General features: G+C 40.0%; 1 protein-coding gene across 3 annotated transcripts; it reads right to left on the reverse strand.

Moving 5' to 3' along the window:
- Positions 1–31,758: 31,758 nt before the first annotated feature.
- On the reverse strand, positions 31,759–60,096 carry LOC126162959 (uncharacterized). 3 transcript variants are annotated; one of them, XM_049919797.1, is made up of 3 exons: positions 59,895–60,096; positions 56,011–56,192; positions 31,759–32,511 (listed from the first exon to the last, which is right to left on the reverse strand). In XM_049919797.1, exons 2-3 carry the CDS (start codon positions 56,174–56,176, stop codon positions 32,099–32,101), a joined length of 579 nt encoding a protein of 192 aa, XP_049775754.1. In that variant the 5' UTR covers positions 56,177–56,192; positions 59,895–60,096; the 3' UTR covers positions 31,759–32,098. The 3 variants fall into 3 exon arrangements, with proteins under 3 accessions (XP_049775754.1, XP_049775753.1, XP_049775755.1); XM_049919796.1 differs by having other exon boundaries at positions 59,811–60,096; XM_049919798.1 differs by having other exon boundaries at positions 59,697–60,096.
- Between the last annotated feature and the right edge of the window lie 11,640 nt (positions 60,097–71,736).

The raw sequence follows: 71,736 nt of genomic DNA on the forward strand, positions 1-71,736 counted from the left end.
ACATTGCAAAACTTCACAGTGTCCATAACTCTCATGAGCATACTTGATAAGACAACTTTATAGTGTTCTGGCAAACATAGCTTCCACTTATCACTAACTGGACTGCCACTTTTGAAGAAAAGTGAGCTGTACTGAGCTGAGGTAAGTACTGGCCAGCCCCTCTATCTCTTTGTTAGTATTTGTTTCACTTTTGAAGAAAACTCCTTTGTAAACTTTGTAATATTGTTCTGCTTTTTTGCTCAAATCTGTCAGTCTACTTCATAACTCTCTAAACATAAATTCATAATTATTAACCACACCTAGATAAAACCAAACTTCTTTCATCCATGTATGTATGTAATTATGCACCTAGCTTTTGTGCTGTATGTTACTAAGCCTAGTTAACTAAAGCACAGGTATTCAATAGTTTTAGTAATCAACCAAGGCATTGCACAAGCTTTTCTTCTATCTGTATGTATATAAGCAGAATAATGTTTTTGTTACAAAGATGGAATATAGAATAGAATAGAATAGAATATTTTTATTAGTCGTTCAGTATTTTTCATACAATTGGCTTCGTCAAAGTTTACAGAGGGTTTTAGTTTCAGTACGATATTCAAATAGTTACAGAAAGGGGAGAAAAGGAACTAAAGACCTTTTCTTCAGCATTACGTAAAACAATGTTTTATACAGTAATTAAATACACACATAAGAAAAGAATCACAGTAAATAACTAGCTTATATAATATCAAAACATTTTCTTCATAACTTAGGTAAAACATATATTTTGATGATAAGTTTCTAAGAATTCTTCAGTTGTATAGAATTCGTTGTTTTTTAGCCAGGTTTACAATGTATTCTTATATTTATTTAGTGGTACTGTACGAGCATGGTAACTTATTGAAAAATTTTATGCTTAAATACTTATAGTTATTATGGACTACAGCAAGTCTTGTGGAAGGCAAGTCCAGCAGGTGACTGTTTCTTGTACTGTGTGCATGCACATCACATCTCATGTTCAATTTTTTCAGATTTTCTCTGGCATATATTAGACAGTTATATATGTACATGCTTGGCACTGTCATTGTGCCAAGAGATTTAAAATAATTTCTGCAGGACTCTCTGGGTGCTAACCCCTCGATGCACCTAATTGCTTTCTTCTGCCATCTGAAAATACATTCAGCCCCTGGAGTTACCCCAAAGCAATATTCCATATTGCAGTTGGGAATGAAAAAAAGCATAGTATGAGTGGAGTAGCAATTGCTTGCTCACACTGTTTCTTAATTTATACAATAAGAAAAGTACTCGTGCTAGTTTACTACATAGATAATTGGTGTGTCCTTCCCATGAGAGCTTTTGGTCTATGATTAGTCCAAGTAATTTCACTGTTTTGTTTTCATTTTTAGTTACTTTGAGATTAAATATTATTTCTTCTGTTTTTGTTTGATTTATGCACAGCTGGTTAGCCTGACACCAGTAATTAGCCATTTGCATCATTTCTCTATTTTTGTCCAGTGCACTCTCCTGTACTTATTAATGTCATATCGTCAGCATATAGTATGTTCTTACATGGTATGTAATTCGAGAAGTCATTAACATAGACAATGAACAGAAAAGGTCCAAGAACAGAGCCTTGGGGTATTCCTCTTTCTATAGGGAGTATTTCTGACCTCTGCTTATTTGCATATACATGTTGTAACCTATTGCTTAGATAAGATCTGAATAGTCAGAGTGTGTCATCTTCAATGCCATAGTATTTTAACTTTTTGATGAGTATGTCATGTGACACCAAGTCAAAAGCTTTACTTAGGTCAGTAAGTGTTCCAGACATTGATACCCTTTTTTCATACCCTTCATAAACATTGCTTACCAAAGCTTCTACTGCTTTTATAGTTGATAAGTGTGACATGAAGCCAAACTGTTGTTCATTTAAAATTTTGTTGGTTTCAAAATAACTGTATATCTGCTTATGCATACAATTTTCTACTAACTTGGATATGATTGGTACTATTGAAATGGGTCTGTAGTTTTTTGGGAGGTTTCTTTCACCTTCTTTATACACAGGTAGTGTAACTGTGAGCTTAAGACAGTCGGGGAATATTCCTTCATCAAGTACTCTGTTTGATAGTGAGAGAAGTGGTATTTCAATTTCTTTTGCTATACATTTAATGATGAGATTACTGAGTCCATAATAATCTTCTGTTTTGGAATTACTTAATTTGTTTATTGACTTATGAATATCATTTAATGTGATTCGGGTCCAAGTGAACTTCTCACTTCTTGTCTGTTTTGCACAAGTGAGCAATGCTTCTGCATCAGAGGCAGAATTGATGGGTGGGGTGGTGACACTACTTACAAAATATTCATTGAGAATATTGCAGTCAATAGGGATACTCCTTTCTTTATTGGTATTATTTATTTCCCTTTTAATGACAGTCCAGGCAGCTTTACATTTATTTTTAGAATTTAAAATATATTCATCATTTGCACAGCACTTAGCATTTTTTATTTCTAATCTGTAAAGGTTTCTCATTTTAGTGTAATTTTCCTTGTCCCTATCACTGTTATGAGATTTGTCTTTCATAATCATCAGTAGTATTCTGAGTTTGTTAAGTTGTGGGGTGTACCACTTGTTAGTATTTTGTTGCTTATGAGTAATATTACTCTGGTACCTTTTGGTTACCAAGGGGCATCTCATTTCTACTATATGCTTGATCTCTGTCAGGAAAATGGAAAAACATTCATTAATCGTTTTCTTGTTATCCATTACATGAATCCAATCCATTTCTTTTAACTGGTTTATCATTTTGTTTACATTGGATTCACCTAGAATTCTATATGTCACTTCTCTCTCTGTAGAACTGAAGGCTGACTTTTCTATTTGAAGCCAGAGCCCGGCATGTTCTGATATTCCTAATTCTATCACATCACATTGTATGGAGTCTCTTTGTACATTGCTAATTATGTTATCAAATCATGCATTCAGCCTAGTGGGTTTTTCATTGAGACAGTAATAGTTTAATGACTTTAGAGTGTTAATCATATGAATTACATTTTTTCTCTTTGCCCTTATATCTATGACCGAGCGAGGTGGCGCAGTGGTTAGACACTGGCCTCGCATTCGGGAGGATGACAGTTCAATCCCACGTCTGGCCATCCTGATTTAAGTTTTCTGTGATTTCCCTAAATCACTCCAGGCAAATCCCGGGATGGTTCCTCTGAAAGGGCATGGCCGACTTCCTTCCCCATCCTTTCCTAATTCGATGAGACCGATGACCACGCTGTCTGGTCTCCTTCCCAAAACAACCAAACCAAACCTTATATCTATATTAATATCACCTACAATTACAATTCTATGCTGCTTATATTTTGACAACAACAATATTAAAATATTAATTTTTTCTATAAATACTATCTCATCAGAGCCTGGGATTCGATAGATTGAGACAATTACAGTTTTCTGTTCGCGCATTACCACACCAGCTACTTCTATTGTAGCTTCAAGGCATATTCTACTAAGGTCTATAACTGAGTAATGCAATTCAAGGTCACTTTTGACATATATTGAGACCCCACCATGTGTAATACTTTTTCTGCAGTAGCTTGTAACTAACGAATATCCAATAGGAACACACAAGTCTATTTCAGTGTCTTTCATCCAGTGTTCATTGATGCATAGAACACTACAGTTGATTTTATCGAGCCAGTATTGAAATTCATTGATTTTACACCTAACAGACTGTTCATTTATATGAAGGAGGAAACTGTCACTGCTACATAATGGTATTCTATTTTCACAGAACCTTCTGTATTCATTTATTTTCGCTACATGATCTAGGGTTTCACAATTATCTGAATGAATTAGACTGCTGCAGTTTCCACTTAATGTGGTTTCTAACTTTCCTTCGTCTGTAATGTCGTTTTCTTTAAAAAAGGAGGTGTACAGTCATGCTCTGTGGGACTGTCTTTTAAGACAAGGCTGCTGCGTGCTCGTATTTCATTTACAACTTTGTTTATCTCCTGACACAAAAATGTTTTCCCATAGTAATTTAGATGCTCACCATGTACAGTGTGCAAATTTCTTTCAAGTCTGCTAATATCCACTACATTGCATTTAGCATAAATGGAACATAGTTGTTTGATTTTAATATTTGTTTTACCAATCTCTTTGTTAACACATGAATTATAGATCAAGTCATATCGTCACAACAATTGTGTTTTCCACCTTACTTACATCTAAAAAAAATTTCAGACCTGTTATACACTTTTTGGCTTCATTATGTTCTACATCATTTGCACCAGTCACACAAACAACAAAGTCACTGTCCCTTGTTGTATTCTTGTGTTCTGAGATGCCTTCAACAATATTTTCTGTCCTCGCACCAGGTTTTACGATGCCAGTTGCACGAAGATCCGTATTCACATCCTGTAGAATATTTGCTAGCTTTCTTCCATGGCTGTCCGCTAGAAAAAGCACATTGTGTTTCTTTGTTCGCTGTTTCTGGCTGTTGGCGATGTTTTTGCAGCTCCTTACAATGTTTTTATCTTCACGTTGGGTGGCTTGTTCACTTTCAATGTTTATGGAGTTGCTGCTGCTTTCTGATAACACACTGAACTTGTTTGTGCACACAAGATTAGGTTCATTCCATGTATTTCATTGTGAGCAAGGCACTTTTTTAGTCACTTTGTTTGGCATTACACAAGAAATAGTTTTTGAATTGTTTACACACTTTAGGCCACTGTTTTCAGTTCGAAGGGCATTTGAGTTAGGCCTATTTACGCAGTTTTGACCGTTACTTTCACTGGTATTTGAGTTCGGCCTATTTACGCAATTTTGACCATTACTTTCACTGGAATGTGTGTTTAAGTTGTTTATGCTGTTTTGGCGTTTACTGCTCGCAACCAATGTATTTAACTCACGGTTTTCGTTCTCAAGTTTAGTGATATCTCGTCTCAGTATATCAGCAACTAGCTGAAGACTTTTTAATCGTTCATTTAACTTTTCGATTTCTTCTTTACCGTTATTACAAACACTATTTTTTACAACGTGGCTGTAGCTTTTTGTCTCGTTAATATTACTCACTTCTGCACTCGATGCGCTTTCCCTTAAATATTGTACAGCTTCCCACTCCGTTGTAGTTCCTACCTCTTTCGTCAGCTGAACATGCAAGGCAGACTCGCATGCTTCACAACAAAACTTAATTTGCTCTTTCGAATTTCTCACGAGACATATTTCACTGTTGCTTAGACCAACACAATCACTGTGAAACTGTTTTCTAAACCATAATCCACATATCATGAATATTTCCATGGTTTTTATTAATTTATTGCACTTAAGACACGATTTACTCTTGTCACTAGTGGCCATCTTGAAATAAGATGTGTTGATACCAATGATAAGATTTTGTACATGATGTAAATATGTAATATTTTATACAGTTCTGTATTTTGGCAAGATGTGTTGATACCACTGATAAGATTTTGTACATGATGTAAATATGTAATATTTTATACTGTTCTGTACTTTGGCAAGTCCAATTCATGACTGTGATAATACAGGTGCTAAATAAATAAATAAATAAATTTCCCTTCTTTCTCTTAAGATTTTTCACAAGTTTCCAGTTTTCATCATTGGTTTGGTTTCTCCTTATCTCATTACAGATTTTTCTAATTTTCCTTTCTGACTTGACTCCTCTCATGCACATTATCCTAAAATCCGATTACCCTGTCCTGCTCTCATCATCACCCCCCCCCCCCCCCCCCCCCCCCCACTGGTAATCTAGACAGTGCATATGCAGTTACATTCTCCTTTCCTTTTATGTTCTTTATTGAATAATCAATATTACAAAAAGGATAGTTGCTACTCACCATACAGCGGAAATGCTGAGTTGCAGACAGGCACATCAAAAAGACTGTCACAAAATGAACTTTTGTCCAACAAGCCCTTTGTTGAAAATAGAAGCAGCAGTGCATGATGGGAGAGGAAACTGGGTGGGGGTAAGGGGGAGGCTGGGGCAGGAAGGGGAAGGGTTAGCAGGATAGGGGTGTGGAATGGTAATGTGCTACTAGTGGGAGAGTGCAGGGACGAGACAGAGAGATGGAAGAGCAGCAAGGTGAAGTCGGGAGGTTAGGCGGAGGGAGAGGTAGGGGTGGGTTATGTAGTGGAAAAGGAGAGAAGTATAAAGACTGGGTACACTGGTGGAACAGAGGGCTGTCTAATGCTAGAATGGGAACAGGGAAGAAGCTAGATGGGTAAGGACAATGTAACAAAGGTTGAGACCACCCTGTCACTGAGCATGCTGCCAAGCCCAATGTTCTACATTTCAATGATTGCTTCACAGTCTGTGCATCTGGATCCTTCCCACCAATATCAGCTTTTCTGAATTGTGCAGGTGGGAACTCTCCATGCAATATATCCTACATTCCCGTAATCCTACTGGCCTCAACCTTCGTTAGTCTTCCTCTTCCTCAATGAATTCTCTATTACACCAAAACTTTAATCCCCCCAGTATTGTAAACCTGGTTCTAGAAAAATCTGCTTCTAGTAAAATCTCACTTTCATGTACCTCTCTATCACAGTTCTAGCCGCCCTGGGTGTAGTAACCACTACTCTTCTCATAACTACCTTCCTCTAAAACACTGTCTTTAACTTCTACATATATAATACCATCTAAGTCCCTATATAGATCTATTTCACTCCTCATTTGCTCTTCAGTATCTTATACAACATCTATACTCTCCTCATAACTAGTAACAGTTTCATCTTCCTCGCTAACCTCATCATAATCTTCTAAGACATCATCTTCACTTTCCTTACCTTACTACTATAATCTGATATAACATCTTCCCCCACTAGCTAAATTATTATTATCAGGTTCATCAGTATCAACATTAGAAACAATAAAATGACTACTTGCATTTGCTATGTTTTCAAAATTAATCAAAATCATTTTCATTGCTCATCTCTCCCACTAACACTTCATTGCTTGGTATAATGTAAAAGTCTGCAAAACTTTTGGAATCTGATTCTATTTGCACACTTTGAGTAGACTTCCTTTGATCTTTTCAACACATGCCTAAAATCATACCTCCCCAAAGTTCCCAATCAAAATGTAATCTATTCATCCTAAGACTATTCCTGCTCATATTTCTACTCTGTTGCCAATATGGTTTAAATTTCCCCCTACTCTCAAAATTCCTGTTAAAATAGTTTGCCTGATTTCTCTTGTTTCTTCTTGCCCCAGATGGACACACTTTCATTGGGACATCCACTGGTTTACAAGATCATTACCTCTATTTTCAAATCTATTGTTGTTAAATGATCTGTTTTCCCATATAAAGTTCTGTGTCTACTGTCATCTGAGCTACTATAATTCCTGTTTTTAACATCACAATGTATTTTTCTTCTTTTCCCTCTTCCATGAAAGTTATCATTTCTAAAATTTCCTACCTCTCATTTTCCAAAATTACCAGTACTGTTATAGTTTCGATTCTACCCTGCCCTCCTGATTAATTTTAATCCACTTTGTTTGAGTTATATTTTTCTTTTTTTTTCTAGCGCTCCATCTCGCCTACTACATATTTTGGAAATTGTTCTATGGAATCATCTGGTCCATAGTTAATCTCCACTGAACTTTTCCTGGTCAATTTTACTGAGCGAGGTGGCACAGTGGTTAGCACACTGGACTCGCATTCGGGAGGACGACGGTTCAATCCCGTCTCCGGCCATCCTGATTTAGGTTTTCCGTAATTTCCCTAAATCATTTCAGGCAAATGCCGGGATGGTTCCTTTGAAAGGGCACGGCCGATTTCCTTCCCAATCCTTCCCTAACCCGAGCTTGTGCTCCGTCTCTAATGACCTCATTGTCGACGGGACGTTAAACACTAACCACCACCACCACCTGGTCATTTTCTCTTTAATGTGTCTATTTGTGTAAGCTCATCAAATGATCTGTCTAAAGGTATTAACTTTCTAAGTTGCTATTCACAGATACCTTTCATATTGCCATCTGCTTCTTTATAACGAGCTCCGTTGAAGAAATTGCCTTTAATTCTAACCAGTTCAATTCCAACAAATATTTATTTAAAAAGATTTCCTCAAAATCACTATGAGTCATGAAACTTCCTGGCAGATTAAAAGTGTGTGCCAGACCGCGACTAAAACTCAGTACCTTTGCCTTTCACAGGGAAGTATCCTACCATCCGAGCTACCCAAGCACAACTCATGCCCCGTCCTCACAGCTTTACTTCTGCCAGTACCTCATCTCCTACCTTCTAAACTTCTCAGAAGCTCTCCTGCAAACCTTGCAGAACTAGCACTTCTGGAAGAAAGGATATTGTGGAGACATGGCCTAGCCACAGCCTGGGGGATGCTTCCAGAATGAAATTTTCACTCTGCAGTGGAGTGTGCACTGATATGATGTGACGACATGAGATGGTTTGAGTGGCTTAGATGGTTGAGCACTTGCCCGTGAAAGGCAAAGGTCACAAGTTCGAGTCTTGGTCCAGCACACAGTTTTAACCTGCCAGGAAGTTTCATATCAGCACACACTCTGCTGCAGAGTGAAAATTTCCCTAATGAAATTGATATGGTAGTGTTGTAGAAAATTGACACAGGGTGAAGTTTATTGTTGCACAGGCCCACATTCTACTGTAATTACTGGTAAAACTTTTAGTCAGAAAACTTTATTCTAATTTGGCTAATTTTTTGCAAGCTTTTCCCATGTTAGTTTTTCATTCACCCACATTACTAGTTACAACTTTTTCTACTTCAACAACTTTACTGTTAATAGCTACTAATTGATTTTCAGTTTGGTTTTCTAAACTATTGATTTTGATTTCTAGATTTTTATTATTTTGACACATTTCTGATCTTAATATTTCACTTTCTTGCTTCTAAATACAAAGCATTACATCAAAACCTTTATTTAGTTGTGCAACAATTTGTGCAAAATTTGTCTGAACTTTGGGTACTTCATCTTCTACAACACCTATTTGTGTTTTGACCTAACAACTGATTTATAACTACTCAGTCTTCTTCCACGTTGTTAATTTTAACACTAGTGGTTTAAAGTTTATACCTTAATTTCTTTAGTTTGGTCTTTGTGGTCTCAATTTTAGTGCCCAAATTATTATTAGTTATTTCAATTTTACCCCCCGCCCCCAAACTGACATTTAGTCCTTTGCTGTGTTTCTCCAGTTTTTCTTTAATGAACTTAGTGAGTTGTTAAAATGAACTATAATTCTCTCTGAGTTGTTGTCACTGATCAAAACCTTGAAATGGACTGCAAACATTGTCAGCATTACTGTCTACTGTTTCCTCATTATGACTCAAATTTAGTTCATTGTTATTGTAAAATAATTTCTGCTTTGCTATGATTAACATCATGCTCCATACTGCTATTTGCTACTAAATAATTATTAATTACTTCATCATCACTTGATGTTTTTTAGCAATTGCCAGAAAACTACACAATCCCAAATGGAAACTTTTTCACATGACCTACAACAGAATCTTTCACAACAGGACAAAATAAAATAAAATTTCGAGTACTTAACTTTTTGATGTATTCAGTGGTGACATAGCACATAATTTATATACAGAAAATTGGCTTGTCACTTTCCTTTTTTTCATCTGTCCAGTTCACTTTTGGTCCATATTGTCAAAGTTGTACATGACTTCAGTTTTTTAAATAATTTAGAATTTTGTACTTTTTGATGCGCTGGTACCTGAAACTTAGAAGTGATTAATACAACTGCCCTGACAAATTTCGATGGGTCCCACCTCCTCCACAAAACTACAATGTAACCACATTGTTGGGCTACAAAGGTTAATACAAAATTTATATTCTTGATTGTTGAAGATTGGATGTATCTCTCCATTGCTAAACACTACCTGAAAATATGTCCGGGATTTGTTGCACAGCAGGAAATTTATTTGGACGTAAGTAATTGTAATCATTTTTTAAAAACAGGTTGAACTGTGATGCTAACATGTTTCCTAGGTCTTTTCATTAAGTTGAACAGTAATAGCAATTAGGTTTTCATGTACAAATTTTATAAATGTGAGTTTTAGTGGTTGTTTGGTTATTGAGCATATTCTTTAATATTAATCATATTTTATGACAGAATACATCATAACTATAACTCAAATTACCATTGTTTCATTAATTTAGACAATTAATAACATTACAACATATGATCATTGAGATTCAGTACATTGTGTATGCATCGCAAAGTGGTATCATATTTTATAATCCTAGTAAATGTTGTGTTCCATGTACAATCTGTTATCGCTATAAGCTTGATGAGCTACCGTACATTAAATAAATGATTTAATATGTATGTTTACATGTATGTATGTTTACATTTATGTATGTTTACATGTGTGTTAATTAAAATTCTGATTCTGGTTCACTGACCAAGGATTGAAGTTTTCATTATGAGTCAACCTATTCTATTACTTTACACAGTTTTGTGCTGATGGAATATAGTGCCTCTTTTACAATGTTCTGTTTACTAACTGGAATTCAACTTTGGACAGTTCCTCCTCCTTCAACGCTTCTACAAATATCATATAAAAATGACAATATCACCTAGATAGCAAAGAAATGTTGTCCATTGAAGGTGTCAAAGCAGGGTGACCATTATGCACTCAGAGGTGGCTGGAGCATTACATAGTCCAAAAAGCATAACTTTTGAGCTCATAGAGGATGTTAGGTGTCATCAAGGCAGTCTTTTCCCGATCGGCCTCATCAATCTCGATTTCTTGGCTGCCTGTCTGTATGTGCGTAGTCAAGAAATACTATGTAAGATGTAGTCAGTGTGCAGCTATGATTTTGTTTAGTTATTGGTTGTTTATGCAGAAATGCCATGTGCCATTGTCCTTCACAAGGACCGTAGGATAGGACCAATGACTCGGAAGAAAGAGTGATGTCGTCTTACAGCATCTCTCAACTTCCTACTAAATTGTGTGGTATTCATCCAGTGACATGTATACAAATGCTTGCTAATTGGCAAATGATACCCAGTGCTGATATGATGTTGTACTTGGTCTGTGTTTTCTCCACTCCAAATTTGAAAACATTTGATACCTGGTACAGAATGGCTAAATTCACCAACATTGTTCCTCAGTCAGACAAGAACCTATTGGCAGTTTTATAATAGCTTCTTCTCAGTATTGTCTGTGGTGATAGTGGAGCATGATTCATCATCAATGGCACTGGGCTGCCCATTCTAAATTGGTTCAGTTGTCCCTACACATATACCTTAAGGAAAAATTTGTGGTTGCTTGTGACAATGAGAGGTACAAAGTTTTCCTTGACTGCCTGCAATGCTTATGATCACCTCTGGTGCAAAATTTATTTATTTATTTATTTATTTTTTAGCCTGAGCATGCTTTTTCAGTTGAAAAAGGCCTCACAGTTAACTAAGCATCTAGGTTGATGGCTGGAACTCATCTTGTTGGTGATATCCACTATCATCATTATCAATGTCAAACAACTGCCAGGGTAATCTTTGTTATGTATGCTATTTGGAACAACTTCTTCAGTCAGGAACTATGATCTTCCACAGTCTATGACTGCTTTTGATGTCTTCAAGAAGTCCTATTCAAGAATAATATTATGACTACATTCTGTTAAAGTGACAAATTTGGAGAACAGTGTTCAGTCATTAAAAGTTATTTTTGCAATAAATGTTCCTGATGTCTGGACATATTTCCCATCTGTTTCTTTCATATCATGGAGCATAGTATTCTTTAGCAGACAACTATAAGTATCTATCATTACTGAAAATGAAGCCCTAGTTGACTAGTGCTCAGACAACTTGGCTGTGAATGAGATTTCCTTACAGCTTGGTAAATGCTATCGATGGAGGACTTTATGTGTGGGAGCTTCACCTTCATAGATGGTCACCTCACCTACTTTTCCTGAATTCAACAGCTAGGCAAGCAGCTGGAACCTCAATAGAGCAACAGGGAACAGCTACAGAATGTTGAGGAGTGACCTCATCCAGGGTACAGCGACGTGCTTTGTCCCACATGTTGACCGACATGAATTGGTCTGATGGGATGGCTGACATTTTTCATGTAATAGTCAAAAAGACACTCATCTTCTTTCCCTGCAGTACTGTACAACATGTCCAGGTGTTCATAGGGAAACATACCAGTATGTTGTGCTCTGACCTCCAAATGTCTGTTCATCTGGGAGATGTTATACTTGGTGTAGCTGCATTGGTTGGACGCTGGGTTGTCATTTGACAGCTGTGGCATACAACTAAGTTTGCCAAGTCCATTCTTCCTGGCACATTCAACTGGTGGCAAAGATTGGCACTAAAGATCAACACAAATCTTCTTCACCATTCTCCACTACCTACTGCGGTAAGGGGTCAACATACATGAGTGCTATCTCTTGTGTACTCGGTCCAACATTCCTGGTTGCCATAAAGTGCTATACATGGCAAATTGACTCAGGTATGTAAATTATTTGAATACAAGTCTTCTGAAACGTCCTACCACACTGCACTACCATGGCAGAGCTAAGTGTCAAACCAGTGCTGCTGCACTGAATTATGCTACATTTTCAGAACACAGATATAATGACACAGAATAAACCTTTAGATTATTAATTAGGAAGGACAGGTGAATAAGATACTCATTAATATCTACAAGGAGAAGAAGTGAGTAAGGGAGTTCAATGGTGAGGTCTTCAAGAGTTGCATCAGTTGATTACACTGCAGAAGATACACGAAAGCCCTGCGATCATTTAGAGTGCTTGAATTTCTGCACGTACTACCTGAAGGTCAGTGGGAAGAGGTATATATGATTAGTAGTATGAGTCTGGAATGAAATGAAGGGGGGTGGGGATATAACAAATTGGAGGTTACTTTAATAATCTAACAATTGATTGTAATAGTTTGTAAGTGGTGGGCACAAGACCTCCTGCAAAACTATCTGAAATGCTTTCTCTGAAAATCAGTTAGAACAGATAGTTTGAAAGTCCAGTCTTAAATCTAATGGCCACTAATACTCCCGATGTTTTTGAGAATGTTCACACTGAAACTATTATCACTGATGTTGGGACAAATGTAGCAACAGTTATTACCAAGGTATAAAGGACAGCAAAAAGAAGTAGAAAAATTTACATTTTCATTAAAATAGACTAAAAGCAGTAGTGCCTTATCTCAAGGAAGAACTTGAAAGCTTTAGCTCTACACATGAGTATACAGAGGAAATGAAGACCAAAATTAAAAAGCAGCCTACCAAGCATTAGATAGCTACGTACATAATGGAACACACCATGATGGGAAGGACTCTTACTGGTATACAATTTCCATAAAAAAGTTTCTGTCAGAAGGGCAATGAGTGAAGCCTCTAAATGAAAAGCTTCTCATGAAACCCAAAGAAACTTTAGTTGGATGTGAAAGTTGTGAATGGCACTAAAGTCAGTGTTCAGACACTCATGAGAGACACAGGAACTGAAACTGAGGCTAGCAAATCAGAAGTAGGACTTCTGAACTATTTCAAATGTTCCTTTATGGATAATGGACTACACTGGAATACTGGGCAGTTCAATTATCATATCACTGTAAAGTTGGGTGAAATATACGCAATCGTCAGCTGTGTGAGAACAGTTCAAAATGATAAAATGGCACTAGTGCCCAATAGAATCCACATCAGAGTCTACACAGAATGCAAGGCGACTAAGACAGGTCACCCAAAACGAGTAAATATATTGAGGTATGATTTTTGCTAAATCGTTGGGACCAAGTGGCAAATTTTCTGAGTTATGCAAGTAATTTTTAACATTTATAGCTGTCAAATTATGCACCAACTTACATTGTTTGCTCTATCATTTTTATGGAATTACATTTTTTCTGCAGCTTTGCACACAGGTCATCTTCTAGTTGTTAGTATTGCTGCCTCTAGCTCATGGGGTCTCAGGTTTGATTTCTGGTCAGGTCAGAGACTTTCTTCACTCAGAGACTGGGTGTTTGTGGTGTTCTAATCATTTCACCTTATCTTCTTCAACACGCAAGTCACTGAAGTGGCATCAAATAGAAAGACTTGCACCAGGAGGCCAAACAGCACACCACCGGGGCCGCACGACCAATAATGCCATATGATCATTTCATTTCATTCTGCAGTAATGGAAAGATTCTTCAAAGAGGACTTCATCAATATAACATGCAGAATTTGAGCAAGCGAAGTCATGTGTTTGCTTTCATTTGGTACAGTAAGGCTGACATTTGTATGGTTTCTTCTTTCGACTGTAGGAAACTGGTTTGTAGCAGTTATTTTGTTACTATGTGATGAAGTTCCATGTCATTTCACTGAAGTTCTCTTCAAAGGCTCTTTCCTATGTCACAGAAAAATGTAAACATTTCTGGAATGAGATTTTCACTCTGCAGCAGAGTGTGCGCTGATATGAAACTTCCTGGCAGATTAAAACTGTGTGCCGGACTGAGACTTGAACTCGGGACCTTTGCCTTTCGCGGGCAAGTGCTCTACCGGCTGAGCTACCCAAGCACGACTCACGCCCCATCCTCACAGCTTTACTTCTGCCAGTACCTCATCTCCTGCCTTCCAAACTTTACAGAAGCTCTCCTGGGGAAGGTAGGAAGGTAGGAGACCAGGTACTGGCAGAAGTAAAGCTGTGAGGACAGGGCGTGAGTCGTGCTTGGGTAGCTCAGTCGGTAGAGCACTTGCCCGAGAAAGGCAAAGGTCCCGAGTTTGAGTCTCGGTCCAGCACACAGTTTTAATCTGCCAGGAAGTTTCGTAAACATTTCTGTTTTTAAAAGAAAGTCAGTGTCATCGTTCAATGGTAATAAATGAGAAAGTTACTTTATTACTTGGCCAAGTCAGACAATGCAGCACATTGACCACTATAACTTACCAAGATATACCAAACCTGGATACACTGTATTTACTCTCCTGGACATGTGTGGGGTGAGTGCGGAGTTTGTTGTGGGACATTGTGGAATATTCCTGTTTCAACCTTTGTACTTTCATAGAGTTTCAAAAGGTGGCAGAATTATACATAACCTTCAAAATGGCATCTTTCGTGGAAGTGCATTTCAAGCAGGGACCTGTCACCGAGTTTCTTTTAGCAGAAAACCAGAGCACTGTAGACATTCATACACATTTGAAAAATTTGTACATTGATCTAGGAGTGAACAAAAATGCGTTGAGTCATTGGGCGAGGCATCTGTTGTCATCGCACCGAGGTCATGCAAATCTGACCGATCTCTGGCATGCCAGTTGACCCACAAAGCTGTGACTCCTGCAATGTTGGAATGTGTGGACACTCTCTTTTGAGTTGATCAACAGTTCACTGCTCAACTGGGCATCTCTGTTCATAGTGCTGACACACGTGTCCACCAGTTGAGGTACTCACATGTGTGTGCCTGCTGGATACCTTGCTGCCTAACAAAAGACTATAAGGAGCAATGAGTTTGGTCCAGCAAAGGATGCACTCCACAGGAAGCAGTATGTGGATGATTGGGAGGTTACTGATGCAGCAAGATATTAGCTCTGGCATCATCGAGGAGAGCAGTACCATGCGGCGATACGAGCCCTCCCTGTAACATGGCGTAAGGTCATTGCATTGAATGGAGATTATGCTGAAAAATAGGATTTTATAGCCAAAAGAGTAGGATATTATATGGTGTACTGGAATTCTGAATAAAACGAACCTGCTCTCACAAAAATGTGTTGCATTACCGAATGTCCCTTGTATTTGGTGTGATCTGTATTAGCTACCTTGCCCTGTATGCTGGAGATCACTAAAACAATAAATTTGTCTAGTGTTTGGAAGAAAGGACAGGTCACACCTATCTACAGGATGAGTAGCAGAAGTGATTTCCAAAAGTATTGTCCCATATCACGGACATTCTTCTGTTGTAGAATCTTAGAAAATATTCTGGGCTCAAACATAATGGAGTACCTCAAAGAGAATAACTTCCTCCATGAGGAAACTGGATATTTTTTTTATTATTTTCTCCGTCTCAATTGCATCAGCATACAATTTATGCTGCAGTGGTTAATGGTTTCAGGCCGACACACCCAGTCTCAACCCACACACTTATTATTAATCATAACTAGTCATACAATGCCAAAAGACGTGAATGGCTTCAGTAATAATAAGGTGTGTGGTTTGAGAATGGGTATGTCAGCCCAAAACTGGCAATCAGTGCAGTAAAATTTATACATCAATGCAACTGAAATGGATGAAATAAAAAAAATATGCAATTTCCTTAGTACTGAACAGTTGCAGACCTATCATCCTGTGGCATAATGCCTTGAATCAGCAAAATTCGTCCATGCTAACCAGCAGGCATTCTGAAAACACTGGTCATGTGAAACCCAAATCTCACTTTTCTCATTACATCCCGAAATCCATGGATGAAGACAATCAGGCAAATGCAATATTTCTCACTTCCAAATAGCATTTAATTCAGTATTACACCACTGCTTATTAATTAAAGTATGATCACATAGTGTATCAAAAAAAATGTGTGACTGTAATGAGGGTTTCTTGGTAGGAAGGATTCAGCGTATTATCTTGGGTGGAGAAGTAACATCATGTGTGTCCCAGGTAAGTGTGCTAAAACCCTTGCCCATGTTACCGTATTTACTCGAATCTAAGCCGCACCCGAAAAATGAGACTCGAAATCAAGGAAAAAAAATTTTCCCGAATCTACGCCGCACCTGAAATTTGAGACTCGAAATTCAAGGGGAGAGAAAAGTTTTAGGTCGCACCTCCAAATTGAAACAAAGTTCGTCTAATTGTAATATGAGACACAATTTAGGTCGAATGAATGACGATACAGTTGCAGTAGTTTGGTTCGAATTGTAAGCTTAGCAGTTACGGTTTACCAGGTAGCCATTGCTACGTGTCACGCGCTCCGTCCGTATTTATACGGATATCCTTCCTTTTTCACATGCTTCGTCTGGTTTGAATTGATTGCTTATTTTTCTTTGATCTGATAAGAGGCGTTTTCTTTGTTATAGGTGTTAACGTCACTCTAAGCTGAAAATGCATTACTGTACTGTGTCATGCATTGTTTGTCGCATTCTGATAGTGCGTGTTTACGGCCTGTCGCCGCTCGCGGCATGGCTTGATTTTGTGCGCGCTACCGCCGCTTACAAATAAAATATAGAGAGGAATTGTCTCATTAGCGAAACATTTGTTGTTACTTACACTACTGCTTTCTTTGATAATGATCAACAAGAACAAAATAATAGACTGCGTATGATAGATGATGTTCTGAATGAAATTTTAGCGAAAATTTTTCTCCGTTTGAAAATCTTTGCAGGAGCCTCTTTAGTTCATTACGTTCTGCACAGAAATTAGAGTCATCTTAGATTTAAAAATCTAGTCAGTTGCTGTGCTTCATTTCTGACTGTATCACTATTAGGCATAAGAATAATATGAATATAAACATGACATGATATGTATGTTCTACCGCGTTTGCTGTTGTCTCACTCTAGTTTCGTAGTTTATTAGGCAGACAGGATTTAAATGAGATAGTAGCAAACACGAAACAATACATGGCAAAATGTTTATATTCGTATTAATCTTATGGTGAAGAGAATACTGCATGTGATTCACAATTCATAAAAGTTCCTATTAGCAACCATCTCTTCTCACAGGTAGGAAAAAATTCAGAACGTAGAGTTGGCCATATTGACAAACATCCCAAACAGTCTTGCCACTCGGATTTTCGTAGTACATTGAAATGCTGCTACATTCGAAGATCAACAATACAGAATTTGCATTTACTTTGTTGGATAATGTACCAAAATGCAGTGGTCGAAACTCTGGGCGGAGGAAAAAGGCTCGTCTTCCACTTTTTTTTTTTTAATTTATTTACTGACGCAGAGATTTTGGTGCCAGTATTTATCTTTGTGCCTACAAAGCATGCCTGTGTAGCGCTACATATATTCGACGGCAGAAGTTAGTTGTGGCGGCACCCACCAACATTTTTCAGAACTCCCGCTTGCTTTACACTCGATTCTAAGCCGCACACAGTTTTTTGGATTACAAAAACAGGAAAAAAAGTGCGGCTTAGATTCGAGTAAATACGGTATATATTAGTGACCTGGCAGATAATATTAACAGCAATCTTAGATTTCCTTTGCAAATGCTGCAGCTCTCTACAATGAAGTATGATCTAAAATAGCTGCACAAATATTCAGTTAACTGTATCAAAAGGAAAATTCATTTGCGAAAACTATAAAATTAGAAATATTCAGTTTGGTCTCAATGATATTTCCAAGTGGTGCAAAGACTGGCAACTTACTTTAGATATTCAAAACTGTGAAATTGTGAACTTCACAAAATTAAAAAAAAAGTAACAATGTATCACAATAAAATCTATGAGTCACAACTGGAATCTGTCAACTTGTACATTACATACTAATCCTTTGTTGATGATGGTCCACAGTTCTTACATGATGCCGTTTCTACAATCACACAAATATCTCATCTCTGTGTAGTAATTCATTGGTAAATAAAACAGATTGCTCACATAGGCTCAATCATAGGCAAAACAGTAGACAGACTACATTTACATCATAGTCCACAAGCCACCTAATGGTGTGTGATGGAGGGTATCTCTGGTACTCCTCTACCCTGTTCCACACATGAATAGAACTTGAGAAGAATGATTGTTGGTAAGTCTCTGTATTGCCTCTAATTTACCAAATTTTCTCATCACAGTTATTATGCAAGAGGTGTATGGGATGAAGTAATATGTTGTCTGACTCTTCCTGCAAAGTGCTCTCCCAAAAAACCTCTCTGCAATGCACAACGCCTCTCTTGTAATGTCTGCCAGTGGGGTTTGTTGATCATTTTGCTAACACCATCGCACCGACTAAACAATCTCATGACAAACTGCGTTGCTCTTCATTCGAACTTCTCTCCCCCCCCCCCCCCCCCCCCCCATTTTACCCCCTGGTAAGGATTCCATATTGACAAACAACATACAAGAACTGGCTGAAAAAGCTCCTTATAAGCCACTTCCTTCAAGGATTCATTTGTAGCATAAAGGGAAAATGCAGTGTAGCTACGAAGGAAATTGCTTACAAAACAGTCTTGTGACTCATCCTCGAATATCACTTAAGTGTGTGGGTACAGTACCAAAGACATCTAACACAGAAAATCAAATGTATACAAAGAAGCATAGCATGAATGGTAACAAGTTTGTTTGATCCAATGGAGAATATCAGTCAAATGCTAACAAACCAGAACTGTCACAAACGTAAAGAGAGAAGTTAAATGTCCTGTGAAAGCCTACTTATTGAAACTTCCTGACAAAACTTTGTGCCAGGTTGAGACTCAAACCTGGGAACTTTGCCTTTCATGGACAAGTGCTCTACCAACTGAGTTATCCAAACCTGACTCACAACCTGTCCTCACGACTTAACTTCCACCAGTACCACATCTTCTATGTTCCAAACTTCACATAAGTTTTCCTGCATACCACACAAGATTCGCGCTCTTGGAAGAAAGGATATTGTGGAGGCATGGCATAGCCACAGCCTAGGGAATCATTTCCAGAATGAATTTTTCACTCTGCAGTGGAGTGTGCACTAATAAAAAATTCCTGGCAAATTAAAGTTGTGTGCTTCTAGCTCAACTGGTAGAGCACTTGCCCGCAAAAGGCAAAGGTCTCTTGTTCAAGTCACAGTCCAGCAGACAGTTTTAATGTTCCAGGAAGTTTCATATCAGTCCACACTCCACTGCAGAGTGAAAACTTCAATCTGGAAACAATTCCCCTCCCCCCAGCAGGAGCTTCACCAGCCCTCCACAAATTCTTTCTTCCAGGAGTACTAGTCCTGTTTGGTTTCAGGATCTTGGATAATGTCTGGTTAGTTGAGAAAGACCATGAAATGCACCCCTGTACCTATTACACCCATGCTGCACCACAAATTAGGTCTTTCACAAACAAGCAGGTCACGGTCGCTGTCCTGCATACTAATTAAAAATTCTTTAACATATAAAGTAAAAGATGATTCTAATTTTCTAAATGATGAGGGCATATTTGAAAGTTGTTGTATACAATTATTTAATTGGATAGATAGAAAATCTACTCACTAAGCGGTGGCAGAACACACACGTAAAAGACTGTTGTGATTGGCAAGCTTTTGGAGCCAGTGGCTCCTTCTTCAGTCAGAAGGGTTGAAGGGGAAGGAAGAAGGGTGAAGGAAAAGGACTGAAGAGGTCTGGAGAAGGATGAAGTGTGAAGAATATAAATAGAGAGACAAAACATGATGATAATTTCAAAGTAGGGAATCCTAGGTAAATAAGTGACAAAAGTATTACTGTTAAACTATGGAGGCTCTTTCAGAAACCAACATAAGAGCAAAAGAAAAAGATTATCATAGATGCTGATTTTAACACACACATAATAAACAAATCCAATGAATCAACAGAGGTCACTGATCTGATTCAAGCATTTGGTTTCAAGCTAAACTTCACAGAATTAATTCTGACAAATTATTCATTTGTAAAATAGAAAGAAACATTCCACATGGGAAAAATATATTAAAAGCAAAGATTCCATGACTTACCAAACGGGGAAGCGCTGGTAGATAGGCACAATAAAAAAACACACACACAAAATTTCAAGCTTTCGCAACCCACGGTTGCTTCGTCAGGAAAGAGGGAAGGAGAGGGAAAGATGAAAGGATGTGGGTTTTAAGGGAGAGGGTAAGGAGTCATTCCAATCCCGGGAGCGGAAAGACTCACCTTAGGGGGAAAAAAAGGACAGGTATACAGTTGCACACACACACATATCCATCCACACGTTGTGTCTGTATATGTTTGGATGGATATGTGTGTGTGTGCGAGTGTATACTTGTCCTTTTTTCCCCCTAAGGTAAGTCTTTCCGCTACCGGGATTGGAATGACTCCTTACCCTCTCCCTTAAAACCCACATCCTTTCGTCTTTCCCTCTCCTTCCCTCTTTCCTGACGAAGCAACCGTGGGTTGCGAAAGCTTGAAATTTTGTGTGTGTGTTTTTCTATTGTGCCTATCTACCAGCGCTTTCCCATTTGGTAAGTCATGGAATCTTTGTTTTTAATATAAATTATTCACTTGATGATACAAAAAAAATCTGCATTATTTAGGCATTTCTGATCATTCTGCCCTTTTCTTGGAGCTACCAGTCATTACAAAAATGTGCATCAAACAATGCATCAGTAAGGAAAATGTAAACTTGTTTTAATGAAGGCTTAAGGAAGTAAACTGATCGGTGGACCATTGTACTACAAGTTCTAAAAATCATGTCAGATTTATTGAGAGTATTTTTTTTTTTTTGGCATGTTTTTAATGAAATATTTCCCCCACCCCCCACTGTCTGTCATAAAAAATGTCAAGCAAACTGAAATGGATAACTGTTGGTATAAATGTGTCAAGTACCAGATAAAGACAGTTACATAATGAACCGAAAAGTAATACAAATTTAGATTCTATTAACTATGTAAAAAGGTATAAAACTGCATTTAGAAGGGTGATGAAGCCAGCAAAAGAAATAGCATACAAAAAATTCTTTCTGAACCATACAAATAAATCAAAGTCAGTATGTTCAGTTGTAAAATCTGAACTTGGTGTAATAGCCAGCAGTCCACAAATTTCCAGAATTAATTTGGGTGACAAATCCATTGTACATCTCTCAGAAATATCAGACTATTTCCATGAGTTTTTCATAAATGTATTAAAATCAGATGTTGATGTACGTGGTTACTTAGATAATGTCCAACCCTTTGGTTTCAAACAGGTCAACAGACAAGTACTAATTCAATTTGAATGAATCATTGCTAAATGTGTAGAAAAAGTAGTATGCTTCCTTAAAAATAAAAATTCAGTTGGATGAATTGAATCCACTAGGGTAAATAAGAGGGTTTCTAGTATAATATCAGCATCCCTATCTGAAAAAATCAGTCATTTGAAGAAAGATGCTTGCCATGTGCTCTAAAGTACACAGTGGTAAAGTCATTATTCAAGAAAGGTTCAAAGGAAGATGTAGGAAACTACCGAACAGTAAGTCTTCTCCCAAAAGTTTTTGAAAATAATGTCACAATCCATATCTGAAATTTCATGACAAAATTTAATATCATCACATTAATCAGTTCATTTTCCACAAAAGGAAGAGTATAAAGTGTGCCATTAACAAATCTGTTGACAAAATTCGGTTCTCTCTGGATAAATCCCAAAAGGTCATAAGAATTTTCTGTGACCTTACAAAGGCTTTTGACTATAACTCATTTTCTACTGTTACATGAATTAGAAAGACACGGAATAAATGGTAATTCTTTGAAATGGCCATATTTAACAGTCAGAAAGCAAAGGGTAGTTGTAACATCAGGTACAGGAAATTGTTTCTCAGAATGGAAAATTATTTCACAGGGCATCCCACACTGTTCTGTCTCAGGCTCAATCATGTCTTCATTTTATGTAAATGATTTAGGCTCAATATAACATCACACTCAGTTTTGCTTGCAGAATGATACATCTACAGTAATTGAAGGTGAGACCACAGAACAAATTCTCCAAAGAGTCATTGACACCCTAAATACCTCAGAAAACTGATTTGATGTAAATGGATTAAAACTAAACATGAAATAACCCACCTCACAAATTTTAAAACGGAACAGTCAAAACCAAGTTACTTCCAAATTATCCACAAAAATCAGGAATTTAGGGAAGCAGAATCTGTCAAATTCCTGGGGATATTTTTAGAAAAAAAAAATCCCGGTCTTCACATGCAAGTTACTTGTCAAACAAACTAAACAGTCTAGCATTTGCATTGACAATATTGTCCTATGCAAGTAATATTGACACTATGAAAGTTGTTTGGTACAACTATTTTGAAGCTGTTTTAAGATACAGAATAATTTTTTGGAGTAATGTAAATAGTGTAAATAGCGGAGATGCTGAGTTGCAGATATGCACTGTACAAAGACTGTCACAAAACACACACACACACACACACACACACACACACACACACACACACACACACTCTCTCTCTCTCTCTCTCTCTCTCTCTCTCTCTCTGTACAAAGACTGTCACCACACACACACACACACACACACACACACACACACACACAGTCTCTGGCAGCTGAAGCCACACTACCAGATGTGTGACATATGAATATAATAGAGGGAAACATTCCACGTGGGAAAAAATATAACTAAAAACAAAGATGATGTGACTTACCAAACGAAAGCGCTGGCACGTCGATAGACACACAATCAAACACAAACATACAAACACAAACATACACACAAAATTCTAGCTTTCGCAACCAACGGTTGCCTCGTCAGGAAGGAGGGAAGGAGAGGGAAAGACAAAAGGATTTGGGTTTTAAGGGAGAGGGTAAGGAGTCATTCCAATCCCGGGAGTGGAAAGACTTACCTTAGGGGGAAAAAAGGACAGGTATACACTCGCACACACACCCAGTTCAGGGATTCCGGACTGGAGCAGATTCGTTTGCCACGAAGACCTAGGCTGTAGGGAAGGGACCGTTTCATGTTAGGTCTTCGTGGCAAACGAATCTGCTCCAGTCCGGAATCCCTGAACCATTACACCAACAACCTGACAACAGCTTTCGCATCCCGCAACTACCCTCCCGACCTGGTACAAAAGCAAATAACCAGAGCCACTTTCTCATCCTCTCAAACCCAGAACCTCCCACAGAAGAACCACAAAAGTGCCCCACTTGTGACAGGATACTTTCCGGGACTGGATCAGACTCTGAATGTGGCTCTCCAGCAGGGATGCGACTTCCTCACATCCTGCCCTGAAATGAGATCCATCCTTCATGAAATCCTCCCCACTCCACCAAGAGTGTCTTTCTGCCATCCACTTAACCTTCGTAACCTCTTAGTTCATCCGTATGAAATCCCCAAACCACCTTCCCTACCCTCTGGCTCCTACCCTTGTAACCGCCCCCGGTGGAAAACCTGTCCCATGCACCCTCCCACCACCACCTACTCCAGTCCTGTAACCCGGAAGGTGTACATGGTCAAAGGCAGAGCCACGTGTGAAAGCACCCACATGATCTACCAACTGACCTGCCTACACTGTGACGCATTCTATGTGGGAATGACCAGCAACAAACTGTCCATTCGCATGAATGGACACAGGCAGACAGTGTTTGTTGGTAATGAGGATCACCCTGTGGCTAAGCATGCCTTGGTGCACGGCCAGCACATCTTGGCACAGTGTTACACCGTCTGGGTTATCTGGATATTTCCCACTAACACCAACCTATCCGAACTCCGGAGATAGGAACTTGCTCTTCAATATATCCTCTCTTCCCGTTATCCACCAGGCCTCAATCTCCGCTAATTTCAAGTTGCCGCCACTCATACCTCACCTGTCATTCAACAACATCTTTGCCTCTGCACTTCCGCCTCGACTGACATATCTGCCCAAACTCTTTGCCTCTGTATATGTCTGCTTGTGTCTGTATATGTGTGGATGGATATGTGTGTGTGTGTGCGAGTGTATACCCGTCCTTTTTTCCCCCTAAGGTAAGTCTTTCCACTCCCGGGATTGGAATGACTCCTTACCCTCTCCCTTAAAACCCAAATCCTTTCGTCTTTCCCTCTCCTTCCCTCTTTCCTGATGAAGCGACAGTTTGTTGCGAAAGCTTGAATTTTGTGTGTATGTTTGTGTGTCTATTGACCTGCCAGCGCTTTTGTTTGGTAAGTCTCATCATCTTTGTTTTTAGATATATTTTCCCACGTGAAATTTTTCCCTCTATTATATATATAATTTTGACAAAGGCCTTGTTGGCCGACTGTGACTCAGCATCTCCACTATATGGTGAGTACCCACTATCCTTCTCATAATATTGTTACATTCCATCCTAAACTTTCCTTTTTTAATGCTAAGGCTAGAGAGTCATCCTCACCTTTATTCAGGGATGTAAAAATGTTACCTATCCCATGCATTTATATTTACAAACTGTTTGTCTTTGTCCATAGTAATCCTGAATTATTTATAGAAAACTGTTTCCAACATACGTACAATACTAGAAACAAAGATAATTTCATTCTGCAGCTCACAGATTAAAATTCTGCTCCCAAACTCCTTATTACATGGCTATGAAAATTTGTAATAAATTAAAAATGAAAAATCTTCACAGTATAGAACTTGGTTAAGATTATGCTCCATTATGATTCAACATTTTCTGGTGTCCTTACTCTGCGTCTTGGGCCAAGATGCTTCTCATCTAGTATGTTTCCAGTTGATCTGAAGTTTTCCACCCATCTGAGGATTATATTATGGCTCAGAACAGCTCTATGTCTACTGACATTAAACCATGCACGAAACAACTGCTGTGTAGCAATAATAGACTCACCACTTTTCACGAAACTGCCATAGACAAACACTCAATGTTGCAAGTCCCACTGCTCCATAGTGACTGAGTAAATGAAATGGTATCTTGTGTGGATCAGAACTATCCCCACCATGGCCACCTCCCACCACCGCACCCTCAGAACTACGCAGTTCAAAATCGTCCGTCTCCCGTGTGTCACCCTGTACTTCCCTTGCCCTTATTTGAGTTGGTGTGATAATTAATGCCCTCTTCAAAAAGTAATTTGATTGCATATTTAGGGTGAGAACATGTTCAGTTGCACTACTGATGTGTCAATGGTGTTGTACAGAGTGAAGCAAAATTTGCACACTCGGGCTCTGCAGCCCGATTCTTCACATACCAGCGATAAAAAAATGTCTCTCACCAAATTTCGTCCGGCGAGTACATCGGCAGGAAAAGGACCTTAAAAAGTGGCCAATCTGGCAACACTGTAACCACATTTACGGTAACTATCTCTGTCAGTACATGTTAATCTGCTGTACAGTTGGCACAGTGGAGAGAGTTTTGGGTTAGCACGCAGGAGGTCGATGGTTCAATCCTGGGTTGATGTACATTTTTTTTATTTGGTAAATGTAGTCCATATGGTATGGTATCTGGCATCTTAATCATCAACAGCAGTTGCAGCAGGTTCTCTAGAAAACATTTGCACTTACATATTACAACCGTAGAAATGGAAAATTTGTCAGCTTTGAAAGAAGCCCTTTCCACGCCATGTGCATGAATTTGCATCTACTAGATGTGAAACCTGTTTCCTTTGTACCCTCCTCCAATGGTCTCATGGATTAGTACCAACTACATACATCAAAAACAGTTTTGCATCCCCCAGTTCCAAGAACTCCCGAAGATAGACGTTGACTGTGGTTAGTGTATCACAGAAACAGTCTCTTTGACTGTTCAGAGATCTCACTAAACCTGCCCAAAGATGGAAACAATCATGCATGAGCAGCACCCATTAGACGGAGAGGGTCTGACAGCTGATCAGTTCCAGTCATTCCACCAGAAAGGAGGTACACAGCTCGTGATGTCTGTAGTTCAACCATGCCTAGACAGTCAATACCGCTGTTCGATTGCGTCCGCATTGTTACTTTGTGCCAGGAAGGGCTCTCAACAAGGGAAGTCTCCAGGCATCTGGGAGTGAACCAAAGCGATGTTCTTCAGACATGGAGGAGACAGAGAGACAGGACCTGTCGATGACATGCCTCGCTCAGGCTGCCCAAGTGCTACTACTGCAGTGGATGACCACTACCTACGGATTATGGCTCGGAGGAACCCTGACAGCAATGTCACCATGTCGAATAATGCTGTTCGTGCAGCCACAGGACATCGTTTTAAGACTCAAACTGTGCGCAATAGGCAGCATGATGCACGACTTCATTACCAATGTCCAAGGCAAGGTCCATCTATGCAACCATGATATGATGCAGCATGGTGCAGATGGGCCCAACAACATGCCGAATGGACCGCTCAGGATTGGCATCACGTTCTCTTCAGTGATGAGTGTCACATATGCCTTCAACCAGACAATCGTCAGAGACGTGTTTGGAGGCAACCCAGTCAGGTTGAGCACCTTAGACACACTGTCCAAGTGAGTGCAGCAAGGTAGAGGTTTCCTGCTGTTTTGGGGTGGCATTACGTTGGTCTGATGTACGCCACTGGTGGTCATGGAAGGCACCGTAACAGCTGTACGATACGTGAATGCCATCCTCTGACCAATAGTGCAACCATATTGGCAGTGTTTTGACAAGGCATTCATCTTCATGAACTACAATTCGCACCCCCTTCATTGACATCTTGTGAATGACTTCCTTCAGGATAAGTACGTTGCTCAACTAGAGCGGCCAGCATGTTCTCCAGACATGAACCCTATCAAACATGCCTGGGATAGATTGAAAAGGGCTGTTTATGGATGATGTGACCCACCAACCACTCTGAGGGATCTACGTCAAATCGCTGTTGAGGAGTGGGGCAATGTGAACCAACAGTACCTTGATGAAACTGTGGATAGTATATGCCAGGACGAATACTGGCATACATCAATGCAAGAGGACGCGCTACTGGGTATTAGAGGTACCGATGTGTACAGCAATCAGGACCACCACCTCTGAAGGTCTCGCTGTATGGTGGTACAACATGCAATGTGTAGTTCTCATGACCAATAAAAAGGGCGGAAATGGTGTATATGTTGATCTTGATTCCAATTTTCTGTACAGGTTCTGGAACTCTCGGAACTGAGGTGAGGCAAAACTTTTTTTGATGTTTGTATTATTCTTGCCTCATTCAGGTCCATTACATTTCATTAGTGCTTACATTACCAGTAGGACTGGGAACGTGCTTTGTGAATAATGTCCAAACTCGGTTACTATTTGTATGTGTTATCACTAATTACGCCTTTCAACACTGAGTCTGTTAACTGCATGCTGTTTAGTATGTATCTCAATGTATGATTATTATTATTATTGTTTCTTCTCTCAGACATTACGTCTGGTCAAAAATGGAAAGTGACGCAGACCTTGATCAAGCGTGACTTCCTTTTAACTGTACGGTATATGTTACATTGCATTTAGGAACTTTCGGGTAGTTGAACATGTATTAATAATTACAGATTTCTGTAGTTGTATATATTCGTTTGGATGTAGCTGTATTGCGTTGATGTACTGGTGGATATTGTGTGGCATGACTCCTGTAGTTGATAGTATAATTGGTATATTGTCAACTTTATCCTGATGCCACATGTCCTTGACTTCCTCAGCCAGTAGGATGTATTTTTCAATTTTTTCTCCTGTTTTCTTCTGTATATTTGTTGTATTGGGTATGGATATTTCAATTAGTTGTGTTAATTTCTTCTTTTTATTAGTGAGTATGATGTCAGGTTTGTTATGTGGTGGTGTTTTATCTGTTATAATGGTTCTGTTCCAGTATAATTTGTATTCATCATTCTCCAGTACATTTTGTGGTGCATACTTGTATGTGGGAACGTGTTGTTTTATTAGTTTATATTGTATGGCAAGTTGTTGATGTATTATTTTTGCTACATTGTCATGTCTTCTGGGGTATTCTGTATTTGCTAGTATTGTACAACGCTTGTGATGTGATCTACTGTTTCTATTTGTTGTTTGCAAAGTCTGCATTTATCTGTTGTGGTATTGGGATCTTTAATAATATGCTTCCTGTAATATTTGGTGTTTATTGTTTGATCCTATATTGCAATCATGAATCCTTCCGTCTCACTGTATATATTGCCTTTTCTTAGCCATGTGTTGGATGCGTCTTGATCGATGTGTGGCTGTGTTAGATGATACGGGTGCTTGCCATGTAGTGTTTTCTTTTTCCAATTTACTTTCTTCGTATCTGTTGATGTTATGTGATCTAAAGGGTTGTAGAAGTGGTTATGAAATTGCAGTGGTGTAGCCGATGTATTTATATGAGTGACTGCTTTGTGTATTTTGCTAGTTTCTGCTCGTTCTATAAAGAATTTTCTTAAATTGTCTACCTGTCCATAATGTAGATTTTTTATGTCGATAAATCCCCTTCCTCCTTCCTTTCTGCTTAATGTGAATCTTTCTGTTGCTGAATGTATGTGATGTATTCTATATTTGTGGCATTGTGATAGTGTAAGTGTACTGAGTGCTTCTAGGCCTGTGTTACTCCATTTCACTACTCCAAATGAGTAGGTCAATATTGGTATAGCATAAGTATTTATAGCTTTTGTCTTGTTTCTTGCTGTCAATTCTGTTTTCAGTATTTTTGCTAGTCTTTGTCTATATTTTTCTTTTAGTTCTTCTTTAATATTTGTATTATCTAGTCCTATTTTTTGTCTGTATCCAAGATATTTATAGGCATCTGTTTTTTCCATAGCTTCTATGCAGTTGCTGTGGTTATCCAATATGTAATCTTCTTGTTTAGTGTGTTTTCCCTTGACTATGCTATTTTTCTTACATTTGTCTGTTTCAAAAGCCATATTTACATCAGTGCTGAATACTTCTGTTATCTTTAGTAATTGGTTGAGTTGTTGATTTGTTGCTGCCAGTAGTTTTAGATCATTCATGTATAGCAAATGTGTGATTTTGTGTTGGTATGTTCCAGTAATATTATATCCATAATTTGTATTATTTAGCATGTTGGATAGTGGGTTCAGAGCAAGGCAGAATCAGAAAGGACTTATAACCATGAGTGGGGTATACTATCAAAAGCTTTTTGGTAATCAATTTATGCGTAGTGTAGCGACCTTTGTTTAGTTTTAGTTTGATATGTCACCTCTGCATCTATTATCAGTTGCTCTTTACATCCTCGTGCTCCTTTGCAGCACCCTTTTTATTGTTATTATTATTATTATTATTATTATTATTATTCTATCTATGGGGCCGTGGAAACATCACGTCTGTTACCATTAGGGAAGAAGTGTAATTCGAAACTGATCATTTCATAATTAGCGGTCTCGGGATGAATCATGCAAAGCAATATTTGTCAAAGGTGTAATGCGTGTTAGGTGTAACAGCGCGTGGGATTGACGGCGTTTTTATACTGTATGCACTGTCTGCCAGACAGGAATTAGTTGCGAGTGGAGTAACGTGCCTGTGGCAGACTCCAATGACATATAGACGCATAGAATTTTCTCATTGTAAACCTCTAAAACAGTTTGGTAGATGTATGGCATACACTAACGATGAATATGTGGATATGCTTCTGGTTCTTGGTGCATCTGATAACTGGGTTTGTGTTGCTGCTTGTGAATATGCTGTTAGATATCCTCGTCAATGCTATCCAGATAAAAATGTGTTTCGTCGTACGGAGCTGCCCCTTCGGGAGTCAGGTTCTCTCCTTCCACCACCGCACAACAGAGGTAATCCACAGACTCACCGTATTCCAGCTATTGAGGAAGCTATTCTGGAGGTCATACACCAAGAAACTAAGCAAAGTACATGTAGCGTAGCAAGGCAGCTGTGTGTCTTGCAATACACAGTTGTTAACGTGGTGCACGAGCATGGGTTGCACCACAATCATTATGCTATCATGCAACACCTGCATCCTGCAGATCGCCATCAGCGGATACAATTCTGTGAATGGTTCCAACAACAACAGGAAGCCAATGATGACTTAGTGAACACCATAATATGACTGGATGAAGCAGCATTCACTTGTAAGGGTGTCATCAATATGCACAATGCCCACCATTGGTGTGAGGTTAACTGGCAAGTCACCTGTGATCATGGATATCAAGTTCACTTTGGTATCAACGTCTGGGCCAGAATATTGGGCGACAGGAGTTTGGACCTTTACATGTTGCCTGCGCGAAGGTATCATGCATTCCTATCAAACTATCTGCCTGATGCACTGGAAGATGTTCCACTACATGTTCGGCAGAGAATATGGTTCCGACATGATGGTGCACTTCCACACTCTGGAATTAATGTGCAACAGTATTTGGACAGAACATTTTCAGGAAAATTGCTTGGACATGGAGGTCCAGTTGTATGGCCACCGTGTTCACCTGACCTAAATCCCCTGGATTTTTTCCTGAGCGGACACCTGCAGGAGTACGTGTGTACTCTACTCTGTCAACGAATGTGGGAGAATTGGTGGCACATGTTCATGCTGCTCTTGTTACTGTGGACGCAGCTTTGCTGTGAAGGGTCCAGGACTGGAAGATCCAGCGAGTTGCGCAATGTTTAGGCGTGCAGGGAGGTCGCTTTGAGCATCTGTTGTTCTGAGGACAACATATTCTGTCATGCGATCATTAATATGGACAGTATTATTGCCACTGGTTGCTAATGTCTGACATCTGAGTACTCATATTACATGTAGTATAAATGACAAGAAGACGTTGTGTTATTGAATTGTGCTATCATCTTTAGCATCTCGAAATTGATATTGTTTTTGTAGTTGTTCTGTCCTATGACAGGTCATTGGTTTCAACTGTCTATTTCTTAGTTGTCTAACCATGTATTTCTTATGTTCAGTGTAGCAAAAATGTTGTAAATTTAGGATACAGAATGAAATAAGCAAATAAAAAAAATGTGCCCCAATCCAGGATCGAACCCTCGATCTCCTGCATGCTAACCCAAAACTTTTTCCACTGCACAAACTGTACAGCACAACTGACAAGTGCTGACAGAGATACCATACATTTGGTAGCAGTGTTGCCAGACTGCCACTCTTTAACTTCCTTTTTCTGCAGATGTATTCATCAGACAAAATTTTGTGACAGACATTTTTTTATCGCTGGTAAGTGAGGAGTCGAGCTACGATGTTCGAACGCATGAATTTTGCTTCGCCTTTATTCTGTATTATATTTCCTGTCTGCTAGATTATATTAAGTAGTATATAATACACAATGAAGTGGTAAATCAGCCACCACAGGAAGCGTAAGATCAACACTAGACTTACTTCATCAAATAATTTATTTTAGGGCTTACAAAATATGCTTCACAGAGTTCTTAAAACAGTAAAATGATATTCAAAATATATCCATGAATATTAATTTCAAAATACATTTCTTGTTCATTACAGCTTGGATTACACCGACTGTTAAGAGCATATGTATGAAAATATTTACCAAGTGAGGTAGTGAAAAACTCTTTAATGTGTTTTCATATGATGATGCTGCAAAGGGCATAAAAATATTTTCCTCAATTCAACAAAACATGTCAATCAAACAGGAATCTTCATTAATGGATCTTAGGCAACCATAGTTGATGGTGTAAATTTTCAAATATCAGGTAATCAGTCTTTTACAGCTCTGGCAGTGAACCAGTTAAAAAAACAAAGACCAACTGTGAAAAGTTCCACAGCTGGCATATCAGCAAAGGTACCACACGTACCAATCACAAAAAAGTTTGCTGCATAACAAAGGGCAGCAGCTAAAGCATAGTAATTTCTTGCCACATAGCCTATATAACACACAAAAAGTAAACTTAAAATTAAAGACATGTCAGACATATAGTCGCTAGGTTTTTTACTAACATAATAACACACAACAGGAAACACTGCTGCTACTATATTCATAAGTGCAAAGTTGCCATCATAGCCATAATAGAGATGAAGCTCTGTTGCCAAGCATGGGAAACACAAGGTTGAACTCAGAAACAGAATGTTGTTATACAATGTTCTCAACTTATGTCCATATTGTGGGTTACCTGCAATGTAAAACCATAATATTAAAACTGAAGAACTGCTTATGTTGTAGGAAAGAAACAACTTTTACTAATGATAAGACAAACTTCTATTGAATAGTAACCACAAAATACGTTGGTTGCTAATGGAAATAGCAGTCTAGCTTATAACAAACCACAGAAACTAAAAAACTACTTCATGAGTAAGAAGGCAACTGCAATGTGTGTCACATTCACACAGATTGTTTTAAAAGAGGTACAGAAAAATGTATCACGCTCAAAAAAAACCTCTTTCAATAAACTTAACATGATATATTAGAAAATTAGATGATTTAAAAAAAGGTTTATGGCCTTCTTGTCTGTTTACATTATCTATAGCTATTAAGTCTGTCTGAGGACCAAACATATCTACATAAATAAAAATTCATTGCCGCATATTTGGAAGATCATTACTTGAGAATGGCTTGGCTGATTTTTCTTTCGTTGTGTTCATAATTGACATTACAGGGTTTGCATGAAAGACAATTTTTGGAAAATCCACTGGAAAAATCAGAAATCTGGATGGTATTTTTGTATGAAAAATCTTAATTTAAGAAATGTGATGCTCAGTTTACAGTTCTGCAGTTATATGTTTTCATTTTTTTAAAATGTGATATTCAGTTTGACAGTTCTGCTGTTGAATGCTTTTATAACAATTCCTCCGGCGGCTGGCTGATTTGGTGAAGACAACCAGCATCGCACGCGGAGTGCAAGCTGAGCTTAATATCTGCAGCATAGTGCCCAGAGTCGATCGCGGTCCTCTGGTTTGGAGCCGTGTGGAGGGTCTAAACCAGAGGCTCAGACGACTCTGCGACTATAATGGTTGCAAATTCATCGACCTCCGTTATTGGGTGGAGAACTGTAGGGCCCCCCCTAGACAGGTCAGGCGTGCACTACACACCGGAAGCAGCTACTAGGGTAGCAGAGTACGTGTGGCGTGCACACGGGGGTTTTTTAGGTTAGAGGGACCCCCCCTTGGGCGAAACGATAAAATACCTGACGGCTTACCAGAGAGGACATTATCATCGTTGATAAAGAACGTCCGTCCTCAGAGACCAAAAACAGGAAAAGTTAACGTAATATTGGTAAACTGCAGGAGTATCCAGGGCAAGGTTCCTGAATTAGTATCTCTTATTGAAGGAAATAGTGCGCATATAGTATTAGGAACGGAAAGTTGGTTAAAACCGGAAGTGAACAGTAACGAAATCCTAGACACAGAATGGAATATATACCGCAAGGATAGGATAAACGCCAATGGTGGAGGAGTATTTATAGCAGTAAAGAATTCAATAATATCCAGTGAAGTTATTAGCGAATGTGAATGTGAAATAATCTGGGTTAAGCTAAGTATCAAAGGTGGGTCAGATATGATAGTCGGATGCTTCTATAGACCACCTGCATCAGCAACCGTAGTAGTTGAGCGCCTCAGAGAGAACCTGCAGAACGTCGTGAAGAAGTTTCGTGATCATACTATTGTAATAGGGGGAGACTTCAATCTACCAGGTATAGAATGGGATAGTCACACAATCAGAACTGGAGCCAGGGACAGAGACTCTTGTGACATTATCCTGACTGCCTTGTCCGAGAATTACTTCGAGCAGATAGTTAGAGAACCAACTCGTGAAGCTAACGTTTTAGACCTCATAGCAACAAATAGACCGGAACTTTTCGACTCCGTGAATGTAGAAGAGGGTATCAGTGATCATAAGACAGTGGTTGCATCAATGACTACAAGTGTAATAAGAAATGCCAAGAAAGGAAGGAAAATATATTTGCTTAACAAGAGTGATAGGGCACAAATCGCAGAATATCTGAGTGACCACCATCAAACGTTCATTTCTGAGGAAGAGGATGTGGAACAAAAATGGAAAAAATTCAGAAACATCGTCCAGTACGCCTTAGATAAGTTCGTACCGACTAAGGTCCAAAGCGAGGGGAAAGATCCACCGTGGTATAACAATCATGTACGAAAGGTACTACGGAAACAAAGAAAGCTTCATCATAGGTTTAAGAGTAGTCGAATCATAGCTGATAAGGAAAAGCTGAACGAAGCGAAAAAGAGCGTAAAGAGAGCAATGAGAGAAGCATTCAACGAATTCGAACATAAAACATTGGCAAACAATCTAAACAAGAACCCTAAAAAGTTTTGGTCATATGTAAAATCGGTAAGCGGATCTAAATCCCCTATTCAGTCACTCGTTGACCACGATGGCACCGAAACAGAGGACGACCGAAGAAAGGCAGAAATACTGAATTCAGTGTTCCGAAACTGTTTCACTGCGGAAAATCGTAACACGGTCCCTGACTTCAGCCGTCGCACGGACGCCAAAATGGAAAATATTGAAATAAACGATATCGGAATTGAAAAACAACTGCTATCACTTAGTAGCGGAAAAGCATCCGGACCAGACGAGATACCCTTAAGATTCTACAGTGATTATGCTAAAGAACTTGCCCCCTTTCTATCAGCAATTTATCGTAGATCGCTGGAAGAACGTAAAGTACCTAGCGACTGGAAGAAAGCGCAGGTCGTTCCCATTTTCAAGAAGGGTCATAAATCAGATGCGAATAATTATAGGCCTATTTCGCTTACGTCAATCTGTTGTAGAATAATGGAACATGTTTTGTGTTCTCGTATTATGACGTTCTTAGATAATACAAATCTCCTTCATCATAACCAACATGGATTCCGCAAACAGAGATCATGCGAAACTCAGCTCGCCCTATTTGCCCAAGAAATTCACAGTGCCGTAGACACTGGCGAGCAAATTGATGCCGTATTCCTGGACTTCAGGAAGGCATTTGATACGGTTCCGCACTTACGTTTAATGAAAAAAATACGAGCTTACGGAATATCGGACCAGGTTTGTGATTGGATTCAGGATTTCCTAGAAGAAAGAACTCAACATGTCATTCTTAACGGTTCAAAATCTGCAGATGTAGAGGTAATTTCGGGAGTACCGCAAGGAAGCGTGATAGGACCTTTATTGTTTACAATATACATAAATGACTTAGTTGACAACATTGGTAGCTCCGTGAGGCTATTTGCAGATGACACGGTTGTCTACAAGAAAGTAGCAACATCAGAAGACTCGTACGTACTCCAGGAAGACCTGCAGAGGATTAATGCATGGTGCGACAGCTGGCAGCTTTCCCTAAACGTAGATAAATGTAATATAATGCGCATACATAGGGGCAGAAATCCATTCCAGTACGATTATGCCATAGGTGGTAAATCATTGGAAGCGGTAACGACCGTAAAATACTTAGGAGTTACTATCCGGAGCGATCTGAAGTGGAATGATCACATAAAACAAATAGTGGGAAAAGCAGGCGCCAGGTTGAGATTCATAGGAAGAATTCTAAGAAAATGTGACTCATCGACGAAAGAAGTAGCTTACAAAACGCTTGTTCGTCCGATTCTTGAGTATTGCTCATCAGTATGGGACCCTTACCAGGTTGGATTAATAGAAGAGATAGACATGATCCAGCGAAAAGCAGCGCGATTCGTCATGGGGACATTTAGTCAGCGCGAGAGCGTTACGGAGATGCTGAACAAGCTCCAGTGGCGGACACTTCAAGAAAGGTGTTACGCAATACGGAGAGGTTTATTATCGAAATTACGAGAGAGCACATTCCGGGAAGAGATGGGCAACATATTACTACCGCCCACATATATCTCGCGTAATGATCACAACGAAAAGATCCGAGAAATTAGAGCAAATACGGAGACTTACAAGCAGTCGTTCTTCCCACGCACAATTCGTGAATGGAACAGGGAAGGGGGGATCAGATAGTGGTACAATAAGTACCCTCCGCCACACACCGTAAGGTGGCTCGCGGAGTATAGATGTAGATGTAGATGTAGAATACCAAATTCCATATCGAGTATTAATATTTTGCGAAAAAGAATACAATTGAAAGTGACACTTGTGTGTGTTATTGTTGGTGATCATATCTTTGGTGTGCTGTGAAGGTCGAATTGATGTCAGTTGTGGTAATTTAGTATGTTGCAATCATTAAATTGATTTCATTCATGGTTTATTTCTTTGTAAAAAATGCCACCAATGAGGTGTTGAAATATTGGTCAGTGTTCATGCTTTGCAGGCCAACTACACGACTGTTGAGTCAATGATACTGATGAAGAGCGTATATAGGTTTTGAGGCAAACTGAATATGAATTTCTCAAGTGCAATCAATTGTGAGTCCAGAACGATGAAAGCAGTCAAGATTGGCTCACCCAGGTGGAGCTTATGCACAAAATAATTTGGAATGTCGACCAAACAGATAGTCAAACACGTGTTATTGGTGGAGATCATATCTTTGGTGTGATGCAAAGATTAAACTGATGTCAGTTCATGGCAATTTGGTATGTTGGAAACTTTCAGTTTGCAGTTTATTTCATTGAAAAAAAATGCCACCAGTGAGGCTTCAAAATATCGGTCGGCACGTGCAACACAAGCCAACTACATGTGTGTCAAGTCAATGTGACTGACGAAGAGCACAGACAGTGTTTGGAGGCAAAGTGAATAATTATAATACAATAAACACTTTCTGTTAAAACGAACTGAGAGAAAGAACAAGCTAAGTTGTGCTGTGAAAATGTGTGGTTTTGTTTTTCTTTTCATAGTCATTTTTAACAGAAAACAGGAAAGTTATTTTTATGGCTAACTTTACAATCCTACTTGTTTGTAGACTAAAATCATGCAAAATACTGTCATTAAAGCTCCTATCCTCACAGATCCAGCAGCTGTAAAGGTCTCCCTCATGGCCTGTAATGATTCCAACCAATTTACTGCTTCGTTTTGACTTCTGCTCCCAATTAAGGTTCTGTTTGCAATAACAATAAATAAGGTCCGAGACATGGAGGGAGGAGGATATGGAGAGACATGGGAGAGGAAATGGATATGAGAAGGAGGGGAAGGACATGGATATAAAGAAGAGGAAGGGGGAAGGAAGGGGGATATGGGTACAGCAAGATGAGGCAGGGAGAGATGGGTAGAGAGAGTTTTTTTTTTTGGTGGGGTTTAAGGGCGCTCAACTACTGAGGTCGTTAGCGCCCAGTCACAGTTATTAGAGCACAGGGAATCTAGTAAAACTCAAGGGGAGGGGGGACACCAGAAAGGCTTGACAAAGATGCAGATAAAATAAGTAAAAAAGTTAGATATCTTTGGACAAACCAACCAAAGTTATAAAACGCAGAACACGAGCAGCTGCTCGAGCGTCATCAGCTAAAATATCCAGTAAAGTAGATGGCAGGGACAGGACAACACGAGATTGACTAAAGCGGGGACACAATAAAACATGGCGCACTGTTAATGCCTGACCACAAGGGCACTGCGGGGCTGGGTCACCGGAGAGCAAGTATTGGTGGCTAAACCGGCAATGCCCAATCCACAACCTGGTCAGAAGGACCTCCTCTCGCCGAGATGGTCGGGAGGAGGTTGTCCAAGCAGTTGGGAGCGGTTTTACTGCCCGGAGCTTGTTTCCTTGGAGGGATGACCAAGCATCCCACCACAACGACACAAGCCTCTTACAAACGTCCCCACGAACGTCTGATGACGGGACACAATGGGAGGCTGACCGAGGCAGGAGGACTGCAGCCTTGGCCGCAGCATCTGCACCCTCATTCCCAGGCACTCCTACATGTCCAGGAACCCACAGAAAGCGGACAGGAGAACCATTATCAGCGAAAGAATGGAGGGACTGCTGTATCCGTTGAACCAAGGGATGGACCGGATAGGGAGCTCCAAGGCTCTGAAGAACACTGAGTGAGTCAGAGCAGAGTACATACGATGAATGGCGGTGGCGGCGGGCATACTGAAGGGCCTGATGAAGAGCAAAAAGCTCGGCTGTAAAGCTGGAGCACTGGTCGAGGAGCCGGTATTTAAAGGTGGCAGCCCCGACGACAAAGGCACAGCCGACACCATCGTCAGTTTTGGAGCCATCGGTGTAAATAAAGGTGTGACCGGCAAGTCGAGCACGAAGTTCGACAAACCGTGAGCAATACACTGCAGTCGGAGTACCCTCCTTTGGGAGTGAGCTGAGGTCGAGATAAATATGAACCGGAGCCTGGAGCCAAGGTGGTGTCGGGCTCTCACCCTCTCTGAAGGTGGTAGGAAGGGCAAAATCCAATTGTCACAGCAGGCGACGGAAGCGGACTCCGGGGGGCAGCAGGGCAGACACATACAACCTGTACTGACGGTCGAGAGAATCTGCGAAGAAGGACTGGTAAGAGGGGTGGTCGGGCATAGACAACAGCCGGCAGGCATACCGACACAGCAGTACGTCGCGCCGGTAGGTCAATGGTAATTCGGCAGCTTCAGCATAAAGACTCTCGACAGGACTAGTGTAGAAGGCTCCGGTTGCAAGACGTAACCCCCGATGGTGGATGGAGTTGAGACGGCATAAGAGGGATGGCCGAGCAGACGAGTAGACGAAGCTCCCATAATCCAGCTTCGATCGGACTATGGACCGATACAAGCGAAGCAGGACAGTGCGATCCGCTCCCCAAGATGAACCACTAAGAACTCTGAGGACATTAAGGGAACGTGTACAACGGGCCGCCAAATAAGAGACATGCGGAGACCAACACAGTTTCCTGTCCAACGTGAGCCCTAGAAACTTAGTTGTTTCCACGAATGGGAGAACAACGGGACCGAGATGTAAGGATGGCGGAAGGAACGCTTTATATCGCCAAAAGTTGATACAAGCCGTCTTCTCTTCAGAGAACCGGAAGCCATTTGGGTCATTCCATATCAAATCACCCAATAAAAAATAAATTTTACACCCACCTCCTTAGATTTTCATGAAATTTGGCTCAAATGGTTCTAATACCATCCTGACAACACCTGCAATTTTTTTTTTTTTTTGCTGTATCTCTTACAGGTTTTTTTTAATAAATTTTTAAAGTTTTTATGTTTTGCGTTTTCTGAACCTTCGGAAATGGTCAGTTTAATTTGTATTCAAAACTTTAAATTTGCTTATCTTAAAAACTCTTTTAGATAACATCATGAATTTTTGCAGCAAGTTTATTTATTATACATATTTGAAGATAAAAATGATGCTATTAAAATATATTAATATTTTCTATGAAAAAAAAAATATATATGTATTTTTTTTCTTTTTTTTTAACGGATGTTTTGTTTTATAAGAATTGCAATATCTCGAGTCTCAGACCTGATAGAATGCTCAAATTTGTTTTAATTTACTCTTAAACATATAGGCTACTTGATAAAACAAAAATGATGGCTTTTTAACATGTTTATTAATTATAGTAGATTACATTAGAATTATGTACAAAGATAGTTTACTTACGACACTTATGTATAACCCAACTGATTGCTTGAAACATTGAATTTTTTGAGTAATTTTGTCTTTTTAATAAACATTAATGCTGATTCAAACTGTTTTTCCACTTCATCCAAGAGCTTTCAGTTCTTTTGATACAGTCTTTTTTGAAGTAATACATTCTCCCAGTGCCGCTTGATTAAGGTGCGTCTACTACACAGACTATGTGCTCCAAAGGCACTATGCAGGAATCTTCTCTTTCAGGCCAATAAAATGATGCAGCGGGTCCTGAAGGATGTAGAAATAGAATTTCTGCATCTTCTTCATCATTGAATATTGTTTTTACCAGTCCAAAGTACCAGTTACCATTTTAATTTGCAGCCACATAGCAATTTATGGATGGTTCAACACGAACCCAATCAGAAGAAGAATGGAAAGAAAAGACTAAGGAGGGTTTTACACTATCTGTAGTCCTTCTAATTTCAAGGTTGTTTGTTGGAAGTGGTTTGAAGTTATGAAAACTTCTAGTTCCAGGAATGGTTCGGGTTGCTGAAAAACGTTTTTCTAGTTTTAACCATAGCAAATCAGCTTCTTTTTTGTCAATAAAGTGAAAATGAATGTTTTCAATATCTTTTTTCACAAAACTTATACACATCGATTGCTGTCATTATTTGTTCTTTGTCTGAAAGCTGTAGACTGGCTTTCCTTAAAATTCTTTTAATAGTTCCTCCTAGGCCATCACAAATTGACTTCCCATGACTTGTTGCAAAAAAAGAGTGTTGGGCCTTCAAGTCTCTCAAGTGTTCAGTCAAATTTTTAAAACTGTTTCTATTTTTGTACTGCCCAGCACAACCATCTGTAAAGTAGTGAACTGAGTCAATGTCAGTATGATGTAATGACAGCCACTTTGTAATTTCTTTTTGTACAAAGTTAACAAAACCAGTGTCATGTTCTTGGTCATCACTAAAAAAACAGTGGTTGGAAACAAAAACATTGTTTTCCTCATTTCTTAGAAAAACTCCAGCTGGGTGTAGAGTACAACCACCTCTATTCCAGTGGTAACTTTGGATCTCATTTTGTATAACAAAGGAATAATTTTCACTGAAATCCATCACAATAATTGCTGTTTTGGGTGGTGGGTCTTCTTTCAATCTTTTAAAGGCTGCTGATTGGGATTTTGCTATAAACGAATGTGGGGTGAGCTTTTCCAATGACCTAACCAATAAAGAAATGTAGTCTTCAACACTGATAGATTGTTTGATCATTTCTGCCCTGTCTGTGTTAACCCACTGACTGATTACAATTTCTTCTTCTAAATCATAATCTTCACTTAGTTTTTCAGTTAAGCACTAGTGCAGTATTTGCAGGACTGCTGTTGCAATGATGTAGCATGCAGTTTTGGTTTTCTGTGTTGCACACAAGCATCTTAATTAGGTCTTTATTAGTTTCTTCAATTTTCACAGCATCCAGTAATAGTTTAACATTCTGGTGGATACTGCACACACATACAGTGTGTGTGCCTGCAGCACCAGCAAGGATACACCATTTAGGTCTCAAGAAACAAAATTTTGAAAATCCTACTTCTACCTCGGGATTCTCTCATTTGAAAGAGTAATAGCGTTCTCTCAAGTTACACACAATGAGTCTTTTTGGCATGTACACATTTTTTTGAACACTTACTTTGTCTTTTGTTCCAGGTAGCACTCTGGAACTTTCATCCTTTTCATAAAAATCTGTTACAAGTCTTACCGTATTTTCAGAAAGAGTTTTACCTTTTTTTGGACCAGGAGTTTCCAAAATACCCTTTTCAGATTTTAGCTTTCTAGCTTGTCGCACCATGTACTCACTTACATTAAATTCTTTCATCACTTTATTTCGAGTCCAAGAATCTGGAGCCAAGGTCAGAATCTGGATTTTTCTAGACCTCCCAACAGATGAAATCTTCTCTTTCATAAGAGAAATCATTACATCAAAATCCTTTGCTTTCTCAACCACACTTTTATCTTCTTCGTCATCATCAGAACTTGGTGCATCATATTTTAATGCTATTGAAACCGCCTTTTTTGCAGTCTTTTCAATACTGCTAACCTTCCTTTTAAAATAACACCCTTTACTTTGTTCTGACAAGCCATGAAGCTTTATCGGTGTTAAATCTAAATAATCAAGAGCAATGTTTGTTTGTACGAGGGATTCATTTCTGGATTCCAATGATTCTAATTCAACCATGACTTCATCTGTTTCACTTTCATTGACTTCAACTCTTAATTTTTCCTCACAAAAGTTATGGCATGTTGAGCAAAGCTTTTGTCCAGGTTTTATGCTAATATTTTTTGTCAGTAATTGTTTAGAAAGATCCAAGCCTACACTTCTCAACGATTTTTTGGGGGCTTTTTGTGTTTTTTTAGTGGGTCTACACATGTTGTTTGATACTTTTCAAAAACATTTAAAAAGTAGTAGCTGTGGTGTGAACATATATTCTTAAATTCACACAGATTAATTCCAGACCGTAAGTGGATCAAATCTTTTTCTTCCTCACTCAATTCTGATACCGGTTGTAACTTTTTTGAAGGTGTGTAGGTTGTTTGGAAACAGTCAGATTTTTTAAATAACCCTACACTACAGGTTTGAATAGCTGACATTCTGATTTCACTTTTGGTCTGATTACTGTTCTGGTTACTTTTATAGGATATTGGAAAAGAATCTCTGTAAACTAAGCAACCGTACTTACTGAGAGTTCGAATAAACTTAATAAAATACTATCCAAGCACTATTTAACACTGTAATAATTTTTTACTTCAAAACACAGGAGTAACAATACAAAATCCAAGTGTACATTGTTACTCCAAGAAGACAAAAACTTATTTTCGGTGTCTAAGTCACTTGGCATTTTTTATTTTTAAAATATAATTAATATTATTTTAAAAATTAGATAACTATTAAACAGGTTAAAAAGCCAACATAATTTTTCTTTTATCTAATAGCCTATACAATTAAGAGTATTTTAAAACAAGTTTGAGCTTTCTATCAGGTCTGAGACTCTAGATATTGCAGTTTTTGTAAAACTAAACATCCGTTAGCTAAAAAAATAAAATAAAAAACTTATAAATTTTTTTTCATTTGGAAGAATTTAATATATCTTTATGGTAATTTTTTTTAACATTTAGATATAATACACAAGCTTATTCCAAAATTTCATACTGATATCTTGAGTATTCTTTTATATACAATTTTTTTTAGCTGTGAGGACACGTTTAAGTTACAATTTCCGACTGCTGAAACAAAGCCAAATCTAAAAACTTTAAAAATTTATTAAAAAAAAAAAACTATAAGAGATAGAGCAAAAAATTTTACAAGTGCTTTCAGGATGATAAAAGAAGTAATTGTACCAAGTTTCATCAAAATCTGACATGGTTGGTGTCAAGGCCTGGGTGACTTGACATGGAATGACCCATTTGCCACGCTCCATGAGTATAGGCTGTCTAGACAACGCTGAAGGCAGCGCTCCAGGAGGCATGTTCTCTGGGCACTGCAGTAGATCGCGAAGTCATCGACAAAGAGAGAGCCTGAGACATTAGGTGGAATGCAATCCATAATTGGATTGATCGCGATGGCAAAAAGGGCTGCGCTCAAGACGGAGCCCTGAGGCACTCCGTTCTCCTGGAGGAAGACGTCGGACAATACGGAACCCACACGTACCCTAAACTTTCGATCCGTTAAAAAGGAATCAATAAAAAGGGGCAGGCGACCGCGTAGGCCCCACCTGTGCATAGTGCGGAGGATACCTCCTCTCCAACAGGTATCATAAGCCTTCTCCAAATCGAAGAACACGGCTACCGTTTGGCGCCTTCGCAAAAAGTTGTTCATGATGAATGTCGACAAGGTCACAAGGTGGTCAACAGCAGAGCGGCGGCGATGAAAGCCGCATTGGACATTGGTAAGTAGCCGTCGAGATTCAAGAATCCAGATTAACCGAGCATTAACCATGCGCTCCATCACCTTACAGACACAGCTTGTAAGAGAAATGGGGCGGTAACTAGAAGGAAAGTGTCTATCCTTCCCGGGTTTGGGTATAGGAACAACGACGGCGTCACGCCAACGCATGGGGACCTGACCTTCGGTCCAGATGCGATTGTAGGTACGAAGAAGGAAGCTTTTGCCCGCCGGAGAAAGGTGTGCCAGCACCTGAACGTGAATGCCATCTGGCCCCGGAGCAGAGGGCCAGGACAGTGCAAGTGCACGTTCGAGTTCCCGCATAGTAAAGGGGGCATTATAAGTTTCCAGATTCAGCGAGTGGAAGGAAGGTCGCCGAGCCTCTTCTGCCTCTTTCCTGGGAAGGAAGGCAGGATGGTAATGGGCGGAGCTTGAAACCTCCGCGAAAAACCGGCCGAAGGCGTTGGAGACAGCCACAGGATCAACAAGGACCTCATTACCTGAGGTCAGGCCAGGTACCGAGGAGTGGGCCTTAATGCCCGACAGCCGGCGCAGGCTACCCCAGACGACAGAAGAGGGAGTAAAACTGTTAAAGGAGCTGGTGAAAGAGGCCCAACAAGCTTTTTTGCTGTCTTTGATGACTCTACGGCAATGCGCTCGGAGTCGTTTGTATCCAATACAATTCGCCAACGTAGGATGGCGGCGAAAGGTGCGTAAAGCACGTCGTCGAGCACGGATAGCGTCTCTACAAGCCTCATTCCACCAGGGGACAGAAACGCGACGTGAAGAAGAGGCAGTACGAGGAATGGAACGTTCGGCAGCATTGATGATAACAGCCGTGAGGTATTCGACCTGACTGTCACAACTGACAAAATCGTGGTCCGGAAAGGTCGCCAGGGAGGAGTAAAGACCCCAGTCGGCTTTTGGTATGTTCCAGGTAGAAGGACGTGGGGATGGGGTGTGGTGCAGGAGACGAACGACACAGGAGAAGTGGTCGCTCGAATAGGTGTCAGAAAGGACATACCACTCGAACCGACGGGCAAGAGTGGTAGAACAGATCAAGAGGTCCAAGTGGGAGTAGGTATGAGTAGAGTCCGAGAGGAAAGTTGGGGTGCCAGTATTGAGACAGACAAGATTGAGATGGTTGAAGACATCCGCCAAGAGTGAGCCTCTTTGACAGGATGCAGGAGAGCCCCAAAGGGGATGATAAGCATTGAAGTCGCCGAACAATAAATACGGCGGAGGAAGCTGAACAATCAGGTGCATCATGTCAGCCCGACTAACTGCGGATGACGATGGAGTGTAGATGGTACAAACGGAAAAAGTAAAAGCAGAAAGAGTAATACGGACAGCTATTGCTTGGAATGGGGTGGTCAATGGGATGGGATGGTAATAGACATCGTCCCGAACTAGCAACATGACCCCACCATGAGCTGGGATACCGTCCACAGGGGTGAGGTCATACCGCTCCGAGGTATAGTGGGCAAAGGCAATACGGTCAGTTGAGCGCAACTTGGTTTCCTGGAGACCAAGGACGAGTGGACAGTGCAGGTGGAGGAGCAGTTGTAATTCCCCCCGATTAGAGCGAATACCTCTTATGTTCCAATGTAACAAGGCCATCGCTAGTCAAAGAAGAGGGGGAACGAGACGGGAAGAGCTGGTCACCTCGACGGCCGCGGAGGGCCAGGTTTCGAGGGAACAACGCTACAACCGGCGGGAGGCGGATCCTGTTCCATCGAGTCGTCGCCAGCTGCGGCCGCTGTCCCTGGTGGTGTAGGAGGGGCAGCATCATTTGCCGACGAGAGGCCACCTGAGCGCCTGGCAGCAGAGCGTCCTGGCGAAACTGAGGACGGCCGGGAGCAGCGACTCACGGATGGAGCGTCAGACGAAACGCGCCGTGGTGGAGAGGGGGAGAGAGACTTCTTCTTGGAGGCCTTCTTGGAAGTCCGAGGAGGCACAGGGATGGTGGGCTGGACCCGAAGAAGGTCTTCACGCGCGGGGTCTGTTTTGGAACGCCGGACCTCGGAAGCTGGGGTGGCAAACGTTTCCCCAATGGACGCCTGAGAAGAGGATCACTTCTCAGGCGGCGGGGGGGGGGGGGGGGGGGGGGAGGAGGAGGAGGAGGAGGAGGAGGAAGGGTGGCCCCTGGGGCAGAGGGGGCGGGGGCCACGGGGGAGGAGGATTTGGAAGGGAGGGATTTGGGAGGCGGAGGCAGAGACCCCGGATGGGGAGAGGAGGCGGAGGGGGGACAGGATAGGGGTGAGGATACCGCAGAAGGAGTGGACGCAACTGAGGCAAACGAAGCGGTCAACGGCACAGGATGGAGGCGGTCATACTTCTTCTTGGCCTCAGAATAAGAGAGATGATCCAAAGTTTTGAGTTCTTGTATCTTCTTCTCCTTCTGATATGCGGGGCAGTCTGAGGATCTAGGCGAGTGGATGCCAGGACAATTAACGCACCGAGGTGGTGGGGTGCATGTATGTTCCTCACGAAGAGGACGTCCACAATCTCCACAAAGGGGCTCAGCCTCACACTGTGATGACATGTGCCCAAAGCGCAAACAGCGAAAGCAGCGCATAGGAGGCAGGACTTAAGGTTGCACATCGCACCAGTAGCACATCACCTTTACCTTCTCCGGGAGAACATCCCCCTCGAAGGCGAGGATAAAGGCCCCGGTGTCGATGCGATGGTCTTTGGGGCCGCGCTGGACTCGCCGGACGAAATGCATGCCTCGGCGCTCCAGGTTTGCCCTGAGCTCCTCATCAGATTGCAGCAGGAGGTCCCGATGAAAAATAACCCCCTGCGTCCTATTTAGTGCTAGATGCGGGACAATGGACACTGGGATGTCCCCGAGGCGGTCGCACGCCTGGAGCGCCGCCGACTGTGTGGCGGAGGTGGTCTTTATAAGAACGGACCCTGAACGCATCTTGCTGAGAGCCTCGATTTCCCCGAAGATGTCTTCAATGTGCTGAACAAAGAACATGGGCTTGGAGGTGGCGAACGTCCCCCCATCGGTTCGAGAACAGACCAAATAGCGGGGGAAGTACTTCGCCCCAAGCCGGCGGGCCTGTCCCTCCTCCCAGGGAGTGGCCAAGGAGGAAATGGCAGGAGAACCAGAACTAGAGACAGTACCTTTTCTTTTGAAAGACTCGGCCGCAGAGCGACCTGATAGGTGTTGACGTTTCATCTGCGAAACGTCCGCCCCGATACCACCCACTCCGACCAGGGGCTCTCCCCACGGGCGCCACCCAGCCTCAGCAAGGGCCACCTGGCAGGATGACCGTTGCCGGGAGTCCTGATGCCCCAAGGAGACGGGCATCTACTCCTTGGTCGACGTGGGGAGGGTGCAGCTCAGGTATCAGCAGTACGATCCCTGTGTTGTCAGGGGGCTACAACCTAGAGGGTACATGACGACCCCACCACAACGGGCTGGCTACCGTGCTGGATTTCAGGTGCCATGGAAAGTCCATCAGGATCGTAGGTGCAGATGGGGACGCACTATGGGCCGTAACTTGTACAACCCATCAGGCGTTTAGGCCCAATTTGAGGAATAGTGGGTATGGTTACAACGCCAGTACAATGCTGAGTGCCAAGGTCTTAGTGCACTGAGGACCAGTGGTACACCACGTAAGGCGTCCTTCCCCAAAAGGCTCATACTTCTGTAGAATTTTGAAAAATGGAGGTCAAACCCCAAGGGGGACCATCACATGGAAGGCCGAAACGGTTGAAACTCCTTTTAGTCGCCTCTTACGACAGGCAGGAATACCTTGGGCCTATTCTTACCCCGGACCCGCAGGGGGAGGGTAGAGAGAGTGTGGGACACAAGATGTAGAGGGAGTGGGGGAGGCTGATAAGGCCAAGACAGGTTGGAGGAAAAGGAGTTGGACAGAGACAGGCAGAGGGGAGAGGGGGGCGGAAGGAGGTGGTGGTGGTGGTGGTGGTGGTGGTGGTGGTGGTGGTGGTGAAGGAGGAGGAGGAGGAGGAGGAGGAGGAGGAGGGGCAAAGGAAAGGGGAGAGGAGGAGAGGTATAGAGAGAGGGTAGGAGAAGGAGATTAGGACATACATCCAATTTCTATACATATTTAGCAATTGCAAAGCATTGTTGAGTTCGCTAGCTCAGGGATACATATGTTAAATACAACACCCTACAGAAGCCTGTTCAAGGAACTAGGGATACTAACTGCTGCTTCCCAGTACATTATTCCTTAATGAAATTTGCTGTGGGTATTACAGTATATTGATAATTTTTACTTATGGACCGTCTGACAGCAACTGAATAAAACACAATTTTAGTGCCATACGCGTTTCGCCTTTATTTTCTGCAAGGCATCATCAGTGGCAGGTTGCGTGGACAATTTCTTACATATTACGCTCCTGTTGCATTTTTGGTGTTGTTCTTCTTCTTATGAACGCCAATTTGCAGTTTTTTCCACATTCCACAGCACTATGCACTGAACGCTTGTTTTGGCTTCTGTTGCCGACTGTCAAAAAAAATACCGTAATATTACACGCAACTGAGGAAGGCAGGACTATAAAAGTTGCTGTGGGTAATCTATCTCTTTTTCAAACCAACAGATCAGTTTACAGAATCAGTCCTAGAAATAAGAATAATGTAAGGAGTAGAGGGAACAATTTACTGAATAGTACAAGTGTCGAGACACTGAACAACACATAAACAAAAGTGAGAAGTTTGCTAGCTTTCAGATGAAGCTTTGCTCTACACACACACACACACACACACACACACACACACACACAACACACACACACACAGAGAGAGAGAGAGAGAGAGAGAGAGAGAGAGCTTGACTGGGTCGAGGGGTTGTGTTGTTGGATGGACTGGGTGAAGGCGGAAAGACGACTGTGTTGGAGAACTGCGGCTGATGGCTGTGAGGGAGAGGCAGTGGGAGGTCAATGGGATTGGAATGGAGCACTAGCACTGGTGACCTCATTCTCAGTGCAGACAAGGGAACTTGTTTCCAGCAGCCAATGACAGGGAGGTTTGGTTTAGAGGGAGCAGGTAGGACGAAGGAAGGGAAGATTTGGGGAAAGAGGATATGGCTGCATAATGTGTGAAGTTAGGGTCTTGGGGCAGGGTTAGTAGAGATTGAGACCATGAGGATTACAGGATTGAAGGATGGGTTGAAAGGACAGTTCCCATCCACATAATTCAGAGAAGCTGGTGCCTGGGGGAGAGGGGGGAGGACCCATCTGGCATGGGTTATGAAGAAGCCATTGAGATCAAACACACTGTGCTCAACAGTGTGTTCTGCCACTGGGTGGTCAATTCTACTCTTAGCCACAGTTTGGCAGTGGCCATCCATTTGGGTGGACTGCGGGCTGATTGTCATATTCACATAAAATTCTATACAAAAGTTACAGCAGGACTGCTATATGAATATGATGTGATTGCTTTCACAGGATGCCATGCCTCTGATAAGATAAGCAAGTAACAGGACTGCAGAAGGATGTGCTGAGTGTGTGTATTGGACTGATCTTGTGGCAAGGGTCTGGGAGGGGGTGAGACATGGATGGCTGCTTCAAACCCCATGCCACTGACATCCTTCACCCCCAACTCATGTAGCATCCTGAAACAACCTTAAGAGCAGACAGAAAAACCAACAGAACTCTATTGGAGTGATGAAGGCTTTCGGACCCTGGAAGAGATCCATCTGAATCCAAGGCTGGGGAACTAACCAAGGGGGGATGGTTGGCAGAAAACAAGAGGAAGAGGACAAGGAGGGGAGATGAAAATCACGGCAGAGAGAAGCGAGGCAGAGCCCAACTGGTAAACCCACCTGAGGAACGGGCAGAGGGCAGGCAATGTCCAGAAGCCACAAAAGAGTAGAATGGGAGGGGTGAGCAGAGGTAGAGCAAATAGTGATGGTATTGTAAGCCATGAGCTGAGACCACTGAACCAAAAGGAAAGGGATACCTGTGTCAACTAGAAGACTACAGACAGGGATAGTGTGAAAGACACTGAGGGCTAAATGGATACCACAATGGCAAACCAGCTCCAAAAGGAGCATTGTGGAAGGGGCAGAAGATCCATAAATTTGACAACCATAGTCCAGATGAGACAAAACTAAAGCCTGATAAAGGCAGAGAAGAGTCAAATGATCCATGTCCCAAGAGATGTGCACAAGGAAGCAAAGGACATCAAATGAGATTTTAACTCTGCAGCGCAGTGTATGCTGATATGAAACTTCCTGGCAGATGAAAACTGTGTGCCAGACTCGAACTCGGGACCTTTGCCTTTTGTGGGAAAGGTAGGAGACGAGGTACTGGCAGAAGCAAAGGTGTGAGGAGGGGCGCGAGTTGTGCTTGGGTAGCTCAGATGGTAGAGCACTTGCCTGCAGAGTGAAAATCTCATTGTGGAAACATCCCCCAGGCTGTGGGTAAGCTATGTCTCCGCAATATCCTTTCTTTCAGGAGTGCTAGTTCTGCAAGGTTCGCAGGACAGCTTCTATGAAGTTTGGATGGTAGGAGACGAGGTACTGGCAGAAGTAAAGGTGTGAGGATGGGGCACGAGTTGTGCTTGGGTAGCTCAGATGGTAGAGCACTTGCCCACGAAAGGCAAAGGTCCCGAGTTCGAGTCTTGGTCTGGCACACAGTTTTAATCTGCCAGGAAGTTTCAAAGGACATTGAGTTTACGAAAATAGCCAACGCTCAGATGTACAGCATGATGGCACCAAGCTGTGTCGTAGCCTTATGAAGTAAGCTTGTTGACAAAAAGAAGACCCAAGTAATGAAATGGGGACCACTGTCAGGTGTTGGGCATCAAGATAGAGGTCTTGATCAGGATGGACTGTAGTAAGGTGACAGAAATGCATCACCCTCAACTAAAGGGAAGAGAACTGAAAATCATGCGAATGTGTCAAAGCAGAAGGACGCTGGATGGCAACCTGGAGCTGTTGCTCTGCAGAGGCCATCAAGTGGGATCTAGCCCAAATACAGAAATAATCCAAACAAGGAGCGGGGTGCCAATGGTGCAGCAGATGTTGCAAGTCCATTAATAGTGATGAGAAAAAGGACACTTAATACAGAGCCCTGAGGAACGCTATTCTCCTGGGTGTGCGTAGAGCTGAGAATAGTGCCAACCTGCACTATGAACAACCAGTGAGGCAGGATCTGACACACAAAAGCTGGGAAGGGGCCCCGACGATCTCACTTACGGGGGATAAGTAGGGCATGATGGCACCAAGCTTTGTCGTAGCCTTATGAAGATCAAAGAAAATGGCAACAAGATGGCAGAACTGAGATGAGGTCAGCTGAACTGCAGTTTCCAATTGAAGCAGATGATTGACTGGAGACCATCCCTCCTGAAAGCTGCTTTGGTAAGGAGATAAAAGGTCCCAAGATTCAAGGATCCAACTGGACAGATGAGACACCATCCATTCAAACAGCTTGCAGGGGACATTGGTTTGACTGACTGGCTGTAACTATCAAGGGACAATGGATCATTGCCGGAATTAAGAACATGGACCACAATACTGACTCTCCACTACAAGGGGAAACTGCCTTGGAGCCAATACAGTTACACACCAGGAGGAGATAATGACATTGTCAAGGATTGAGGTGTTGAAGCAATTGGTTATGGATGGGATCGGGCCCAGGGGCTGAATCGTGGGAAGACGAGTGCACCAGCAAAAAGTTCATTGCAGGATTCCACCTGACAAGGGATAAAATGTTCAGCCTGCTCTTTCCAGAGGAGGAAGGCCACTGCATAGGAAGCTGACGCTGATGCCTTTGCAGGATGGATTGTGAGCTGTTCTGTGAGAACTGATGGGATTCGCACATGGCCGGGAATGGAAGAATGCTGCTGACAACCTTGGAGGGTGTGGCATGTAGTCCACAAATGTGACAAAGGGACAGAAGAACCTAGGGAGAAGATGAACTGCTCTTAACATACCCGCCTGCTCTGTTTCATCAAGTAACAGGCTCTGGCATGAAGACATTTAAAGGAAATAGGGCTGGCAGAGGACAGGTGCCACTTAAGGTGTTGCAAGGCACAATGGAAATCACGGATAGGGGTGACAATGGCTGTGATCCACCATGGAACTGGCTGGCAGTCAACAAGGTCTGTCTAGAGGGGAACGACAATGCTGGTGGCAGAATGACCTTATGGACAGGTTATAAATGACTTCATCAATACAAGCTGACAAAAAAGGTGTCAACATGGCCTGGGAGGTATACAGAGGCCAATGAGCATGATGGAAAGCCCAGCGGGGTAACCTGGTCCTTAGGAGGTGGAAAAGGAAGGAGAGGATCAGCAGGAAGTGGTCACTATCACAGATGTCATTATGTGGCAACCAGTGTAGGAAAGGAAGGAGGGGAGGGGATGTGAGCAAAAGAACAATGGCAGAGAAAGTGACATAAGCAGCACTAAAATGAGTAGGGGAACCATCAGTAAGAAGGCACAGGTTGTAGTCTGCACGGAACTGGTCAATGAGGAGCCTCCAACTAGATGAAAAATCCCTGCCCCACAAAGAGTGATGGGCACTAAAATCCCCAAGGAGAAGGAATGGAGGGCAGAGTTGCAGAAGGAGGGGAGTTAGGGCAATGAGTGTAGGTGGCCCATCAGGACAGACATAGATATTGCATACCATGACTGCAGAGTCCAAGTGGACCCAGACAGCAACTGATTCCAATGTTGTATGAAGGGGGATCCATGTACTAATAATGTCTATATGGACCAAGTGAAAATGCCACCGGGAGCTCTCAAAGGGTTGACCTGTTTCTGACAATGTGCAGAACTCATGAAGGGTCGGTGTGTAAGCATCAATAAAATGAGATTTCTGGAGAACGGCACAAGCTGCCGAGTAAAAGGAAATAAAGGATTGCAACTCCAGTAAATGGAGGTAGTATCCATTAGAGTTCATTGAATAAGCATGGAACGGCACCTGGAGGGTTAGACATGAGAATTGCAGGAGAGAGGAAGAGGAGAGGGGGAGGGACTGGGTTGAGGATGAGGAAAGAACATAACAGAGACAAAGTTAGATGACATCAAGACAGGGTGAAGATGGTAATACTTCTAATATGCCTCAGTGTAGGATAAATGATCAAAGGACATATACTGATGTATCTCCTTTTCCTTCTTATAAACTGGGCAATCTGACAAGTGTAGAGAGTGACAGTCATGAAAACTAACAAACACAGGCAGCAGAAAAAACATTAAGATCTGATAAGTAGTATGACTACAATATGAAACACAGTATAGAGCTTCAACAGGGCATTACGTTGCCCTTAAGGCAATATGGAATATGTAATGAGGATGTATAGTTTCATGCTGGGGTAATTAGAATTGGTAGCTTTCTTGTAGATAAAGTAGAGTATTGTAATATGTAACCTTAAGTTACAAGTACCACAGGAATACTCAATTGTTGGGCTAGGCGAGAAAATCATAATGTGATGTAGTAAGCGGAATGACAGAGTTGGGGATTCAGAAGGGTAAACAAATCGCATGAAGTCACTTGCAGAAGCAATACATCCAAAGACCAAAGTGTCATCCATTCTAGGCTGGACTGGGTCCAACAGAATGTAATTGTGGTAGTTAGTGCAAAAAGTACATCTAACTTCAAGTTAGGCTCATGTAATGTATAAACTGTTTACAAGCACCATACGATAAAAACTATTACGCCAAATTAATAATCTGGCAATCGTAAATAGACATACAGAGGTGTGAAACTAATCGCCTCATTCCAGATGTAAGTTTGTCAAGTCATATTCTAGTTTATTCAAATACTGTTACAAGGAACGTAACACATTAAGACTTAAAATTAAAACACGTAGACTGCCATACTTGTAAAATAAGGAAAGGAGTAATTTAATAAGACAAAAGGAAATCCTGAAGATGTATAGCTGTGAGAATATACTAAAGAAATGTACTGGGTTACTAATCTACTGATCATGTCATTTCAACGACAATTTATGAATTAATGTTATTGGCATACAATTCATTTATACTAATTAAATTCTACTATTTATTTAAGCAAGATCCTAACTGTCAGAATTTGCATCATTAGCTGATAATTAGCAGTAAGAGACAAATGTGAAATGAAACGGAGAGGGAAGTAAAATGAATCTATTTAACAGGAGCACTGTCTCACTCTCCATAGGCTTTCCTGTACCTGTATTCTCTGGCATGTCAGGGTGATAGCAGTGTTCACACAACTTACTGTCAATACACTATAGTATTGCACTAAAACAAGTTACAGCTCAGAGTTTACAATCACTAATCATTAGTATCATACAATTAATTCAGTGAAATTATCTCAGTCAGAATATCCATCAATATCCAATAATTAGGTGGAAAAGAGAAGTAATGCAAATATATTTTTGCTGATATTAGGATATGTATTATCTTACATGCTGTTGTCAAGACAAATTTTTGCGTTTTTCAGGGCTCTGGTCATGAATATAATTAATAAGTCACCTACACAGAATAAAAAGAAGAATGTCCATTCACATGAGGAATAATGTAGAAATACAATTAGTGATGACTTGTAAATGAACAACTGTTAAAAGATATTTTTTTCTGTGATAACTAATCAAATGAACAGTTCCTGTATGACGTGAGCACACAATGTGTATCCAATGTGATATGTTAAGTACAAACCAAACAGCTTTATGATTCCATTTATGGCCTAACTATTAAGAGAGAAATGCTTGAAGCAAATTTTTGTAATGGAGAAAAAGATAATACAGTTGAGCTTGTCCAGTTTCATGGGGGTTGTTAGTTTAACTAAACCAAGATAACCGAGCTCATTTCATAGTTAATGAATTTAAGAGTGGACTGCATGCATGACTAATTAGAAAGTCCATATTATAGTCTCATTCAGAGGCTAGGCAGAAGTTACTATTTGACTAGCTGCACTCTCCACTGGCTTTCCTAGTAGGGTGTTCAAACCAATTTTCGGGGCCTGGGGTACAAAGCTGGTGGTGTCCATTCTGTAAGACTGATAAACAGCTCTGTCCTTGTGAAGTACCCCCTTCCCAGGGAGGAGTCCCGGGCGGGTTAGTATTGGGAAGGGTAGCTGTCTTTCAAGAGTGTCTGTCTTTTTTTTCTTCGGTTGGAATATTACTAATCTTAATTTTCCTTTCTTACTTCTCCTCATAGGGTACCTTTTCTACCACCCCTCTTTCAATATTTAAACGTTCCATTCAGTGAACCCTTTGCAATGTCCCCTGTTTATTTTTGACAGTCATGTGAAACCATAAGTACTCGATTGTATGTAATCACGTGTTTCCCCTGCAAAGTTGCTCTTGTCTGTTTCTGGAGACAGCAGTGCCATTCTTGAACCACATAAATGATTTACTATGGACATTGGCAAATGTGATATTTGCTGATGGCATAAGTATAATGATAAAGGGCCAAATATATCCATACAAAAGCAGTCAGGAGAATAATTAAACAGATTAACAACTGATCCTAAGCACTTTAAACTAGATGAAAATTCATGCGAGAAGTTCCAAAACATTTTGATAAATAATAGACTTTTGTGACATCAAACTGTTGAAAAATTAGCCAAAAAGCTTAGTTCTGCCTGTTCCCCCCCCCCCCCCCTCTCCCCCCCTCCCAATTAGAAATGCCTCTCACTGTGTTGCTGAGTTGCACTGCAGATAGGAATGCTAACATGCTTCCACTTATGTCACATGACAATCTTCTGGGACATTACAGTTATAGCCAAAAAATTCATTTTTTTTCTACATAAGTATTCAATCAGAACTAATGGGCTGATAATAATAAATAACATGAAAGAAAAGAATTTCACATTCATGTGCTGCATGGCACTTGGTGAAATTGATGACCTCTAATTCTAAGCTGTGAGCCACAATGCTTGGCTTGTTTTTATTGTTTATGTCAGGCAAGCAACCTAATAAAATGTCTTGCCTTTCACTTACATGTAAACGTAATACACAACTCTGTACCTATAAAAAATCCGTATTTGCTATTATTTATTTTGTTTCTAAGCAGTATCTCATATTTTCTCACCTTCCCTCTCCCTCTTTCCCTCCCTCCATTCCCCCCTCTTCCTCTCTCTCTGTACTCTTCTTCTTAATTCCTTAAAAGAGTAGGCCTATGGCCCTCTGTTGTCGACCTACAGCTAGTTAGTTGTATCATTAAATGAGAATACCTCAGCACATAATTTACAAAGAATTTATCTCTACAGCTGTTTTTTAAAAGAGTGAAGAAGCAAACAGTACAGAGACTAGACTAAAATTATCGTAATCTAAAAGTAATCAAAAAACAAAACAACTTACCAAATCTGAATATGCCCAAAATGGATAATACAAGTAATGGTACAAATGTTCCATATATCCATTTGTAAGGATATTCAGTAGCATTGAATGTAGACTTCAGAGCCCACAGAGTTGAGCCAGCTAGTAAAATGTGTGTAAATGCTGTTGAATAATGTGTTTCAACCATTTTTCAGTTCCAAATTCTGTAAAATTAAGAGACTGCAATCAAATGATGCACAAATACTCCATGCAACAGTACAGGAATATGAATAAATGACAGAGAGTAAACATGTTGAAATCCATCCACTAAATTTTATCACGACATTCAAGAGGTCATAAATATGGGTACAGGTAAATTGGCTGTTGATACGGCAGAAGTAACCTGATACCAACATACAAAATGATAACCTCCCAAATTTTTATTTAGTGAATAGGAAAATGGAGACCAATATGAAAATTCATGGCTCTGAAATATGTCCTGCATTAGAAACAAAATTTTTAGGCCTCTGTATACAGAATAACACAAAGTGGCAGACACATTAACACAACTAAAGCAGAATAAAGTATGCACCTCATGCGTTCTTACATACAGCACAAGCACAGAGACTGTTTGCAGTGGATACTATGCAGTTTCATAGTGTAAGCTATATTGTATCCTTCCCAGATTGAGACTCTTCACCTAGCTTACACATTTTCCTTAATTGGAACAGAGCTGTGAGAGTAATGCACAGTGCAAAGCCAGCAGACAGCTGCAGGCTGCTGTTCCAAAAATCAGTTACCCTGTGAACTGAATAAAAGAGCAGTGCCTTCCAAATTTAGACTATAACCTTCATAATATTTTTTTGTAAACGGCCATTTTATCACCATCTGAGCTGTAATTACAGCCATTTAGAAACTTTTGGATGACTGTGGTTACCAATAAAGAAAATTTTTTAAATTTTGTTAAACTATGATTGCAACTTATTACAAGATGTACGGAGTAGAGCCATCAGTCACAGCTGCTGGCTATGGGGAAAAAATTAATTCAGAGAAGTGTTCAAGTAAAATAAAAACATGACAGTCAAAACTTATGAACATATGACTTATATCACCAAATTTCCTGTACACGGCTGTCATAAAATCAGTTCGATTAACACAAAAAGGAAAATGTTAGTGGCAATATCAATATGGAAAAAGCGGGAATGCAGATAACATCAATAGAGCTAGAGCACAATCCTGGACTGAAATGGATGGTGTTGAAAACCAGCTGCATCATTTTCAAAGGAACTATACCACCAGCATTTACCTTAATTGATTATGGCGACACCCAAATCTAAATGATGAGACAGGGACTTCAACTCTACTAACTCCAAATGCAAAGACAAGGCCTTAACCACTGCATCAGTACTGGTACTCATTATCAACATGTCATCCATATTTCAAAATCAGAATTTAATGAATATTTGAAATGCACAAGTAAAATGAGAAAATGATTAATATGTAGACAACAGCAGTCCTTAGTATAAATCTAATGTGCATATGGCATACTCTGGTCGGGAGTCCCCTTTCAGGGAGTTCGGCCATCTGGTGAAAATCATCTCATTTGATGCCACTTCGTTGACATGTGTGTTGATGATGATGAAAACAACAACACAACATCCACCACCCAAGCGGAGCAACTCTCCAACTGGGCCAGGAATCAAAACCGGGCCCACTACAACTGACATTTTTTATTGTATAATATTGCACGATTTGGAGGGCCAGTCGAGATGTGAAATGGTGCCTGACAGTTCATCACACCAGGAGCATACGTGTGTGGCTCTGTGAACAGGGTTGTTCCTATCTTCAAAGATGTGAGTGTCCACAGCACATCCCTCATGAAGATGTAGAAGCTGGGACAACACTTAGTCACTGAAAATGTTAAAATAAACATCCTGGTCCATGTTCATGGTAAATTGAATGAGTGGGCCCATGTCATGTTCCAAAAACATCTCAAAAATACCACAGAACCACCACCTCCAGCTTGGATTTGCCCTACACACATTGCAGGCTGAAAACTTCAGCAGACCATCAGTGCACTTGATGCCTTGTTACTTGAAAAGAGCAAAATTGTGACTCTGCAGACAACATTAAATGCTTCCCACCAGTCCACTACCGTACAGTTTCTGTATTTGGCTCACTGAACACATGCAGCTTTATGTGCTACTGTGATCAACGACCTTTTGTGCGGTACCTGCCCACTGAATGAAGTTCCCTTCTTAATGTTCACTCAAAAACTGGTTCAAATGGATTTGCATTCACTGACAGCATGGCATTGACAAGGTGGCACATTCATTTCTGGTTCCAGCCAAGAGTGGTACACCATTTCTTATGTACATGTTGGACAGTCTGTGTTGATACATCAATGAATTTGGTAACTTAATTCCCATAAATTGGGCAACTTTATTCTAGTGTAGTCATGGGTAAATCCAAATACAATAACTCTTTTCTGCCAGTCTGTCACAATGACCAATTTTACTGTGCTGATTCATATTACCTCAAATGTCTGTGAACTGGACTTCATAAACATTCCACAAATCCTGTTCACGCAGAAGAAAAAGGAACTAGAAGGAAAATTCCTCCATTTCCTCAGTAAATTGTTAACTGGCAAAAAAGTTCCTCCACATGGTGGCTTGTATACAGTTTTTTGTACCCCAAAACTGGTATGTCACTCATTTGTGATATGGACTGGATATGAGAGAAGTCTGTCAATGGCTAGATATGAAATATGACTCCTCATTATGTACTGGTATATCTTATTAAGAACACAAGAATGTTCTTGCACAAATACTGAACAGTTTCAAGATTATGAATCCCTGTATGTTAATCATGATGAAGTCACGTGTCATCAATATTACATTCCAACAATGATTCCTGTGAAGACTTATATTTACAATTAAAAATCGTAGAAATCTAAAATTTCCTTTATCTGTAAATGAGAAACAGGCAATGTACACATGTGCAAGGATAGAACCCCAAGATTAAACAGTAAGAAGATTGGCTAAAATACAATTTGGAATCCACTACTTTATTAAACTACTACATGTAGCCTATATGGTGGAAACAGAGAGAACCACATCTGAGTTGCACCAAGTAAGACACAGGAGAAAATTTACAGCAATTCAACTACTGTTTACCAGACTTGAGACTCTTCTCTTTCAGTCAAAACAGGAGTGCTATGGGGCAAACGTAAGGTAGCAAACTACATGTATCCAAAATGGCATTGTAAAAATTATAATTTTAATATTACACTAACATTGCTGCATTCAACAGTGGTATGCAAAATAGCAGGTTGATGAGAATTTTTGTTTACTTCTAGCTCCCCCCACCCCTCCCTGCCGCAAAACACAACGTTGGAATCAACTGGAACAATACAATAAGCACTGACTCCTACATCATATTGCAAGGCAACATACTTCAGTATCAATTACTCGTATGAAACATAGGAACTTGTTTGATCTAAATCTAATTTATGAGGTACGAGAAATTGCACAGATTTAACGGGGAAAAGATGAATGAGGCAACGTGTAGGGCGGGCTATATGTCAACATTCTTCCTTATTCTTCATCGGCTATTTTATTTCACCTCGGTACTCTTTCTCAAGGTCTCTATTACATACGAGCGCAAAAAAAAATTTCTCTCTAACGAACTAATACAAATCCATTAAAAAGAACCTTATTCGAAATTACAATTGGAAGACGTTAAGCTTATAAAGTGCCGGAATTTCATCAGTGACAACATTGACCACTGTTCTGTCACTAAAAAGTTCTGAGAGAAAGTAAACGATTCTGTGAAAGGCTTACTTTCTTTAGCAGCTGGGGCTTAGTCATCTGTGATTGTACGTCCCTTGCATTACACGAGAACATGCAAAACATAACAATATTTACTTGTCAGTACAAATCCACAGAGGAATATGGAACTACAGACTTTCTGTATTGACTTTATTAACAACGTCTTTAAGAGAATGATACTCCAAAATTGACGGCTGTTTGACAACTGTCACAAATCACCATGCAGCTTATAGGCCGCTCAAGTTTATTCTTATTAGCGTTAGCTAGCACAAGTGTATCGATACTTGAGAGTTGAGACTCAAATTAAGCTCCAAAGACCTTGTAATAATAACTTGCCTCCCAGGAGATACTGCAGGCGCGGGATATTTTGAACCTTTATTCGTGATGGCTAAAAGGTTTGTATGCTAGAAGCCAATAAAAAGGAAAAAAAAAGATTTTGAACCCCGGTGATAAGAGTGTGGTAAGTTAGTAGTAGTAGTAATTGAACAGTATTATGGCTTGTAAGGATACAGACCTAACAGTATATATTTATTGGTGCATACATACAATATTTGAAACTTGTACATACACCCTGACAATATTTGTTAGTCATAACTGTACCGTCTACGCATTCCAGTGAAAGCGCAGAAATCAAATGAAGAACTGTGCGATACTGTTTGCACAAATAAATTCGGGAAAGGAACCAATACTGAACAGTTTCAAGATCCTGAATCTCTGTATTTTAATCATGATATCACATGTCATCAATATTACATTCCAACAATGATTCCTGTGAAGACTTATATTTACAATTAAAACCATACAAATCTAGAGTTTGGATATTTTTTATACTGGATATTTTTATGTGTTTTATATTAGGAACTTTCCGTCATAGTGCTTACATTTTCAGAAGGGATGCATCACCGATTTTACATTTTTTTAGTGGTATCTGATATTTTTGACAGTAATGGTCGCAATGAGCCTCAAAACATCTCAATTTTTGACGCGATGAAATAGATAGTGATAAGGACACCTTACAGTCACAATATCAAGATTCACCTGTGTATTTTTTATGGAAATAAATGGTAATAATATAGTGTAACAGCTACCAGAACAGATAGTTATGATAAATTTCTTGTACTAGAGCCTAAGTTAAAAAAATCGGTAAACAGTAACTAGTTGCCATTTGTTCACGAATTAATCTTAGAGTTACGTGAGACTTTATGTTTACGACATAACTCTGTCAAAGATGTGTTATAACAAGTCACAGAAGTTTACCACTACAGTGACCATCAATGCGCATTTCAAATTGTCCACTGCTTTCAGCAGAACAACTACGGCATTGTGGAGCCTTGCTGTTGCCATAATTAACCAAAATGAATACAACAAGCACATAGTTTCGACTCTACAAACTGTAAGTGGAAACGTAAACATTGATCTGATGAGATAGTTGCAATGAAAGACAATCAGCAATCAAAAGCAAAAAAATTGCTGAATAAAACTGACAAGTTGACTGCACAGGTTTTGTATTACAATAATGTGGATCTCTCTGTCGAACAAAATAAAGATTATATTGTTTTGTGTAATAGAAAGTCCACCAAAATCGACGTGGAAACGACCTTAATACATCCTGGAGCAATAGTCCTACTTCAGAGTGACACAAACATACAATATAAAATGTAAGGGCAACCGATACAGTCATACAGTCCTTTTTACATACACATAGAGGGAACTATCGGAAGTATTACAACATGCATGCGACGGCACAGGAAAAAATATCTTCCAAGCACAACCAAACCACTGAAGTGATACAACACGTATCAGATCTGTGGTAAGAAACATAATTAGAATTGTTGAAGGCTGCAATTGAAATATCTGAAATTAATGTTTCTCAGTACCTATGTCCCTTTCATTTTTCGGTGGCAACCTTGCCATATTATCTTTTTATTCTGTTACTGCACTGTGTCTGCCATGTGATTCTGTTTCTTTTTACACATTCAAATGTTATGAAATGTAATCAGTTCATTAAATAAATTGTTATTAATACAAGTGACTTCTAGCATGTGCACCTGAGGAATTCACATGGCTATCGAAATTTATCAGGTTATGGACCCAGATCTGTGTTGGTATGAGGGATATATGTGTGTGTAATACAATGAATATGATGTCAATACTAATCACGGTTAATGAGACAGAGAAATAAAAAATTCTGCTTCCATGGAAACAATTTTAGTAACTGGAAAATGAGGTACTTTACAATGACATGGATCAGTTGGAATGTATTCGAATGAAATGATTTGAAATGATTGTATATCAAGAATGTGACACAGCAGAAGTACACATAAAAAAGACAGATAGATAGCAACTATGAAGAAATGTGACAATAAATGTAAGTAGGCAGTCAGTGAATTGCCGATAATTATCTACATCTACATGTACATTATCTGGAATATGCTAAAGACAAAATTATCTCATTTATCAGTGACTGTCGCCATGTAGGGTTTTGAGTGAAGAGGAATGGAAAATCAGATATTAATTCAGAAAACTCTGCCAATGATTAAATTTGACTCAACAAGTAACTTGCTTACTGAGCATTTTCTGAAAATCAACAAAGTAATTCGAGGTTTACGATCGCTTGGAGCAATATCAGAAGGAACTGACGTTGTTTATCATCTGGTGTTGATAATTCCGCCATATTATGATAATCTAGTCATAGCACTACTGTCACCAGATGCATTAATTCCAGATTTTGTAAAGGATCGACTTTAGATGAAGAGAAAAAGAAGAAAGATGCTGTCAAGAAATACCACATTAAGTCATTGATGGTTATTTTAATCACAACAAGACAGAAATTAAAGTCTGGTAACTATGTTAAATCAGATAACATAAGTAGTAATCGTTTTATTTTTCAGTATTACAACTGTGGGTTGAAATGTCACAAAATGTCAGGTTGTCAAAAACCAAAGAAAATCACAATTCAGAACCTAAACCAATTATTCAGGAGGACAGAATTACTCTTGCCATTGCACAAAGAAGTGAGTCAAATTGTACACTAATTCTATACATAAGGAACTTAAATGTCCTGTAGCTTCATCAGTACAGACGATTCAGATATAGCAACAAAAGATTGGATCACCTGTGTTACAATAACATTTTAAAGTTCCAGATGCAAGCTGATGGAATGAACCTCTAACTTTGTGGTTCAGATTATTATATTTTTCATATATGTGATGAAAGGAAACAGACTTCAAAGCCACATAAAACAAGAAGAATAAAACTAACTTTACCATAATGATCTAACTGGACTAATTACACGAAGTTTATATGACAACAAATTATGTTTTAAGGTTTATTGATGGCTTCACTCATTTTTTTCGTACGTATTTTCTAGAAACAAAGAAATACCACAGTTTTTCAAAATCTTTGAAGCAATGTCTTCAGCACGTTTCTAATTTGAAAATAAGCCATCTTCATTGTGATAAAGGGTGAGAGTAAGTATCAAATGAGCTGAAGACTGTCTGCAAGGATTTGGGCATTCAGCAAAATGAGGTTTCTGAATGTCTAAATAGGACTATTATGCCAATGGGCTTGCCGCACTGCTAACACGGGTTCCCATCAGATCACCAAAGTTAAGCGCTGTTGGGCTCGGCTAGCACTTGGATGGATGACCATCCAGTTTGCCAAGTGCTGCTGCCAAGATGGGTGCACTCAGCCGTTGTGAGGCAAACTGAGAAGCTACTTGATTCAGAAGTAGCGGCTCCAGTCTTGTAGACTGACAACGGTCAGTAAAGCAGTGTGCTGACCACATGCCCCTCCATATCAGCATCCAGTGACGCCTGTGAGCTGAGGATGACACAGCGGCCAGTCGGGTGGAGTTTAGTTTACTACTTTAGTAAATAGGACTATTATGAATAAACCACTGTGTATACTTCTCATACCAAAACTTCACAACTATTTCTGGACAGAAGCAGTGTAGGTTGCAGACTGTTTCATAAACAGGAGACCGCTAAAGCCCTGGAAGAAAAACTACCAGCAACTCAGTGGTGTGGAAGAAAATCCAACTTGGAGAAGATGAAGGTTTTTGGTTCTGTAGCATTTATAAAAATTCCAAAGGAACTTACAGGTATAAACTTTGACTCTCATTCACATATATGCATTTTTATCTGATGTTGTCCAAGTGGATACAGATTTTAGTTACAAGGGCTGAAGAAAGTAATTTCAGCAAAGGATGTAATTTCTGAAGAAACAACTGTCACTTTCGATGGGACAACTAGTGAACAGTAGCTTTCACAAGAAGAAGAAAACAGGACAAAAGCATACAAGATGGATGAAAACAAGAAAGAATAAAAGAAGATGGAAAATTCAAGAATATTGTGCTTGGTGCTTAAAAGTACAAAATTTCGATGAAGCAATAGGGAACAAAGGATTCCTGCACAGTTTGATAATCATAAAATACTGGTCTTACATGCTGAATTATTTGTCCCACAAGCTACGACATGGTGGTCAATAGAACAGTAACCCAGAAAGTGTAGAATACATTTCTTTTTTTTCTCCATATCTGATCACAAAATTGTTAGGTACTTCGACTACTGGTTTCAGTCAGCAATGATCATCTTCAGATCTGCAGCAAACATTGGGAAAAATGCAATTACAACCAGCAGAGCCTCCGTGGGCGCGCTGCTAGCGCGTCTGGTGGGAGGAGGCGCTGTGTGCCGTGCCGAGGGCGGACGAGGAAGTTGACACGAGTCTTTGACCCTGGACGACCGATCTGCAGCGGGACGTTTGGTCCCTTTATGGCCCAAAAACCGGGGGCGTGAGGACCCAAGAGGCCACAGGTATGTGGACAAAGTTTGGTTTCCGTTCATGGGCTGGGAAAGCTATGAAGTCTGTCTGCAGCTGCCAATAACCTCCAGAAAGTGGTGTCATCACTGAAAGTAAGCTTTTTCATCTAATTAGTGCAATGGTCGTCGTCTGGTGGGGCCAATCTCCCGGTGTTGTGGGAGCTATTAATAACTGTGTGGCGACGTTTCTCTGCTTTGAGTTTGTGGTCGGAAATTGCCTTGCGTGTGTATTACTGTCCCCTTGCATGACCATGCATTTGAACGCCATGCTGACTTACTCAAGGCGCGCATCGTATAGAAAAAAAAGAGAAAAAATTTTTGGCTGTGGACCTTCTGCAAGCTATTGTTTTCCCATGGATGGCGTAGATCACTGTTTGCATAAGCATGTTGTAAAATGTTTAAATAACCATGTACTGTCTGGTGGAGAGATAGAGTGAACTGTAGCCAATTAATTTTAAGGATGTCTGAAATGTAAGATTATTTTAATGTTCGCTAACATCTGTTGTGTTTTAGTATGTAGGCATATTTAACTTTAGTCTTTGTTATTGTGTATATATTCTTGTGTTAAGGAGTTTAGTCCCCGTGGCATTTATGTGCTCTATTTAATTATATTTATGGTAGTGCTTGAGTTTCTATTTTGTAATTTCTATATCGGTTGCTCAGTCTGTCTGAAATGTTGGGTATGTTGGGTAGAGACCATTGTTGACTTGCTCTCCTCAGGTCCGAATGCCCGTATTGATACTATGGGGGTAGTTCTGGCAGAATCTCATTTGAAGAAGTAATCCATTCTTGTGACACAAATAAAGCTACCTCTGCCTCTGTAATTTTCGTCCACTGCCGAGCAAGCTTTGGTTAATGATTAAAAATCTCCAACTGGTCTTCGTGCAACCTAGTGGCTCGTGTTAGACGAGTTCCCTTTCCAGTCTGGGTAAATGTTTCCTCTTCCTGGTGGAACCATCCTTTTTCCCGAGCCTCGCTGGGGTAAGAGTTGCCCAAGCATCTATTGCCACTCAGTGTTCAAGGAGAATGAAATAAGAGATTAATCATCTACTCCACTGTTATGCCCAAGAAAGGCGAATTAGAGTAGTTCTGGATAACCTAAGTATTGTACACTATTAAGATATTCTAGGTTTGGAGAAATTGCTGTTTGGTAAAATTTAGCCTTCTGTGTCAGCAATCCAGCGTATTCCACAATCCAACATTGTGTAGAGGATAAGTGGTTATTATTAGGAAATACGGTGTGAAATTGTGATTTAGTGTGTTTCAGTGCGCGATGCGCCAACCTCACGGCAGACAGCAGACGAAGGCTGGTCAGCGTGTTATGCAGGTGACACAGTTTTGCAACGAGTGTCGGTATGTGTGTCTGTGCGCGGCAGCCATCAATAGCCAGAGCGCAGCATTAACAGAATTACGCAGGCGCGGGCCGCGTGTGGCACGGTTGCGTTAGCCAACTCATCGAGAACGTTCTAATAAACACAGCGCCGCGTAACCGGCGGATTCAGCAGCTGTCTGCGCTATTTAAGGGCATCAGAGGTGGGCGTCGGCATTCGGTTCAAACGATTGGGCCTTCGGTCGCTGTTACGTCGTCGTCATCAGTGACGCTGTGCTGAGGACTGGCCAGCGGAGGGCATTGCCCGCTGCTGCACCGGCGACTCCCGGCGTCGTAACAAGCCGCAGCTTCTGCAGGAGGCGCGCTAGGCCGGGCCTCGTGCTGCAAACCTCCTTACCGCCTGCACAACCGCTGATCGAGCACGGCGTCGCGTTTCCTGGGCTGTATGCATCAGCACGTCTCCACCACGACACGAGCGGTGGGGCTGAGCTATCGGGAAATGTATTGGAAGAACCAACAATATAGAGGAAGATTGCTAAAAACAGCCACCTACTTCTACCCAGCCACGCTCTTCAACCCCGACCACGTCACCCGCTCCAGTCATCCTATTACAATTATTATAGAATTGAAAGATTTGGTTCTGATACATTTGCTGAGACATGACTTAATTATTTGCTATTGATGTTAATTGCTTTAAATGAATCTTCTTTAATCTGTGGTTGTAATTCTTCATGAGTGATCGCCCTTAACGGTGAAACATTTAATGTACGTCTGATTGTCCCCTATGTTACCTACTGACTCCATTAAGAGACTGAAAAGGTGATCCTTGCTCGAGTTTATGGGACTTTATTAACCATGGATCATTATCGTTTATGGTCTTAAATATATGTTTGTTAAAAAGGAATAATCTTAGATTCCTATTGTTTATTAAGTAATTCTCAAGTTATATAGCAAATATTACTAGTGAAAATATTCTCTCATTGTTACACTAGCTTGTTCTGTAGTTTGCACTGATGGATGTGACAATAAATGCAAAATCTAAATTGAAGCGTTGGGGCGAATTAATACTTTCCCTTATCATTACCTTTAAAGATAACTGATTGTTTGTCGCTTGTTACTGAAATTGGTTTGGAGAATAGTTTATTGATTGACCCTGTAGAAAGAGTACATCACTTAATTGTATGATATGGAATAGAAAGAACAATACAATAGGTAAAGTTTATAGTGGGTGTACCAGGTGAATAAGTTATTAGAGTCATAAAATGCAATTAATTAAAAACACAATTAAGGTTAAATTTGGAGTGTTAAAAAGGAAATGGTCAAATGCCAATAATTCTGATATTCTCTTTTGTCGATTTTAAATAAAAATATAATGACACACATAAGAACAAGCTTAAGGAACTAGAAAAATAATATAAAAATTATTAAATAAATAGGAAAACGAGACAAATGCATGAAACAACAGAAAGAACAATAAAACACCATGCAAGTCAACTAATCAGGTTATCTGCTTAATGAAATATATTATATAAACAGAGAATGGAGAAGTAAACATGAAAATAATAATTCAGCATAAGGAAACGAAGTGAATATGTAATAGACTCTATACTAAGTAGAGACAAAGGTAAGATTTATATAATAGAGGCATTCAGTGATTAAAGTACAACATCATCAAACAAAGCAACATAGGCATTGAGTACAAAATCATTGTGCCCATTGAGAACCTTTACTGATTCTGGGTTTTTCGCTTTGTGCATTTCAAGCTCTTCTAACCATTTGAGAGCGTGGCCTGTTTGGACCCTGTGAAAAAAATATGCATACTATTCTCAATGCTCCCTATAGTGTGACCAGATTCTGATAAATGCAATCTGAAAGCAGTTTTGTTTTCCAGCTGTGACTGCTCCTTAAATCTTATGTTACAGTCAGTCTTGTACACTCCAGAAGCATCATATTTCTCATAGGCATTCTTCAGTTTATGCTTCACTCGCTGTTTTAGGGTGTTGTCAACTTGAGAGCCACCTCTAACAATAGATTTTCTGAAACATTTCTGTAGTTGCTAGGACATATTACTATGACATTTCAAAGGAATGGCTTTCATTCGGTCTTTATTTGTTCTGCTTTCTGGTGAGTGTTCATTTGCCTACTGTTTAGTTTTCGTTTCTTTATCCTACTATAAGGACATGTGACATCACTTACAGAAAAACCATTAACTATTGTAGTTTGCATTGAAATACTGAGTATTTTACACATTTCACTTTCGGCCAAAGGTAGAAGAAAGAGCCAACGAATCACTGAGGTGATTAAGGCTTTTTTATCCCATCGAAGATGGCATGAACGGGCAATGACATTTTATGTGTACATGTAAGATTTCTGAAAATCGAAAATTTGTATTTATTGTCAACTTTCTTAATATTAAGGTCAATGTAGTTAATGAACTTCTCTACTTCTAATTGTGTAGGAAAAGTTATTTTTAGGTGCATTCTGACTGTTGCTTCAGCAGATGCGTTTAGCTCACATGTATCACCCTCTAACAGTAATAAAATGTCGTCAGCATACCATTTATTATAAATAGTTTTCTCTTTCAGCTGTGGAAACTTGGCAAAAAAATTAAACTGTAAAGCGTTCACAAAAATATCTCCTAAGTACCAGATAGACTATTACCTATCCCAAGCACTTCTTTTTGACAATATATCCTGTCACTGAAAGTAAAAAAAATTGTAAGCTAAAACAAAACCTAAGAATTCAGTTAGTTCTGTTCATTCCACAGTATTTATTTTGTGATTGGTTAGCATATTATGTCTAACAGTTTCAATGGTTTCTTTTCTTGGGACATTCCTGTAGAATTATTTACATCCAATGATGCTAATGTCACATTATTTGGTATATGTGTATAGGATATTGCATCTGCAAGCTCAGGACTGTTTCTAACCACAAAGTAAGTAAGTATGCATGTATGTATGTATGTATGTAAACTGATTTAAGTGTATTTTTAAGAAACATATTTAGTTTACAGCTTGGAGGCGACATGTTTTTCACAGTTGAATGAACCAGATTCCCGTCTTTGTGAATTTTAACTTGAAATTTACGTTGGGGAAGTTTATGATTCATCACTTCAAGCGATTTCTTTTTCTAATTGTTAAGAAGAAATTAGGAATTGTCTATCTTTTTACCGGACCAATGTGGAACTTCTCGAATGGATTTCTGAAAATTTCTATTAGTAATCTTCACAAAACATGGGAAAGTTGCACAGGTCACACCAATATTCAAGAAGGGTATTAGGAGTAATCCATTAAATTACAGGCCCTTATCATTAACGTAGAATACAGCAGGATTTAGGAACATATGTTGTGTTTGAACATTATGAATTACCTTGAAGAGAACGGTCTATTGACACACAGTCAACATAGATTTAGAAAACATCGTTCTTGTGAAACACAGCTAGCTCTTAAGTCACATGAAATGTTGAGTGCTATTGACAAGGGATTTCAAAATGATTCCATATTTCTATATTTCCAGAAGGTTTTTGACACTGTATCACACAAGCAGCTTGTAGTGAAAATGTGTGCTTATGGAATAGCGTCTCAGTTATGTGACTGAATTCGTGATTTCCTGTCAGAGAGGTCACAGTCCATACTAATTGATGGAAAGTCATCGAGTAAAATAGATGTGATATCTGTCGTTCCCCAAGGTAGTGTTATAGGCTCTTTGGTGTTCCTTATCTATATAAACAATGTAGGAGACAATCTGAACAGCTGTCTTAGGTTGTATGCAGATGACACTGTCGTTTATCGTCTAGTAAAGTCATCAGAAGATCAAACCAAAATGCAAAACGATTTCAAAATATATTTATATGGTGCGAAAATTGTAGGTTGACCATAAATAACAAAAAATGTGAGGTCATATACATGAGAGCTAAAAGGAATCCTTCAAACTTCGGTTACCTTATAAATCAGTCAAATCTAAAGGCCATAAATTCAACTAAATACCTAGGAATTACAATTATGTACAAGCTAAATTGGAAGAAAGACATAGAAAATGTTGTGGGGAAGGCTGACCAAAGACTGCATTTTATTGGCTTAACAATTAGAAAATGTAACAGATATACCAGACACTTGTCTGTCCTCTTGTAGAATACTGCTGTGCAGTGTGGAATCCATACCAGATAGGATCGACAAAATACATCGAAAATTTCAAAGAAGGGGAGCAAGTTTCGTATTATCACGAAACAAGGGAGAGAGTGTCACTGAAATGATATAGGATTTGGGATGGACATCATTAAAACAAGGTGTTTTTCCTTACGGCAGAAGCTACTCACAAAATTTCAATCACTAATTTTCTACTTCAAAAGTGGAAATATTTTGTCGTCGCCGACCTACATAGGGAGAAACGATCATCATAATAAAATACGGGAAATCAGAGCTTTGCACAGAAAGTTATAGATGTTAATTTTTTCCAGCGCTGTATGAGATGGGAATAATAGAGAATTATTGTGAATGTGTTTCGATGGACCCTCTGCCAAGCACTTAAATGTGATTTGCAGGGTTCCATGTAGATGTAGATGTAGATATAAGTACTACCATATTCCCTTGTCTGCTCAAATGACCCTTGCCTTCTCTTTTTTTTTATTTTGTTTTGAATTTTTTAAAATTACAGCTCTCGTGATTCACAACTTTACAAGAACAATTTTGAACTGATTAAGCCTTATCGACCATATTGGCAATGTCAAGTTTCGTCATTGATGCGATGTTGCCAAATAACACCCTTACTTTTTACAGCATTTACATACTGATGTTTGACCAATTTACGCAACCTTTTATTATCTCTCTTTCTGATTTTCTCTACATTGTTCCTGACGCTATTAGAAATCTCTTGCCAAACAAACTGAAACTGAGTGCAAGAAAGTTCATTACTTAGTTGCAAATGTAATTCGAAAATTACTTTGGATGTGAATTTATTACCATTTTTTCACTGCTGAAAGAAATAACTATTTAGTATAAACTGTATTTTGACGACATTTTGTTCCTGATAGAGGGTGACTCCAGTGAATAATAGGCATCATACACCCAAAAATAACATTTACTACAGAAGCATTAGAAGAGAAGTCCATTAACTATCTTAGCCTTAATATTAAGAAAGTTGACAACAAAAACAAATTTTCAACTTTCAGAAACCTGCATGTACATATGGTATCATCAGTACTTGAGTATGCTATCTTATATGACAAAAAAAGGATTATTCATCTTAATGATTCAACAGCTCTTTCATCTACCTTTGCCCAAAAGCAAAATACATAAAGAAATAGCTAATGGTTTTTCTGTAAATGGTGTCATGTGCTCTTACAATAGGCTAAAGGAACGAAAAAACTAAAAATTAATAGCAGTAAAAAGCACACCCGTCTAGAAAATAGACCAATAAAGAATGATTAAAAATCATTAAAATGGAATCTCACAGAAATCACTCCAGTAAAGAGAGAAATATCTAATGCTAAATTTGGCTTTCAAGTTAACAACAAGCTGAAACTGCGATTAAAACATAAACTGGAAATTGTGTATGACAAATTTGATATCTTTGGAATAACCAGGATTGATTCTGGTAACAATAACAAATACTGTACCGGTCAGCCTGGCTGCTCTTTTAATATCGGTTTAAAGAAGCATTCACAGCAGTGTAACATAACTACTCTTGGATTGCATTTACCAGAAACTGATCGTACGATATGGAGCATTGAGTATAGTGTACGTATTTGCAGAATGAGATTTTCACTCTGCAGTGGAGTGTGTTCTGATAT

The sequence above is a fragment of the Schistocerca cancellata genome, chromosome 2, assembly GCF_023864275.1.
Source record: "Schistocerca cancellata isolate TAMUIC-IGC-003103 chromosome 2, iqSchCanc2.1, whole genome shotgun sequence".
Lineage (NCBI taxonomy): Eukaryota > Metazoa > Arthropoda > Insecta > Orthoptera > Acrididae > Schistocerca > Schistocerca cancellata.

Bases quoted from the DNA above. Each gene is read 5' to 3' on its own strand.
- LOC126162959 (XM_049919797.1), bottom strand. From the start codon at position 56,176: ATGGTTGAAACACATTATTCAACAGCATTTACACACATTTTACTAGCT. The intron at 32,512-56,010 runs GTAAGTTGTTTT...TTTACATTGCAG, and splicing joins TTTGGGCATATTCAGATTTG to GTAACCCACAATATGGACAT.